The sequence below is a fragment of the Ostrinia nubilalis genome, chromosome 11 (genome assembly GCF_963855985.1).
Source record: "Ostrinia nubilalis chromosome 11, ilOstNubi1.1, whole genome shotgun sequence".
NCBI lineage: Eukaryota > Metazoa > Arthropoda > Insecta > Lepidoptera > Crambidae > Ostrinia > Ostrinia nubilalis.
Window position 1 is genome coordinate 14,829,399 of NC_087098.1, and position 72,089 is coordinate 14,901,487.

A 72,089-nucleotide genomic window follows, 5' to 3' on the forward strand; every position below is an offset into this window, starting at 1 on the left:
ATAATAAATAAGTTTGTAAAATTTACAAATCCCACGAAAGCTTTTGTAATTTCATATAAGGTTTTCATTTGGTTTCAATCAGTAAATCTTCTGTTATATTATAAAAATGTTAGTAGAGATTGTTATCCCCGTAAGATGGATCATATTCTGCGTATCTAAGAGCAATAGCTCTTTATTTAGGTTACCAAAAAGTATGTAATGTAATTAAACATAATGCGTGGCAAAAACCATTATAATATTTTCATCATTAGTAATTTTTAAATTTTAGTTTTTAAGTCATTTTAAGTTAATGTATTATTATAAAATATTTTCATGAAATATTATTTTTGTTTGTTAGAGTTTTGCTCATGCTCAAACCTAAATCAAGAAGTAAAACGGAGGGGAGACACCAGTTCTTAAGAATGAGTAGCAAAGTGAATATTCCTGGACAAAGTTACCCACCCTAAAGCTTGGAAAGCGGTAGAACCAATGTCTGCAGTCCGTTTAGAAAACTTACCCTACCTAGCCTACTTACCCTAAGTGAGCTAAAGAAATATTGTCTTGTGCCAATATTTCCCTAGCCGAGCCTTCCTCCTTTCCCCGGGCTTAGGACCGGCACATGCGGGGCCGTATGCCGACGACCCCGTATGAGGCGGAGTTCCTATGATCATTTCTAGTAAAAACTAGCCTTTTAGTGCCGCTTTATCTAGAAATGTCTAACGGACCGCAGATTCTGGTTACCTGTACACAAGAGCCAATTACCATTTCATTTCTGATTCTGCAGTGTAACAAGGTTAAGATTTGTGTTTTTCTTTTTTTTATATCAAGTGTTACAATAATAAATGCAAAAGTCAGACTATAATACGACCAATTTTCAATCAATTATCGCAGTTAGAAAATGCGCTATCTGTCTCCTCTCATGTGGATTCAGTCAAGTTTATCAAAACTATGATTCGTAAACTTACTTTTTTTCAATTAATCACGTGAATTTCTCATTTATTAGCAAGACTAACTTCTCTCAAGATAAAAATTTGAATCAAATTTTTATTTTTTGTTTTTATTTCCACATACTTGCTTTCACGAAAACTATCAACGTATAAAACGGAGGGGAGACACCAGTTCTCAAGAATGAGTAGCAAAGTGAATATTCCTGGACTAAGTTACCCACCCTAGAGCATGAAAAGCGGTAGAACCAATATCTGCAGTCCGTTTAGACAACTTAGCCTACCTAGCCTACTTACCCTAAGTGAGCTAAAGAAATATTGTCTTGTGCCAATATTTCCCTAGCCGAGCCTTCCTCCTTTGCCCGGGCTTAGGACCGGCACATGCGGGGCCGTCAGTCAGAATAAGACCCCGTATGAGGCGGAGTTCCTATTGCCATTTCTAGAGAGAACCAGTATTCGAATGCAGCTTTCTCTAGAAACGTTAAACGGACTGCAGATTCTGGTAGTCTTTGTAGTTAATGTTATTCACAATCCAATTTGGGCTTTTTGTATTCGGACACGGTCTTTATTATTTAGTTATTACAATTATATTGCTGGTTTGGGTACTTATTAGTTCAGGTACATTACAATTCAGTGTTTAATTAATATTATTTAATTAATTTATTATGTTTAATCCAGACATCTGGCGTCCTTTTTCATTAATAAAAGAATTATTAATTTAAATTATTCAGAATACAGAATGTCAATGATCACCGTCACTATACCACACACTATATCAGCATAAATGGTTCCTGATTTGGCCTATTGATGGCTAGAGGTGAGTCTAGACCATAGTATTATTAAAAAATTAATCATATTTTAATTTTTTTATTATTATCGATGTTAACTTGTCCTGAACCTATACTAAATTTTACAATTAACTTATTATTACACAAACGAAAGGGAGACACCAGCTCTGAAGGATGACTAACAAAGTACAGCCCGATTACTAAGATACTCAACCTAAAGGCTTGACGAGAGCACAGTAGAACCAATGTCTGCAGTCCGTTTGAAATACTTACCCTAGTTAACCTAAGTGAGCTAAAGAAATATTGTCTTGTGCCAATATTTCCCTAGCCGTGCCTTCCTCCTTTGCCCGGGCTTAGGACCGGCACATGCGGGGCCGTCAGTCAGAATAAGACCCCGTATGTGGCGGAGTTATTATCATTCCTAGCGAAAACCAACATTCGAGTGCAGTTTTCTCTAGAAATGTCAAACCGACTGCAGATTCTGGTTTTACTTAAGCCAAATTCTTTTTCTGTAACCGTAGGAATTTTGAGAGGTAATTCACGAATTTTGTTCGAATACAATTTTATTATTCGTTTGTTCAGTGAGATTGTTGTGGATAATTTAATATTGTTTGCCAAACTGGTGGTCTCGTGTCATTTAGCTATTACATCCATATCTTATTTCACCGCGTTAAAAATACAGTGTGAGTCACGTTAAAGTGTACATATGAAAATAGATGAAACTAGACCTATTTTTATCGACAAAAAAGAGGTCAAAAATTTTTTGAGATTTTTTTTTAATTTTTTATAGATTTTTTTTTTCTTCCAATTACTTATTGTAAAAAAAACGTAATAACTTTAAAACTAAGCGGTATATCCTGATAAAAATATCTAGCGGTATATCCGATCATTGCAAACGTTGTGATAGGGATAGAGACATGCGATTTTTGTTTTTAAGAAGGTAATACGATAGAGAATAATACAAAGTAATACCACCGGTTATAGGGGCATTTTTTGGAGAAATTTATCAAATAACCAAAAAAACACGAATTTAAAAGCCGTTTTTTTTTCAAAAAGTATCATTTTTTATTATTTGTTGGCCTTTTTTGTGTATTTTATGTATTTTTTTAGTATCGCCTGTTATTTAGCATTATTACTGTTTTTATTTTATCAGGATATACCGCTTAGTTTAAAAGTTATTCCGTTTTCTTTATAATAAGTAATTGGAAGAAAAAAAATTATATAAAAAATTAAAAAAAAATCCCAAAAATTTTTTGACCTCTTTTTGTCGATAAAAATGGGTCTAGTTTCATCTATTTTCATATGTACACTTTAACGTGACTCACACTGTATTATTATAGCCTGACCAGGAACATAAAAACCCTCGCCATGTTGCGGAAAACTAATGGTACTAATTTCTTTTAATGGCAACAGTAACTGAAAACTTCATTGACATGTCACCTTGCATGTCAGTCTATTGCTGTCAAAGTGTAAACAAAGTTTATTTTAAATGTGCGCAATTGGTTTTATGAATTAAATTGCTAAAATATTTTTATAGTCGTGAAAGAAAAGTGGTTCACAATGTGTTAAAGTATTTGTCGAAGAGAAATACTAAGGGTTTGGACAATATTTTCATTGAATAATGTTTCCGACAAAGGTTGTCAAATTGACTGACATGTTTATCGTATAGTACAGTCCACTATGAAAATTAGCTGTGGTTTGTTTCAACTACCTATTTTAAAATTTTTTGTCACTCTCTAAGTGTTGAATTTTATGGGATTGGGAAAGAAGTACCGAGTTTGAAGCGTTCATGAGCAGACATTGCAGTTGAATATTCAAGTTCTGAATTTGATTATTGATGAATAATAAAATAAATTCTACTAGCTCGATTGATGGTTTCATTTAATTTATTTAAATCAGGTTACCTATAATAATATTTTTTCGTTAATTTATGAAAATATCAAATTAGCCCGTAATCCTGAATCCTGATACATAAAGTTAGCCTATTAATTTAACACAGGTACGACTGTACTCAGTGTTGCACTATCAAATGCAATTGACGCGCCACTATGCCAGGGTTTTTATGTTCCTGGTCAGGCTATACTTACATTTTTGTGATGTATTTACCTACTAGTAAAAATGTTTAAGATGCTTTAAAAATAACTTAAGTAACTTCATAGATTTATTATTTCAATGCTATAAGCTTATGGAGAATTGTATTTTCACAGTCATCTTATAAAGTATACATACAATGTTCATTTCGTCGGCTGATTGCAAGAAGTCATTAACTAGCAGAAACATGATTTCGAGAAATAGCTTAATGAAGTTTGGAGAGAAAAAAGCCATTTAAAAAAAAAATATAATAGGTAGCGCCGCAATAAAAATGCCGATACATAAAAATAAGTCTTAGTAAAAATTTTTAGTTACTGGCATTTCAAAATAACGTACACAGTATTTTTAAAAAATCAAAATATGAAGTTAATGTCTTTTGACTGACGGCCAACTATAACAAACCAAGAAGTAATTACTTTTTACTTTATCGGATTACCGTGATACATGTTAAATCAAGTTAAATTACATTTATAATAATATATTAAACAATAATAATAACGAAATATGTATTATGACCTGTCATCTTCTGGGTCACATTCTAAACAAAAAATTCAGAAACAGTGCAGTGTGGATGACATAGAAAAGACAACACACGAGATGTTTCTTCATGAAAATTTTCGCAACTACAGATGATAAATAATTTTGTAAATCTGTAGCTACGAATTCTTACCTAACCGATGCTAATTGCTAGATAAAAATAGGGTATACACGAGCACAAAATAATCCTCCCTCAGACACTACCGTGTAGAAAATTTTCATGAAGAAAACATCTCGTGTGTTGTCGCAAAATTTTCGCAACTACAGATGATATAATTTTGTAAATCAGTAGCCACGAATTCTTACATAACCGATGCTAATTGCTAGATAAAAATACAGTATACACGAGCACAAAATAATCCTCCCTCAGACACTACCGTGTAGAAAATGTTCATGAAGAAAACATCTCATGTGTTGTCTTTTCTATGTCATCCACACTGCACTGTCTCTGTTGGCAAGATTAGATTGAAAGGACGATATCACGATAGTTATTTTTTTTTTTTTTTTTATGTTATTTGAAACCATACCTAATACCTATACACAAATATTCATATCCTAATCTTGCTTATTAGGCCAGTAGAATTAAATTTTAAATCGGAAATAATTCCTACAAAAGATTTTATTGCTTTAATGATGCTTGTTGTTGTTGATTTTTGGCATCGAACCTTAGACCAGGCATACGGCTAGGCAACGTAGTCGTCCAGGAGGATACAAGGAAGAGGGGTAGCCACAGTAGGTAACACAGAGTCGTTCAGGTGAGTGCCAGGAAGAGGTGCAGCACCCGCAGTTAAGGAACGGCTGGGATGAACAAGGATAGGCGCATCCAGTTCGTAAGCCTTGATAGGGTTACACTGGTTAAGGCGCTCCTTTTCAAGACTTGGAAGCCTGCGGGTAACGAGCCATTGGACGTGGAGAGTGGAGAGGGTCATTAATTATAAACATATTTTCTACTTTGCCGAACATTTGCACGAGAACGGTTTGTTCAAAACATATGAATTTGGTCTTATTTAATGCAGGATTAAATGCCCTTCGACCGTCAGGAAGACCACTTTTCGATAGGGTAAGTCCTTTACGCGGTATAACCGGAAAACCGAAAAACGCCCCTTTCGGGGGCCCCCACCACTTAAGCACAACAACGTCGAAGTCGAAAACCTAGGAGAGTCTTCATGGGCAACTAATGAAGCCATTAAAGCACTAAAATCTTTAGTAGGAATTATTTCCGATTTAATTCATTTTTGTGTTTAATTCTACTGGCCAATATAATGATTTTATCACTAATTTGGTTCGAAAGTTTTTTACGCAAAAAGTCATTATAAATCTTTATTAAGTTCTGGCAGTTAGTCAAAACAGAGTGTGTATCGACTATGTTACGATACAAAATCATTAATGGACAATAATTACTTTAATGCTATAAAAATTGACGAAACTGGATTTATCAAGTTTTACAAAAATAAATCTTCCAAAGTACGGCAGATATCCATTTACTGATCTTTGCATAATATAGTATAAGTCGCGGCCAATATCGCCATGCTAGTGTGGACACTTAATGACTTTTTGTAGTTAATGACTTCTTGCAATCAGCCGACGATTTACTGGTGTCTACTATTCAATTCTTACTTTTTCGTTTTAAAAAATTCGGTATTTATTGGCTTTTTTGACAAAAGTTAGTATGACGTTGGTTATGGTTATGGGTAATTAATAATTCTTCATTCTAATAATTGATCTGTTATGTTTAGAGTTACATGATTAGTAGGTATATCGCATGGGTGTCCTTTGAGTTAGGTTAGTGATTTGTTGACCTAGAATACTACTACTACTTAACTTAAACACCATTAAAAATTTGTTATGAAATTTTTAAAGTTTCATTGTGGTTTTATGAATATTTTAATAATATAATATCAGTGTTTCTAATACTAAGCAAACGGATGGGAGACACTAGACCTTTAGAATGAGTAGCGAAGTAACAACTATGCAACCCACCCTAAAGCTTGAAAGCGTGGTAGAACCAGTGTCTGCAGTCCGTTTGAAGATTAACCTAATTAACCTAGTTAATCTAAATGAGCTAAAGAAATATTGTCTTGTGCCAATATTTCCCTAGCCGAGCCTTCCTCCTTTGCCCGGGCTTAGGACCGGCACATGCGAGGCCATGGCATATGACCCCGTATGAGGCGGAGTTCCTCCATTTCTAGCGAAAACCAGCATTCTAAGCTTTCTCTAGAAATGTCAAACAAACTGCAGATTCTGGTAATACCCACGCTTTATGAAGTTTTTAAGTTACATTACAGAAATCACAAATTAAACGTACTAATTTTTAAGTAGGTATATCATGCCATACTTGTCTACGCGAGAATATTATGTAAATAAAATGTGCTTAAAATGTTTTGATATTAATAATAATAAAACGTTTAATTTGACAGAAAGAGCGCCCTGCTGTCAAATAGGGGCCCGCTCAGCATTAATCGGGGCATGCCGTGGGCAAGGTATTAAACCCAAATATTTATTAGGTATATTAATATACTTGCTTTGAAATCAATAAAAGTCAATTGAGTATCTGTTCTAATAGGAAACGGCGTTTAGATCCTTATGAAGATTAAAAAGTACCTATTTAATATGTCAATTAATTACGATACCCTTTTCAAATTACACAACAAACTAGTTATAAATCTCTCAACGCAGGAATGGTTTCCGCCCAGAATTAACTTGTATGATATTTTCAAGTTTAACTTAAATTGCAAGTTGGCAAATAGGCACTAAAATTTGATAATTCAAGCACTATCATTAAACATTTTCCGTTAAATTGGCCTATCTATGAGTTACATAGATCACAAGACTTTAAATCACAAGGATATATCGAATGAGTATCCTTTGAATCTACGCAAAAGTATTCAAAAATTACTAAAAATTTTGCATTTAAAATTTTTAGTTTTTTTATCTGGTTTGACGGACTGATAACATGCAACGTTTAACGGATGGGAGACACCGGATCTTTAGAATGAGTGGCGAAGTAAAGACGACTAAGCAACCCACCCTAAGGCCAGACGAAAGCGGTAGAGCCAATGTCTGCAGTCCGTTTGAATGCTTAAGCTAACTAACCTAGAAGAGCTAGAAAAATATTGTCTTGTGCCAATATTTCCCTAGCCGAACCTTCCTCCTTTACCCGGGCTTAGGACCGGCACATGCGGGGCCATGGCATATGACCCCGTATGAGGCGGAGTTCCGATTGACATTTCAAGCGAAAACTAGCATTCTAGTGTAGCTTTCTCTGGAAATGTCAAACGGGCTGCAGATGCTGACTCTACGTTTGCTTATTCGTTCATTAAAAGGGCAAAAGGGGTCTATAAATCTAGGGGTCTATTACGGGATTTTTGTCCGTTCCTATTTGTTAAAATTACAATACCTATCCTGTACTGTTATAATGTGTCATCGTAGAGCTTTTTTATTCAACTTTGTGTAATTTAATTACTTAACTGACTGCATTTGTGAATAATTTCTTATTACTTGGATAATTAGTTTATAAATAGAGCAGAATTACGCATTTTAGGGGTGAGCAGAAAACATGGCGTTGACTTCTACGTAAATTGATTAACGTTAATGAGATACTGGGAAAATGAGCAATATTGTAAATATCGATTGCAGTGCTTTATCAAAATAGATATCCACGATTACCTGCTAACTTATCTTATGAATAATATACTAATTGATATTTAATTAAAAATATATTTCTTTATAACCTCTTATATTGAAATACAGGTCTAACGCTCATTATTACTTTCGTCAATTATAAAATTTAAAATAAATAAAATGCGTAATCCTCCTTTGTGTGGTATAAAATCTTTGGTAATAGTCAAATCTAAGGCTTAGTGTTACAATTACTTTCTGATATATCATAATAATATGCTATACTCTACACGTACATATTTTAATAAATTGGTTAATAAAAACCTCATTCACAACAAAAGGAACGCTTTACGACACTCATAGATTTGATGTATATTTTACATATACGATATATAAATACACACGTGTATATAAGTAATACTTTCTATTAATAATGCCAATACAAATATCATAGACTTACGAAATATCGAATTAAACATCGTATTTACAATATTAAACATTATACTTTAAAATCCATACACAAATTTAGAATTTAAGTAATCTCTTTGGCTACTTTGACACTCAAGATATTGTTACATTAATTAATTTAATTATACTTTAATTATCTTTAATAAAACTGGAGACAGGCTAAGTGGCTACTTTGTTAACTCACTTCTCACTCGACGATAAAATATCACAAAAGTGATATAAAAATGACAATCACATACCAAAGTTGAAATCATTTTACATTAAAATTCTATTATTTAAAGTGAGTTAAGTTAGTAGCTTAAGGGAATAACACTTTGAAATCGTTGTATGTTTCTTGTTTGTGTCACCAAACATTGGGACCATTGTCCAAATGTCAAACAAAATACAGACAAAATAAGGGTTGAACAGTCAGCATCAGAAATAACAATGAGATGAGCACAAATCTTTCAAAATATCTGTGAGTCTGCAGCAAACGAATAACGAATTCTTACAAATTTTTGGCACTTCTTTCACAGCGATTGTGGGTAAAATTGTAAGAAAAAGTACAGAAAATTTTAAAATACTTTTGTTTATTTATTTTTGAACGCATCTTTTTAAATAATTTTATGCAGACAACATAGCAAATATAAAATTGTAAATGAAAATAGGAAATATTTAAACAAAAGTGTCCTTATTTTCTTATCAATCAAAAATATAATGGAGAATGAAACTGAATTTGTTTGTCGTGATTATCAGATATTTTGAAATTTTTGAATACTCTATAATTTTTGATGCTACTGCATTGCTATCTAACCGCATTTATTATTAAAATTTCACAATTAAGATATCTATTAAAATATGTTTTAACTACCGAAGTATTTTAGTTGTAATCCCACGCGAAGATAATACACAGTTTAAATATTGCTTAGAAATGTTACAATTAAAGTCTTATAAATAAATGTTTAGTTTGAACGCTTACTAAATCCAAAACAAGGCTCAGGACTCTCTCTTAACTTGTCAACGCTCTTCAATGAAATAAACTCCCAAAGGCCAATGGATAAAACATTTTGATTGGCAAAGGTAGACCATAGAAGTCCATGTCATATTTTTAGTCCTATGAGCAAAGAACGACGGAATCGAAGTAACTGACCCACCGATTATTCGTCACTCAGCAAGCAGGTTGATAATTTTGATCTCGTAATAGGATAAAACCCGGACCGAAGAAGACCAGAGTGATGGACATAGTCCATTTAGCACGTTAAAGTGGCAGTGGGCCGAACTGTCTGTCTTAAATAATGATAGAGGATGTAGTGAACTGGTTTTCCCGTTACGTAGGTGTATGAAGCCTTCTTGCTCGATGGACCGACGTCCTCAAAAGAATGTAAAAGCCGTGGCCGTGAATGAAAAAAGTGGCTGGATAAGAACGGGGGATCCTGCTTTTTGGGTAGGCTTATGTCCAGCAGTTGGCTATCATTGGCTATTATGATAAGAAGAAAGCAACTTTGTATGCTTACACACACGTCAGCTTCAATATGTTTAGTTAAATGACAGATAGATTTCTATGGATCTTGGCTCGCCAATTTGAATATTATTAAGTTTTTAAGTTAAGTCAAACATTTTATTAGCATGTGCCATTTATATGGCATTGATACCTAGACTGAATCAGTGATTTATTGACTTAAATTAAAAACTTAAGATGACGTGATACTTTTAATTTGACTGTAAATAAACACAATATTCGCAAAATATTTTCAGGATATCTTTTTAGTTGTTAACAAAAGTAATAATGAAACAATCCCTGCTCTAAATTCGTCAATTTTAACCCTAGAAGCTCAAACCTTTTCAGAACACCGTATAGAGAAATCTTTGACTAGAGAAATTACAATTAAATCGTGATTAAAGACTAGATTTGTTTCTACCCACTTTACGCCTCTATTTTCAGCGTTTATCACTCTAATACTAATCACTCTTAAATTAATATTCGGGCATTTATAAGGTCAATTAACCCTTCGCGATTTAATATATCTCTTCTTAAAACAGAAGACTTAAAATATCAGAAATTGGAATCGTCAACGTAGAATTCTTCTAACACAAGAATATCACAAAACGCGAAATCTATAAATGATACCACTACGAATGGACGGGATGATTAACTCACTATGGAAACGAAAAGCTTCGTGATTGCTTTTAGTGGGGAAAACAACGAACAGACATTTCACAGGTTTTACCACAATACATTTAGTTAAAATTTTAGTTCACTTTTAGAAAATGTTTAAAGTTAACTTTAGTAGACACATGAAAAGTACCGAGTTCATACAGTGGAGTTTTGAGTATTACTGGTTATGTGAAAAATATAGAGGTATTGTAAGTTTTCTACTTTAATCTTTAGAGTTGGTAACCCAGGCTGGTTGAAGGTGTATCAACTCGGTACTATCGAAGCATCTTAGATACCAAAATTGGGCAATCTTCATTTTGGCATCACTAAAGTTCACATCGCACCCCATACCCCTCAGATAACCTACGCACCAAATACACCATGAAGCTCAAAAACCAAGTTTTCCTATCAAATTAATTGTACACACCTCTAGTCATCGCTTCTCTATTTCTGTTGTGCCATTTACAAGTCAAGATCCTAACGTATGTTCTTCTGAACGTGGCGTTACACAGAGCGTAACATACAGGGTTTATCGTGGAGTTGATATAGCACAGAGCATAAAAGAAAGACCAGAGCTCGTCAGGTATGCACCTCGTGCACGCCGTCAAAGGTTTCAAGAGCACCAGAATGTTATAAGGCGTCCAAGTTATAATAAAAGATAGGAGAATAGCTGAAAGCGTTTTCGCTGCTTTCGTTTCCTGTTTCTTCTCTTGCGTTTTCTTCTTCTTCGGCTGTTTCGAGGTTATCCCCTTCCCAGCTAGCTGTTTCGGGATAATCTTTGCATTTAAAGGTATTCTCACGTCTTGTATGTGAGACGTCCTTCTCGTGAGCGCTGGGTGACCGGCTGGGTGGAGATTCAGTTCTGAATCACCCCTCGTAGGCGGTCGATAGTGCGTTCTCGTGTTGGTGGGTGGTGATTCTTCGGTGATCATTTTGATTGTCGCTCTGTCAGAGTCCGCGTCAGGTAGGCGTATGACGATGGTGTAGACAGAGTCGGCAGAGGCAGATTTTGGTGCTGGTGAGGTAGTAGAGTTGATTCTTGTGTTTGGTGGGAGGGACCGGCTGTCCCGGGCAGCTGGGATGCTGCCAGGGGGAGGGTCGTAGGTTCTACGGAGGGGGGAAGTTCCTCCGTCAGGACCTGTGGAGCCGCCGGAGCCGCCGCGCGTGGCGTATGGATCCCTGATGACGTTTAACGACGTACATCTGGAGACAATGCATTTGATATGGATATAAAGATGTTTGGAGCCCATTTTAAGTGCTTATAAGTAGACTGGACACTTACCTGGATACAGAGCTCTGCAGCGGCGTCTCCACAGACACGGGCGTGGCATACCCCGGGTCGGAGGGCTCCTCCTCCGGCTCGGTGTCCTCCTGGTCCTCCCTGCCGGAGTGCCACCACGCCACGCACCACGCCCTCACGGCGGGCCAGCCGCGCTTGGGGCGTCGAGAGGAACTTGACTGTGAACAAGGTGTATTTATAAATATTTGTAGAAAAAATCATACAGATGGCGTTCATAATGAAAACATTGAAATAAGTGATTCACGATTGATTAGATTGCATTTAATTTCAAGAATCGGTAATTTCTAGACTACAAGATTTTGTAGTAGGTACACAATCCCTGATTCTACACTACAGTTTTGGTCTTCAAATTCACAGATGTATATTTAAAATACTAACATCATTTATTTTTCGTTGCATAATCCGTGAAAGCTTCAAAATCAAGCCGCTTTACGTTATAACATCTACCTGTTTTTTTAAATTGGTATTCGTTAGTTTAACTCTATCTCCATTTCAATTTCTATCAAATGAATATTAATGAAATTATGCATGCAACTATAAAATAAAGATTCCACATTGCCTTTGCTAACCGGTTTTGACACTGTGCGCCAAATAACCCAATATACAGGCTCGATTGGCACCCTTCCAGATTTGGCCACAACCGAAATATTCCTGCCTGTATTCCATGGTTTAGAAATCGACCTTATCCCTGTTGATTTAGAGTCGCCGGAAAAGATTTGGTCGGATTTGGCTTTACATTTGCTTTGGCTGCATTCGCGAATGCATCGAAATTTTGAACAGCGTCGTGTATTTATCATGCAAGCGCAATTCGGAAATGCTTTTCATTGGACCTCGTTAGACTGACTACATTACTGGAAATTTTCATTAGAATCATTTAATTTTGTATTACACTATGTTCGTTCCATAAACCATCTACATACAGGATGTCCCAAAAACAATGGATAACCTTGTAACTATCGATAAGCCTCACAATGGATGGTTTCTGTGATTAAAAAAATTTGGCCAGGTAAAAATATCACGGTTTTCGAGATTCTTAAGTTTTTTGTATTTTTTAGAAAATTGACACACACATTTTTCTTTTCTTCTTTTTCATCTTTTTTCAATGCTTTGGAACTATTTTGTTGAATTTCACGAGAAAAAATAATCACAGATGGCCATTTTCTAAAAATAAAAATCTTTTTTCTGTGATATTTTTACTAAGGTCAAAATTTTGACATTATAGAGATCTTGAGGAGGCCAGTCGACAGTTGTAAGGTTATGCATTGTTTTTGGGACACCTGTATAGGTAACAAATGAAACGAAAATCAGTCTAATTTTCCGAAGTGCTCATACTTATTTATCACTGGCGAATCCTAAAGCTATAAACCTTTTGCCTAAAGCCGTATTTTAAAGCATTAAAGTTTCAATTCGCGTACGAATTTTCACATATCGTATGGAAATTCTCATACATTTGCGTGATTTCGAATGCGAATTAGATTTCAATTGCCATTGTTCCTATTGAACCAGGAAAGTGGTAAAATCCATTCATTTTAACCCTATTTTATATGCATAGTGTTGAAAATGTGGTGATATCCATTTAACTAGATAAAAGGTAGGCTCGCATGATTCAATGCTTGAAACTCATTTCAAGCTCAAACATACCTAGACTCAAATATGTGATGGGTTGAATTTTAATATTTAGGCCAATCATAAATTCTCGATTTTAAGCTGTAGTGACTTTTAGCATAATAGTCTATTGAAATTTCATAGTTTGACCTTAACCGAAGTAAGAAGGTACTCGTACTTCAAATATTATCTAACCTTGTGTATTACGTGTGACTTACAACATTTTTAGGTACATACATGAGAATACCTGTTAAACAGAATACACTGACCCCCACACGTTTCACGATTTACAGGTATATTGTAAGACTAAAGCAGAAGTGTAAATGAGATGAGTAAGTGAGATGATGCTCAGCCATAGGACATCCACTGCTGAACATAGGCCTCCCCCAATGCTTTTCATGTTGCCCGGTTGGTAGCCGCCTGCGTCCAGCGCCTTCCTGCTACCTTTATGATGTCGTCGGTCCACGGGTGGACGTTCCACGCTGCGTTTAAAGTGTAAAGATATCCAAAGATTTTACATGTTTGTCAAAAGTTCATCAAACTTCGTCTCTCCGCAGTCCGCATCACAACACAACTTGGATATGTCAGGAAAAAGGGACACATTTGCAAAGGAACCCCAATTTCTCTTAATAACCCAAAGTGGGTCCATTACTTACGACTCTAATAAGAGTCCTAAAACAACGTGGACAAACAGAAGAAAAACCTTTTTATACGACGGAAGCAAACGGCACATACGCATTTTGATAATTTGATTTAAGGGAGAGTCCGGACTTTCGTTCAGGAAAACAAATACGAGTGCCTCGTAAAAGAGAAGTTTGTAGGTTTAATAAAGCGCACCAAATCGATGCAAACTTGAACAAAGATATAAGCGTGTTATTGGATGAATCAAATATTTAGAATGTCAGACCAACAATGGATTTTTATCAAAGAATTGAATTCTGCACATCATTCATTCGAGCTTTTTGTTAAAATGCAGAATTATCCAGGTAATCCTATTATTTTCAACCAATCCCATTTTAAAAATGGCGACTAATTTGATCGAATTATTTGGAAGAATCGATACACTAAAACTAATATTTTATTTATTACACTTTATTGGAAGCAAAGGTGTTAATGGGAATATAATTCTCTCCTTCAACGCATAAGAATTATTTGATGAACATTTAGAAAAACGTGATCATAAATAATTTCATAAAATCCAACACAAAAAACCAACAGATAATGATGTAATGGGTAAGTACTCGTACAAGTACAATGTAATCACGTGCGTAGCCTGAACGTAACTTGTTAAAAATGTTTTCTCTATGGCTTCATGTATGACTTCCGCTATGTCAGAGGTACCTCGCTACTATAATACCTACTTGTCAAACCCAAGACGGGGTGAATGGCCTAGAAGTAAAAACCTACCATACTACATATATAGGCCGTTGTCGTAATTTTTTTTCCTGATTTTTCAGGTCGTTGACCGGCTGAAAGACAATAAGTTGTTGTTAAGGCTTGGTATTTCTTCTAAAGTAGGTATTTCGCGCTGTCAAAATCTGCGCGCGCAATTCTTCGCCGAAAACAGCGCGTCAAAGAGCTCCCGCCACAATTTCCAGCTACACAGTATAGAAATACGCAGTTGGTTAGGTTAGGTTGACTTCCTTCCCTTCCCAAGTAGCATTTTACTCCATTTAAGAGTTCACATTTAGTTCCAATGTGTACTTAAAGCATTAGTACAGTTCACTCGTGATGTATAAGCTGTATTATTGCAATTAATTACACCTATACCTGTCTAAGGGACTTATAGGAGTGTAGACTAGTGTAGAGTTATACTTTTATACGATTGTTGGTGTTATAATACTCTAACAACTATCCTTTAGTCAGCCGTCTGATACGGCAATCGCTGTTTAACGGCCTACTTGTACGATGTTATAGAGCTAGCATTTTAATAGAACACACGTGGTCATTTATAAAGCCAAAGGCTGTTATGTTTACTTGTTTTAGACTGTTATACAGCTAGTAGCTGTAGTAGGACTTGTTTGTGATAATTAAATAACCTTTTTTTACTATCTGTACAAAAGTGTTTCAATGGTTCGCATGTGCACTGTAGGCTGTTAAAAGGACTATATGTGTTGTCCATTAACATCAATAGCAGTTTATTTGTCCACAAGTACTACTCTTATTTGCTTTAAGCTGAACATGAATGTGAATGTGATATTCTATTACACTTTTCCCCAAGCCTGTTTTTAGTTGTTCATGGTGGTTCTGTACATGATGCAGAGGAAAATATTATGCCTGAACCTGAAAGTTCCCTTCAAAATATACAGATATCAGAGTGTGATGATTGCAGTTCTAGTGATAGTGAATACAATTTTGATTTGGACAATTATTTATTTAACCTTTTGCAAAAAAATAAGAACATGGGCTATTGAAAATCGTATTCCTCATTCCGCTTTGAATAAATTGTCAGGCATAATAAACGAATTTAAACCGGGAACACTACCGTCTGATGCTTTAGGTACTCATACTTGACTATTAGTAGCTGGGCTAGGCGATTTAACGGACATTAATAATTTTTATTGCGGATCTCTAAAATTTCAGTATTTGAAAGAATTAAAGATACACAATTGACCTGAACTAGGTACATCTTAAAGCTGTACATAAGTTCACATTAGAATAAATTTATAGAAATTAGCGCTGTAGTGGTACAAATGTGGAACTTCATATAGATAACAGCATTCTAACAGAACACATGTGAACCTAATATACGCTCACCGCATTAAATCGAAGTTATAACAGTTCACATAGCCGTATTTCATTTCCACCATTTTGTTCTACATAACCTAAAATATTTACCAAATAAATCTCCAAAATTAATGCAGATTTATTACAAAATTCGCAGATAGAGCGATTGAGTTTTGGTTTCATGTTATAATTAATTACCGTAATTTGCAAATTGTAGATTTCCTCTCAGCCAGATTTAAATATTTTAAAATGAATATCGCGTTTTTACAGAGGCGCGTAAATATTTTAGCTGTAAATATGTATACATTTCACGATAAAGTTGCATTCCCAATGGCATTAACATTATTAAGTATTTAAAACCCGTGTTATTATTTGCATAAATGATTATCCGCCCGAGTTGTTTCCCTCTTGGCACTCACGTACAAATACCAAACTAATATTAAAATGTGGAAATAATTTAGGACACACGTGAACTTTATGTAGCATTGGAGTACTTTTGTCGGACTTTATAACTTTGAAAGCTGTGCATTTAGCCACTTGTTACTCTTTATTACACTCACGTACGTTGTATGGTTCACACTGCGTCCCATATAGTGCCGTAAGTCAGCCTTAAGTCCGATGTTACTACTTAAACTGCTATTATAATGCTATTATACTGCTAATGTACAGCCATAGTGAACTTAAGGCTGTCTAATTTGTGCCCAAACTGGTTCTATAAAAGCATTATAGCAAGCTATACAGCTCGTATACAGCTGACATACACAGCTTGTGGAGTACATGTGAACGACTAGTGAACTCTTAAATGGAGTAAAATGTTACTTGGGTTCAAGCGTCACACTCACAACACTTTCTAATAGAAATCATATCCAAGTGATACAAATTAAAACACCTTTCAGACTTTTTGGGAATATATTCTAGAATCGAATAAATATAAAATATAACGGCAGAAGTAAACACTGTTCAAAGTGGCCGTGGCGTCGCCCGACCTTCTGGAAGTTCTGCGCCGGCTTAAAGAATTTCAAGATTACGTCACCCGACCTATCGGTAGGCCCTTGGGAGCTTGAGCGATTGGATTTTTTTTTATGATAAGTTACTCTTAGTAGCGATTATTTAGAGCTTGGATAATAAATTTAATTATAGTTGTTGCAATTCACGAAGCTTTGCATGTGGTTAATAACATTAATCAGTATAGGTACGCATCAATTTTGTTCAGTCTCTTTGTTTATTAATAAATAAAAATATCATACTAAAATTGCAGAAACATATTTGTTTGTATTGGTCTGGGTGTTTTCTTTCTATAATATGTATGACGTATGTACGGGGTTCTGTACCTATCGAAAATTGCTATAAGCATCACACGCGGTTACCTGCGTACCTCTGTGCACTCATGGGAGTTTAAGCAGAGGTCCCTAGAGTTTGACTTTGAGCTTTGTTTATAGTCATTACGAAGCAGACTGATGGGAAACTGCACTGTCTTGAATTCGAAAGGGTAATTTGACGGTGTTTGGGGAATTCTAGGAATAAATACAGAGTCTCCTCATTGAGATTGAGACATTTCAATTTGAGATTTCACTTGACATTGAACACAATCTGAAATGGAGTTTTCAAACACTTGTAAAAATAAAAAGTAATTAAATCAAAGGCACTAAGTAGTATTGATATCAACTTCGAAGAAAATGACTGCCAAAATTACTTTCTACCCATTCCACACGTCTTTCATGAATTATATTAAGGTATTGTTAAACTAAATTTCAAGTAGATTGAACCAAGGAATCACTTTGTCCCATACAAACTTTGCCCCCTTTTTTCACCCCCTTCATTTCATGACCCCATTTCGGAAAATCTTTTCTTACCAACTTTCAGGTCTCTACGATATCCGTCAGTCATTTAGGACAAAGCATTTTTATTAGTTATTCAAAACTCTATCGTTCCAGGTATGTCATTGACAGGAGGGCGCTACTATCTTAATGGGTTATTCATTAGTCCACTTGACATTTCAGAATCGTTTGACTTTAGATACCTAAGCGATTTGATATTCGGAGTCTTTTAATGAAATCAAGTTCTGAAATAACTTGAGGTGTTGTATCCGATCAAGCTTTTCATTGCAGGACAGTTAAATAGTTTTATTATTAGTTTCTTCTCTAAGTCTTAATTTGTCAGAGTAGGTAAAGGCTCCATGAGAGCAAAATTTAGCTTTATAATAGTTTTTAATTTTTTTCTTGAAATATTTGACGCCTTGTAATCTCTCGTTAATATAGGTCCACACAAATAAAGAATGTTTGACTTCGACTTTAATAATTATGCTCTTACATAATTATAAATAAACTAGCTTTCCGCCCGCCGCTTCGCCCGCGTGGAATTTTTTGGTTTTTATATAACTTATTACACTCAGATATAATGTGGCTTTCTATTGGTGAAAGATTTTTTAAAATCAGTTCAGTAGATCCCGAGATAACCTCTTACAATTTAACAAATATACAAACACACAAACTTTACCTCTTTATAATATTAGATTATAGATAGGTAATTTGAAACCCTATTTTGTTTTATTCTTTTTTTTATTTTAAATATTTCACGATCCAAACTAATATTTACTGTAAGTAAATGCTAAATAGTAAATATTAGTTTGGATGTCTGGATGTCATGATGTCTGGATGTTTGTTACTCTTTCACGCAAAAACTACTGAACGGATTTTGTTGAAACTTTACAGTATTATTGTTTATAACCCAGATTAACATTATGACGATATGTGGCAAATAAATTTCAATAAATAAATAAGACGTGTCTAAAAGCGCCATCTATCGTCATTGGTTAAAATCTACAGCACTGGACAAACTACGGTATGACGTTCGTAAATATTCATTCGGGGGAAACCGTGAAACGCCATCTATCAACATGGGTAAAATGAGGTAAAACATCATATCTAACGGGGGTAAAACGAGGTCCACGCGAACGAAGTCGCGGGCGGCCGCTAGTTTATAATAGGTAGCTTTCCCTCCGCAACCTTATTGGTATTCCATGTATGTGTCTTTTAACTGAGTTCTGTTAAACATTTCATGTAAAATTTGTCCAATTATAACTCTATTTACATCTGCATCTGTAAGCAAGGATTCATGTTTTTCAGCCCAGATGCCGAGTAAACAGAATCGTCTTTCAGTGACGTGCAGCTGCCCCTATATTTGACCCACTGACCTAATTTTTTTTTATTTATTTGTGTCAGTGTGCTCTTCTAAAGAGTGAAGACGATTGTATGTAGGTACTATTAAAATGTAATTTTAACTCATTGGTTTTGTCTCATATTTGAGGAATGTATCATGAGTAGAGTCTTAGTTTAAAAGGATGCCAACGATTTAAATTTCAATAGGTAGACAAAATTCAGAATTCTTAATTATCAAAAATTTTAGCTTTCTCCAGTAACACTGGTATTATTATACTGTGACTCATCAAAGTCATCATTGTCAAAAATATTGACAAATCGAGAACTGTCACGGCCAAAAAACTGGCACGCGTCCGTCCTCCGTAAGCGCCACCGCGCGACTGATTGAGATTGTCCAAGCCGTCATGGGCGATTTTTTCCACATTTTTTAACATAGTAACTGAAATAAGACGCAATATAAAAATTTCATCCGTTAAAAGCCCTCAAGTTATTTCTAAACTTTAGTTTAGTAAAAGATTCAGAATCTCAAATCGTTTATTTTAAAAATAAAACCATAGAAAACGAATAGAGGTAACTTTGGGAATTTATTCTATCGAGTCAACTTCATCAAATCGTGTTTCCATCCGTTAATAGCCCTAGAAAATATCCTCAACTATGCCCAAAAAAAATCTTAGCCTTTTATTTTACTGTTTAGTACCTCAAAAATGAAAAATGAAAACCTCATTTTCGCCATTTTCTCTGTTACCCGGCCTTAATGGGCAATTTGAAAAATAAATATGTCAGTTTTTGGTCTGTTTACTTTTAAACAATAAATAGGTTTTTTTTACCTATGCCTATGAAATTACCGTATCTTTTTCTTCAATATTCATAAGCTCGCATAATGGTATAACTGTTCCCAATATTATTTTTGCTTTGTAATTTTATTTCAAGGCAGTTTTGTATTTTTAAACAAACTAGACTGGACTGAACATATTATTATTAACTAGCTTTTGCTTGAAATTTAGTATGTCACAGATCATCATAAATTATAGCCTATATATTATTCTGGGTTATAAGTAAACAAAAATACTGTAAAGTTTCATCTGTTCAGTAGTTTTTCGTAAAAGAGTAACAAATATCTAGAAATCCAGACATCCATACAAACTTTCGCATCTAGAATATTAGTAGGATTACGATAAAAACTTTATTCGCGATCATTCAGCTACGGTAGGTACCTCGTTTTTAATCCGATTAAAGCATAAAAGGCTGGGCATTTGATTTTAAAAATGTTTTATCCTTTGTTGGGCAAAAAGCCACGTCCATTAGCGTTAATTTATTTATAATAGTTTGCGGCAAACGCAGTTAACGCAGTATGAAGTTAATAGTTTGTACGTAATTTGTATTAAACTTGATTATGGCTGGGAGTGTATTTTGGCTATGGTTACTTTATAAATAGAGGACAGTAATGTCACGGTAATAATATCATACAGTATTGTAACTTCATATAAACCGACGAAACGCGAGCTTTCCTTCGAATTTCAAATCTCGGGACGCGGTCGAGATGAAAAAATTAGGGGTGTCGCAAATGTACCGAACGGACGTCGATGGCCTAGTGTTGAAAATGACTAAGGTGATTGAATTTGACTGACCGTCATTTACGGTCAAATTTGTCAAAAACTAGTCATTAACTGTCAGAAATGGTGATTTTCAGTCAGTTTGATTTGAAATGAAAATTATATATTGTATAAAACCAGCTTTTGCCAACGATTTCGCCCGCCTGAAATTAAAGTAACAGGTCATTAAAAGTACTCATTATGATTAGTAGATTCAAAATTATTTTAGTATATTTTTTTTAATTAAATCTACTAATCACAAAACTACACGCATTTTTATCCTATTCCATTCACGAAGTATTTTGTTTGTCTAAATAAAAAATAAATACAATCACAAAACTACACTCGCGAGCAAAAGTATGGAATCACTTACATGAAGTTGTTTCCACGCGATCTTGTGTACTAACGAATTTGTTAGGAACAAAAAAAGTGGCACCATTTTAAAGATTAAACTTTTATCTTTAAATTGATACCAAATTCATTTAAATCACACCAGTATTTAAAAAGATATCCCGGCTGATGTGAAGAAGTAACGAAAAAGACATGTATGAACTGTTTGATACGTCGCGAGTTGCGGCCTATTTACCCCCTATAAAAGCACGCGTTTTCGGATTTTTGCTTTCACACGTTGATTCATACACATCTCCGCTTCTTTTGACACTTTACCTGGGATTCTACACCTTCAGAAGCAGCACAAATCGTTGCATTATTGCAAGAAGGCCTCAGCTAGCGGGCTGTCGCACGTCAGCGCCACATAAGCCAGTCCTGGGTTTCGAAAGTTTTAAGACGCTTTCGGGAGACTGGTGGCTTTATCCCGAGACCAAGTTCTGAACAGCGTCGGCGCACATCGCAGAGGGAAGACCGTTTTTTCATGTCAACATCTCTATGAAATCGTCATTTGACTGGAATCGACGTCCAGTAAGAGCTCAGAAATGTTCGTAGGATAGCTGTTAGCGAGTAGACAGTTTGTCTAAGACATAATCAATAGAATTTAACTCCAAAAAGGCCTGCCACAGGCTCGAAACTGACGGCAGGTCACCGATAAGCACGCTTTCAATTTGCTCGTACACATCTCGATGTTAAGTCGAGCAAGCCACCCCCATAAGCCACTGTTTCAGCCAACCAGCACTGCACAAATCGCTCCCCAGGCCGCCTATAAACCCGACCTCTTCGACTGCTGCCCTGCAAACACAGTTTGCATTCATCGGAGAACAGAACTCGCCTCCATTACTCGCCTTCCCATCGAGATGTGTACGAGCAAATTGAAAGGGTGCTTATCGGTGACCTGCCGTCAGTTTCGAGCCTGTGGCAGGCCTTTTTGGAGTCAAATTCTATTGCTTATATCTTAGACGAACTGTCCACTCGCTAACAGCTATCTTACGAACATTTCTGAGCTCTTGATGGACATCGATTCCAGTCAAATGACGATTTCATAGAGAGGTTGACATGAAAAAACGGTCTTCCCTCTGCGATGTGCACCGGCGCTGTTCAGAACTTGGTCTCGGGATAAAGCCACTAGTCTCCCGAAAGCGTCTTGAAACTTTCGAAACCCAGGACTGGCTTATGTGGCGCTGACGTGCGACAGCCCGCTGGCTGAGCCTTTCTTGCAATAGTGCAACGATTTGTGCTGCTTCTGAAGGTGTAGAATCCCAGGTAAAGTGTCAAAAGAAGCTGAGATGTGTATGAATCAACGTGTGAAAGCAAAAATCTTAAAACGCGTGCTTTTATAGGGGGTAAATACGCCGCAACTCGCGACGTATCAAACAGTTCATACATGTCTTTTTCGTTACTTCTTCACATCAGCCGGGATATCTTTTTAAATGCTGGTGTGATTTAAATGAATTTGGTATCAATTTAAAGATAAAAGTTTAATCTTTAAAATGGTGCCACTTTTTTTGTTACTAACAAATTCGTTAGTACACAAGTTTGCGTGGAAACAACTTCATGTGAGTGATTCCATAGTTTTGCTCGCGAGTGTAGATAGAAATTCTAAGTAGACAGATGTAATTAGAATGGGTAGATACTGTAGGTGAGCAGCCCTATCGCATGTTGTCATACCGTGACGTACCGCGCGGCTGTTGACATTTATTTCAATAATATGGCCGAGTTGGAATACTGTATAGATAGTATTACCGTGGTAATGTCATAATCTTCCATAAAAATATTATGATATCAGGATTAGGACTAGTTAGGAGAACCTTCTGGATTCTTCTGGTATGTTATACAAAATATCAAATAATACGAAAATTTCTGTATATAAATACACTTAATTGGACATGTAGATTGTAGATTATAGCCTCATTTCATAAAAGATCTTAAATGTCTAAAACCAAAATTTAAAACCTACTTTCCTCTCTTAAAACGAAACGTGAAACGTCGGGAAGGTAAAAACCTTTTCACCTTTTTAAAAGTGTTTGTGTGTTGCCAAATCCCGTAATAGTGAGAATCTAAGGCGGTTATCACACTGCGCCGCGCTCCGGCGACAGATTTAATCATTGTATGCAAGTACCTCAGTTTGTATAGAAAACACGTGCGGCACTTCACACTGACAACGCGTCCGCGCGCGTGATTTTTTATATGAAAATCACGCGCTCCGCGGCGGAGCGCGGCGCAGTGTGATAACCGCCTAATGATCCTTCCAATTTAACCTCAAACAAAACTCATCTTGGCAATTCAACTCCATATAGACCTTAAGTAAGTTGGTTGCACAAAAACGCACTGCAACCAATGTCAGCAGTTCTGAAAGTTTGTGCACAATTAGGAAGATTTCGCGGAAGTGCGGGGCGACTTCGTGAAGCGAAATAAATTCAATTCCGACGGAGCCCGAACTTAACGTCGGAACTTGGCGAATTAGGGGGGTAGGGCTGGCAGTCACGGAGTTTGGGAACTTAGACGTATAGTGTTATGGAAGTTGTAGTAAAAAGTAATGTTACCGGACTTTGAGGAGGTTTATGTAGACTAATGTAGAGAAACGATAAGTACTGTTTACGATAGCATTAATAATTAGATTTTTTAAATGCTTATTTAAAGAATATACTTAATAAAATTTAGATTTTAAGTGCTGTAATTTATTTCATTTTTGTATACAAAAACATCCAATGTCTAATTAACTCGTATTTTCCTACTAATATTATAAATGCGAAAGTTTGGATGTTTGGATGTTTGTTACTCTTTCACGCAAAAACTACTGAACCGATTTTGATAAAACTTTACAGTATTATTCTTTATAACCCAGAATAACATATAGGCTATAATTTAAGACGATCTGTAACAAACTCAATTTCACGCGGGTGAAGCCGCGGGCAAAAGCTAATAAATAATAGAGAAAGTCGCAGAGTAAAGAATTAGAAACAGTACCATATTGTCGCAGCCCTAATATGAAATGTAAATGAATGTAAATGTGGGAACATTTCGCCGCTACGTCTGCTTGTCTGCAGCTACGTTTGAAGCATGCCTGTGTTTTGAGTTGAATATTCTATGAAACGCGCATTCTTTGTTATTCTTATTTACCGACTTTAAAAAAAGAAGGAGTTCCGTAATTTATAAACAGATTTCAACATTTCTTTTTATTTAAAAGATGATACCGGGTGATCCCCTTTTTAAGAGGGTTGTAGGTTGTAGCTCATTAAATTATTGATAAGTACCTATCAACTATTTTCTTAATTGCGAGCTAGCTAAAGAACTAGATGTACGTACAGTCAGCGTCAAATAGTTAGTGACACTCAAAGTAGTCAAAAAGTTCGCAACATGTCTTTGTGTTACAACTACAACCGGAATAAAGTTGTGCTGTCAACTTTTTGGTCACTTTGAATGTCACGAACTATACTGGTCATCACAAAAATCGGCCCACTCGGCCCATCGGTTTCTACTGACACAATCATGGTGCCCCAACAATATTGGTGTTATTTGAAAGCCCAATAAATATTCTTAAAGAAACACACATTTAATTTCTTAATAAACGATTTAAACCATTAACATATACAATAAATGTGACTTGAAAAAAGACCTCACTGTGGGCTCACCTCTGGGATCAATTAGACACAGTGGCCCACTATTTTCTATATTCGTTTTGTGTTGTTATTGTTTATAATTTGTGCTTACTGTGTTCAATAAGGACCATTTCTTTCTTTCTTTCTTTTTTCTATAGTAGAAATGAATTCTTGAGTAAAAATCTGTGCCTGTTCATTAGAACATTAGCTTACCTGGTGGTCTCTCCACCGAGGGTCGTGCAGCGCTCCCCTGACGTGATACACAGAGTCTGTGTCCCCGGACTCGGAACGCGCCCGCCCGTCGATCTCGCGGGTCTCATCGCTGTGGACAAGGAAGTTTCATTATACAGGGTGTTAGGTAAATGGGTATATGAGCCGACAATAGCCCATGTTAATATATGCATATAAATGGTATGGTGAAGTCAGAAAATTGATATCATAATTTTAATTATTTTAATTTTCATACAAATCTGGTTTTATAATTTTTTATGTTGTATGAACAATTCAACGCAAACAAACGCGAAGCTCAAGACCGAACGCGATGGAAGACTGTTGTGGTGTTGTGGATGTCCTCTGCCCCATCTAGGATTGACACTATCCAAATCCGTATCAACTGTCAAATTTCATTCAGTTTTAGATTAAATATCCACACTTTTTCATGCGTTTACACTTTAATATTGTTTAAATAGTGTTATACACAATATGAAAATGTAAAATCGTCGAAAACCTGAGATATTTTACCAGAAAACCAGTATCATTCTAATTTAGAATACCAAAACTTTAATGTTATTTAGCATGTCAAAAAACTACTCACTCAGCATTATGCTGGATGCATGCTGAAAAATCGCAGATGGATTTTTTGTGACAACACAAGAATATTCTAATATTTTGTAAGCATTAGTGTAATAATTTATTGGTAAACCTAAGAAAATAAATGAATAAATATAATATTACTTTATTACAAGTACCTAGGACGGACGTTTTCCGAATTGTTTTTTTTTTTATTTAAGCGGTGGTTAAGTATCAGTTTTAATCAAGTCCTAGTGTGACTGCAAACGTTTTCAAATATTTAATTATTACGTCACAGATTGAAATAATTGGGGGAGGACTATGTTCAGCAGTGGATGTCCTGTGGCTGGAATCATGTTATTATTTATCCACAACGAGAAAGCTCTTGGCCTGTATCTCACCGGATGGTAAGTGACGATCAGGCCGAAAGTGGAAGCGAGCTTCACCCGGAATCCTCAACCACGGTGGAACTGGCTATCTTACCTCTAACTGCCTATGATTATAATGACGTCAGAGATTACGTGTATGATCCCCGTTTAAAATTACGTGTTTACACGAACACATCCGTTTGTATTTTACTGGGTATTTACAGTAAAATAATTAGGTACCTAAGGCAGAATAAAGAAGACAACAACCACATCGGTGACTCAAGCGTTCTTTAGTTAAGGTTAAATGTTTTAATGAACTACAAAATCAGTAATAGTTGGGTATTTCTTGTATGTTTATAAAATGACAATCAACAAAGGTTGTGTTAGCGAAAACCCACAATTATTGTTAATAAGCAAGAACTACGTACGTAAATATTACACAAATTAGTCATGTAAAGATGTCTGTTCGTCTGTTCAAGATTATATGACGTGTTGACAACACACAAGAATATTGTGAGTTCGTGACGTATTTATTTAAAAGATCGGAGAATAGAAATGTGAATTCATCTCCCCGAGTATGCATCGAAAACAAAAAAAAACACACGCGGAAGGAATTCATTTCATGTCATTTTTTTACGCGGAACGCTGTACAATCCGTCATACATTTAATGTCATTTTATACGCGCTCACTAGTGAGAACATTTGATGTAAATTCACACTAAGCCCTCAGTGACCGGTCACTGAATAGTTTCAGTGTATTGTTTTAAGCCTAGGCGCAGACCATCGATTTTTCGTCGGCCGATAGTTTAGTCGGGCAGTTGATCAGTATGGGCATATATGGAAGTGCGCACATTACACCGATTTGATTTAGCCGATTCTTCATACAATTTAAAATCGGGCACAACTATCGGCCAACTAAAAATCGGTGGTCTGCGCCTAGGCTAAATCTTTTCTAGTAATAGGTAAGAGTATAATTTTAGCTTGCAATGGATTTGTCTAGTATGTAAACGAAACTGACGAAACGGTGCTCGACTCTGAGTGTCTGAGGCAAGCTTAATTGCACCAAATTATGAAATTCTTCTGTGCAAAGAATATTATTCTGTGATATCAGCCACAACATCTCAGCAACATGAGTCTACATAATGCAATATAACTTTGACATGTGCCCTTCCCGGCGTTTGTCCCGGGCAATCGAATCAGGCTGCATACAAACTGAATCAGTAAGCCACTTCCCTTGAAACTTCATTTCAGAGAATTATAGTGTGTGGGAGGTTCTTGAGATATGGTTACTTGAAATTCACGCTTCTGGGAAATACGTTATTATTCATCTCTACTAAAGTTACTAAGAAGGTCACAACGATAACGTCAAACTTTAAAAAGCGTTTTAACGTTACAAAATGACTCGATCTGAGGAGGATTCAATGTTTGAATCAAATCATATTTCTTTTCAGACAATTTGCTAACTGGGAAACTGGGAACAAACGACAAATGAGGGTGTGGAAAATCAAATACCACTTATGGCTCGGAAACGTGGCCTCTCACTATAGGCCTTATACAGAAGCTCAAAGTTGCACAGCGTGCTATGGAGAGGGCTATGCTTGGTGCTTCTTCGCGAGATCGAATCAGAAATGAGGAGATCCGTAAACGAACTAAAGTCGCTGACATAGCCCGACGGATTAGCAAGCTGAAGTGGCAATGGGCAGGGCACATAGTACGCAGAACTGACGGCCGATGTGGCAGCAAGGTTCTGGAATGGAGGCCGCGTACCGGAAAACGCAGCGTGGGACGTCCACCTACAAGGTGGACCGACGACATCGTAAAGGTAGCAGGGAAGCGCTGGACGCAGGCTGCTACCAATCGATCAACATGGAAAGCATTGGGGGAGGCCTATGTTCAGCAGTGGACGTCCTATGGCTGAAATGATGATGAGCATACAAGTCTGAAGAACATCTGAAGTCTCGCTGACGTTTGACATCACAAAAACCTCTACCTCTACCTCATGCACTGACTATGTTAAGGGCTAAACTTATAATATCACCCACGCCCAGCCTGAAATCTTGTTAGACTCGCACAAACGAAGTTAGAACGCATTGATTCGGTTGCGACGCCTCAATTGCATCGTCCCAATTAGAGGGAGACGGCGTCCCAATTAGAGGGAGATGGAGTGTTCTGCATGGAAAATCTATTTAGAACCGTGCATTTCCTAGAGGGTTGTATGAGAAGGATAATGAAATGATGCTCAAAGCTTGATTAAAACTGAAGCTTCATTCACGACAGATTGAATTTGGTTATTTAGAACGGCCATATCATGGCTTGAATCTGTTTATGATTATGACTTTATTTTAGAATACAGAGGAGAACAGGAGAAACATAAGTGTCTTGATTAGGCAAAGCATAATGACAATTTAACTCTATGCTTCAGCTTTAATTTAATTTTGAGCGTCGATTGTCAGGATACAAGAAGTCATGCTAAATATTTGATCAAAAGTTCGATCTATTATCACGTGTTTAAAATAAAGTAACTTAATTTACATGAGTAAAAATCAAGTAGATAAGAACTACCTACATGTACTCGTACTACAATATGTAGAAAATTCATTAATTGCAAAATAATCCTGTTTGTTTTTTTTTATGGGACCGACAGGAGGCAAACGAGCAGACCGCTTAAGTTACAATAATTAATGTTTTATTTTGCATAAATTTACTTCATCTTCATCTGATTATATTACCAGGCGTTAGTGAGACAAACTATTACAGTAGTACAGAGTGAAAATGTTAAGCCATAGAAATTAATAAAAAAAGTACATTTTCCATCTCCTCTATCATCACAGTAGATCCAATCCCATTACGAGCGCCCACTAAAATTAATAAAGCACAAGCCAAGCCACAGAAACGCCATAAAAACCCAATGAAAAGACATACAAAACGAAATAACGGCGTAATGATTACACAACATATCTAGTTGGGCCTCTGACGTTGGTGGCACTGTTTAAGTACAATAATGGTTAATCAGAAGAGTATAAAGAATACAGAACAGGCAGCGAACACAGCACTGTACCTCTAGCACGAAAACTTTCTACTTGGAATTGTTTGCATAATCGAATCAAAAGATTTAGCGCCCCTGTGAACGTGACGTAAAGTGAGCTTAGGCTGAGTTGCACCACCTAACTTTAACCGTAACCGATGTTTTTGTATGGAGTAATATAGATTTTTGACGTTTGTTAAAGTAAGATAGTGCAACCCAGCCTTAGTATGAGAAATGGTAGCACGAAACTAATTTTGACAATCGAGATCGTCACCTACGTTATTGTTGAATTAGCAGGCTGGATATCGAATTTTGTTGTTGTGAAGATTAAAGTTTTTCGTGCTAGAGGTACAGAGCGAGTCTGGCGCCGTGCCAGCTGCGTTCCAGCTACGATGGATCGGTTTATGGTTGGAGTAGAAGCGAAGATTCGCGATTTTACTACTTCGACCGAAAATATATTGGTTTAGATATCAATATATTATGGGAAGTTCAATAGAAATCATATAAATTATGCTGGCAAGCGGAATGCAGTTGAACGTGAAAGAATATTGAAAGATTGAGCTTCATCTTAGGAGTATATCTACTCGTATTTATGTCCATTTTATAGGGAATGAAATAAATTAATTTTAACGTTCAAAGTTTTATGATGCTAAAGTCAAGTATGATACTTGAACTTGAACGAATAAGCAGAATTATAATGTATTTCTATCAATGATGTCGCTGGAGAAACATTAAAGTTTTAAGAGTTTTTTTTTAATTATCGAGACAAATAAATGTTTCTTAATCACATTATTAGAATTTATGATAATAATTGACACTTAATTTTAGTCATAATCTACCGAGAAAACCTTCAAATGCACATAAAAAGCATCGAATAGTTTTCAATTATTGAAGGATCTGACTAAACCATTCCCATTTTTATATAGACTGCACCAAAACAAATCCACACTGCAACTCCGACCGCTACCAACCAGTAATAAAGACTTTTATCGCCCAAATACTATTACTTGCACCATGTAACGGCCAAGCCCGATGTCCAAGTCCGTGGAAATTGGCACTAAATCGTCGGAAGATTAGCTCACTGGATGTCCACCATGGGATTTTGCTCTTTTCCCATTTTACTGCCACCCTATATTACGTTGGGCTAGAATGGCTAGGTCATAACGTTTCTTTTACAGTAATTGAAACGAAAATTGCGAACGAATGCGATTATTGTCTGAGTGAGACATTAATGTGTAATAAGAATGGTTTTGATTTATGTTGACGATGTTTTCTTAAAGAGTTATGGGAATATCAGTGCATAACAATAGGCTGGGTAAGATGGTCTTACTTTAACTTTAACAAACGTTAAAAGTCTGTCAAAAACACCGGTTAAAGTTATAGTCACGGTTAAAATAAGGTGGTGCAACTCAGCCTTAAAGTTGATAAAAGTGTCTCTCTATAATGTAGATAAATACTCGTAAGTACTTACTTCCTTTGTTTGCTAATTACATCCCATTAGGATCATTACTTGAACTTTTCAATTACCAACACCGCACTGAAAAATCACACTTAACTATGACGTCATTTTGACCCCAACCCGCTGCTACACGAATGACGCATTTACCACAAATCCGGAAACTGCACTGTTACGTCATGAAGGAACAAGTCAGACAACTGCACGCATCATAAAATGAATGCTACTGACAACCAACGCCACTCTTGTAGCGGAGTTTTGGGCTGACACTGTATAGGTTTGTTGTCGACACGATACAAAACGTAACAACGTCAGGCTGCTATAGTTTTTAGATAAATAAATAATTACATCAAAGTAGCTACATATCTGTCCATAGTGACAAACACAATCGGAATGAAAATTCTTACAACAACTTCTGTGTAAGGACTTCCGTTAGTCATATCGCTGCTTCATCGTGAGTCATCGGAAAAATCTTTCATGGTTTTCCTAGTGTATGCTAGAAATACTTACTGCCAGCATCCTTTTAAAATATTTAAGACTAGTAACAAAGAAAGAGTTTGTTTGTCTTTTGGTTAAACTCGCTAATCTCAGGAACTACACTTTTACTCAGGAAAAAATATGTTTGTGTTATAGATAACAACACACTACGAATAGCATCTTAGAAAAATGACACAAAATTGTAAAAAAATATTTAAACCTCAAAAGACCTCGATCACAGGCTGCTCACTGCCTGAACACTGAAAGTTTGGAAGCAATACTCTATCATAAGAGTTTTACCACAAAAGTGAAATGCAGATTAAAATTTAGTATAAACAATTTTTTTGTCGTAGGTACTGTAGGTTAACGGAGCAGTGCATCTCTTGTTGTCAAGTTAACCTCTTGCCTTTTCGTCCGCTAATCCTTTTGTGACTTCGTATCTCCGACTCAGCCAGCTCATAGTTCCAGCAACTTTACGGATGGTCGAACTTGTTGACGAGTAGTTCGTATTGTTCGAACAAAAACTAAGATTGTAAGAAATATTTCTTTCGGAGCCATAATACTGTGACAAGATTGATGTAAGCGTTTGTAGGAGCGGCTCAGTAAAAGTGTGTCATAGTTAGTCGATTATTATCAGAAACCGAACTAGTACGAGTGGTTTACAGGTTTGAATTCTGCTGGAGCCAAATCTTTATACATAAAACTCAACGGTGACTGACTGACTGACATATTGATCTATCAACTCACAGCCCAAACCACTGGACGTATCGGGCTGAAATTTGGCATGCAGGTAGATGTTATGACGTAGGCATCCACTAAGAAAGGGTTTTACGAAACTCCACCCTAAGGGGGTAAAACGGGATCCTCGCGTACGAAGTCGCGGGCGGCCGCTAGTGTAAGTATATTTCACTATTTTATCTAGTTGCTCGACTTCATACAGGTAGCGGGAAGGCGCTGGATGCAGGTCGCTATCAACCGGGCGATGCGGAAATCATTGCGGAAGGCCTATGTTCAGCAGTGGACGTCTGATGGCTGAAATGATGATGATGATGATGATTAATTGCAAAAAACATCGGCTCTTCTAGTGATGTGATTTTAATTTAGGACTTTTGTATGGGACTCTACAATTCAATTTGCGATATAAGGTTCACTAAAACCACAAATCAACCTAATTGTTCCACTAATGGGATAATTGCAAGCTCTGTTAATCCGTTAAACGCCAGTTCTATATCACTATTGGTACGCTGGTTGCATCATACATATTACGGATTGATTTTGAGAATTGACAGTCAAAAACACTAATTAATAACCCTTCTTCTGGCGCAGTTGGGTAATAAAGATTTATTCAAGACGAGAGTGAATAAGCACTTACAGGGCAGATATGTACCACCCTAGACAGCATCTCACTTAACTGCGAATGCGGTCAAATACCTACCTGCCTTGTTCTGCATAAAAAATTCAAGTGGTTTGCCCAACTTTTTGCGTATAGGTACTTAATTGTGGAAACTTAATTCTGTTGTGCATTTTTGCAAAATAAAGTAAGTATGTTTCCAATTATACTAATTACGACGACCGAGGAAACTGCTAAGGCAGTTTATAACGTCCCAAACAGAAACATTGCTACGGACTACGGACTACGAAGTTCGATCCGTAGCGGAACATATTTCGGCAGCGGCACTATAATTATTAACCTATTGAGCGAGCCTCCCAGGCCCCGCATACTAACTACGAACCCCCAATCCGCTTGCGTCGCTTACGCTCTCCCGTCGAAAACCATCCACGCTCGTTTCCTCATCCCCAATCAAAACACAACTCTAAAATAAACGAAGCAAGATTCATAATCGCGCGCTACCCCTCCGCAGTTACATCGTTCAAAGCTTCAAGATGCGAGCACTTGGTACGAGACGTTTCGAAACGCCATTTTGGTTCTTATTGTCATCCAATTAGGGTTTTGTTTAGCTTGAATGGAGCACTCTAGAGACCTCGTTTCGCGTGGGTCGCAATCGTTTTTCGGATAAGGTGATTCATCTCCTCAACGTTTTTGCATTTTGTCTGGTTTTTTGTTTGAATTGTATCGCGAGTTTAAAGTTCGGCGACCATTTTTTCTGCTACCCTCTACTGTTCGCAGACTTGAGATGTCGTGGGTCGTGGCATACTCATTACTTTTATTCTGGCTGTATCTTTCTCGCAATACAAACGTTTCCGTTTTATTTTTATGGGTTCTTTTACTTTACGGATTGCTTGAGGATTGCAAGCCTTTGAAGAATAAAATGTAAACAAGGAAAACGAGGTTTAGATTAACATCGTTTTAAGTATAAATTCAGTCCACAACAACGCATTATTTTTAAACTACTTACTCCACTTCTATTTGGGAAAATAAGTCCTAAATAAAACCTCTTTTCAATAAACACAGAGCCCCATTACATGACAACTGCGGCCTCAAGCTCCATAAAATAAAAAGGATCGGCCGCTTTCCGCGAAACTCCGAACCAATATTCGGTACCAACGCACTTATAATAAAACACTGAATAAAACCACCAAATAGAAACGGAACGTAAAGCCGTCGTGTGCCCACATAAAAGGAGTTTCCCTTCTGCATACAAAGTTGTGACAATCGAGCCGCAACACAATGTTGCATGGTCTTCCCTTTCACGCGGGAGACACGGGTATAATGCCGTCTCGCTCGCTGACATATCCTTCCTTTGACATAGAGTACGGACGGACAGAAGCGATAGAATCTAGAGCTGTCAGGCATCGCACGTGTCGAGATGCCCGGTACAGCAGTCAATAGATATCTGCACTATTGTTGCCTATCTAGCGAGAAATATGAATTTCTGAATAGCTTTGTGCAAAGGTTAGCCGTCACTTCGGGGAAATAGTGCTGCAATAGCTGGAATATTTGTCAGCGGTACGATTACCATGTATTTCGAATGGCCTCGTGCGTATGAAATGACCGGCTGAATGAAATCATAGGTAAACATGCCGATAAATTGATTCTTCGTGGAAGTACAGACATTATTTATACTGTTTGTTTACGGGTTCCATAAATTTACATTATTTATACATTTTCGTGCTTGTAAACACGATGCTACATCTTTTTACAACTGCAAAACAGCAACAGACAGGATATCGAAAACTCGAAAATGTTCGATTAAAACGTAGTCCTAATGGGCCACAACCCATGCCACCGTTGGCGGCTTCAGACAAGATTTTCTATGTCTAATTACACGCACAAATACGACAAAGTTAGCCTATTAAGTACTTAATATGTCTCGTGTAATCGTCTGTTACCGCCGCAACTTTTACGCCATCCTAGACTGCATCTCACTTAACACCAGGTGCGATTGCGGTCAAATACCTGCCTGTTATACATAAAAAAAACTATCATCATCATCCACGTGTAGTCTTGCCTTAATGTCGACATTCCCTAAAGGTTAATATCAATCTACGGCTGATGAAATTGGTAATATTAGGCTCTAACTCCTACCGAGGTGTGAGCGGACCCTCGTCCAAAACTCAATTATTCGTGACACATGCCAAAATCGAACCTGCGAATGAGGTCTCCTTTATCCTCTGCCTTGGATAATGTTTAGGAACATTTTAGTAGCGATACTATGATTACATAGTCAATGATTTAGAGGGCATGTCAAGTCATGCCTAAAATCATTAAACAATACATTCATCATTATTTTTTATAGTTTTTGGTCTATTGTAACTATAATAAAGCCTTATTGTGAGACATTTTTCAATTATTTATTAATCTAGTGCAAGTTTCCAAGAAATTTTAAGCACAGATTACTAATACGTTACTTTTAAGCATTTGATTGATAACTCAATTTGATCAATCCCAAAATCTATTGAGTTTGAATTGAGTATCATCGTTTAAAATAAGAGCCTAAGATTTGACACAACCCACACAAATACAAAAAGATTTTCAAGTTCATACTTTGTTGTGTAAGTTTGGAAAATACAATGTACCTACTCCGGCGTGACTTCTTGTAAAAAATATAACATTACATTAAGCATTAAGCACCTAAGCAATACTGAAATTCATTTAAACATCTGCCTCATTCATTTTACCTACGACTGTGTAGAATTCCCTCAATTTTCCAATTCCAAGCGTTCGTAGCTTTCGTAGATTGTAAAGTCCATTTTCCTATTTCGTAGCTTTCGTAGACGTAAAGTTATGATAGCCTATACTTTCAAGTTGTGTATTTCAGCCGTCTGATCTGTGGTTACTGACCCTGGCTGCAGAAGGGGTCTTTCAGGGGTCAATGCTCGGTTTCGCACACTTGTGTGAGTATTGCTTTATTGGTTCATTTGGAGTACACTAACTCAATGTATAGAGTAACAAAGGCTGGTTCTATTAAATGGCACATAAGAGTCGATTCAAAGTCTTGGTTGGTTATATTTCAAATAATCATACATCTACTAACTTGAAAGTATATTTTTATACAATAATGTATTTTCTTTGATCTGGCCCTAAATATAACAGTAGTTAACCCTTTCTGGCTTATAAAATTACACAGGCATTAAGGCTGGTTTTAGTGTCACGCGGACTGTCAGTGCGGATCGCTCCGCACAGCCGATCTGTATGAACTGCTAGGGAGCGGAGCGGTTCCTCCGGACCGCATTACTCTAAAACGCTCCCTAGAAGTTCATACAGATTGGCCGTGCGGAACGGGTCCGCATCGGACGGTCCGCGTGACACTAAAACCAGCCTAATACTGTGAGTTTACTAATAATAAAACGATCAGGACAAACAGAATTATTTTGCAGGAAAAATGCTCTACCATAAATGCGATACCTATCACCATATTGAAAACGACAGATTGTGTGGGACGGTTTTCTGATCAACAGCAGGCACTTCTGTTCTAAACCTTACTCACTAAAAAACCTTCGATCCGAGGTATTTTTATCATATTTATAAGACAGCCACCTTTCCAGGTCAAACAGGAATTATCACCGAACCGTGTATTTATCTGTCATACTCGTAAATGCATAGAGCAGAAATAAATAACCAAACAAAAACAAAGACAAAAGCCGCTACCAACCGGCCATTGTGGAAATCATTGGGGGAGGCCTATGTTCAGCGGTGGACGTCCTATGGCTGAAATGATGATAATGATAATGAAGAAATAACCAAACTATCTTGAAAACCACAACGAAATGAATAAGGACAAAAACTCTAAGGCAAACCATTTCCCAAAGCCGTTGTTTGTTGTCTCTGTTTTCGTTTATTGCAACACCATCTTTCCCATTTTAATGTATACGCCTGTCACCCGGCCTTTATAATTTCCCGGGAGTCCCAAACCACATAGTTTGTGAGCGTATAGTTTGAGCACAAAAGGTTTATGTAAAACAGTAGTCTCATTGCTAAATGATTAAAATCGTACATGAAAATGCGAAACTTTATCTCACTGTCACAAATATGCCACTGAAGCGACCAGGAGAAAACATAGGATAGTTTTCATCCCACTTTTTGAAAGAGGACAAATTTGACCTTCACTGTTTGGGCTTTTTATAAACGGTCAAGCTGCAGATCCTGGCTACACAGGCTACATACCCATTTTAAAAGGGGGACACACGCAAGATAAAGTATTTTCTGTGACAGACTAAAATTCAAGCGGACAAAACTGCAAACAAAGTTTTTTTTACAATAGAATCTCAGCTTAGTGGTAAAAAATCTATTTGATATCCGTACCGTGTGGGCTTAGATCTGTCAGAATCTAATCCCACTTTGAAAATCAAAGGAGGGAAAACAAGCCTTCCCGTTTCTCCCTTTGTCCTTTATTTGCTGTCGACACTCAAGCAAGATTTCTCTTGAGCAGAAATTCCTGTAAGATTTCTTACTTGAATTCGTCCCTCCTAAACGTTGTAACGTTTCAGTAACTTTTTTTATAATAGAGTCCACTGCATACCCCTCTATTAGACTTTTTATGAAGTTGTTTTCGCTCGGGAGACATTTTTTACAGTCTGCCAAATGTTTTTCTTGTTTGTCATCCGTGTTAGTTCCACGAGCATAAAATATGAAGAATATTACCGTCTTTGTAATGCTCCGGGTGATATATGGTTTTATGTGTTTGTCCTATCTGTAGTAAATTAGGAAAGTGTTATGTAGGTATTATCGTAAGCGGTGATCTTTATTTTTTAACAATTTAGTTTCTTGAAGGAATTTATTCAGTTTTTGGAGAAAAGTTATCTTTGTATGTACAGTCACGGAATGAAAAGGTTCGTCAGTTTCCAAATTGATTCCTTCAACGAATCGCGAGCACATGTTACCTTTTGAAACTATGTTACAGAATAATCTCGAGTTAGAGAAAATAATCTTTAACTGTTCGTCAGTAAAGTTCAAAATTATTCAGATCAAAGTTGTTTGACGATTTATCTTGTCAAGAAGATTATTATGATTGTAAACTAAAACCTTCTTGTTGGTTCAACCTGCCATTATTATTTTTGTCAATGTCATCATTGCATTGCACTGATGGGATAGAAAAATAAACAAGCAAAACCTTATTCGTTAGCAAACGTCATATTTATTTTAATGTTAGCAGCACTGTTTCTTGCACTGTTATGTTGGCAGGTTTGATTCTTACAGTACCTAGTGCAAGCGAAAACCGACACTAAGGTGACGAACCTTTTCATTCCGCGACTGTACTAAGTAAGTATACTTATGATGATGCACCCGTATTCACAAACGATGCCAGCTTAAGTGAAGCAGCAAATCGAACTCACAGCGTTGTATAGAGCTCTCGTGGTTGGTTCGTGTATCACCCTGTGCGTCCACGCCCACTGTGATACCTCATAGTAATGTTTGTGAATTGCATTTTTTTTTAATCATTTGAGAAATGAAATACTTAAATAAATAATTTGGAGCTATGCGATTTCTGTACCTACTCATTAATAGTTAGGGTACATGGGCTAACTAATAATAGCAATCTGAAACCAGAGACTATCCAATAATACTTCGGTTATTAACCCTATAGCTATAATCGAATAATGCATGAGACGCCTTAATTAACTAATTCCGATCTACATAGATCGAGCACCATTCGCGTTTCGTGAAATTGCGGCCATATTGTGGTCAGACGGTGCGGTGGGGCTTGAGCACGTCTCTATCAAGAGATACGTTGTCTAATTTATACTATAGATAGGTAGGGGAGACCGAGGTGAGTTGTAACAGAGGAGAGTTGTGACATTGTCGATTTTTTGAAACCTATTAACTATTAGCGAACCCACAACAGCGCGCATTTGGTAGCTCGAGACGTGAACTAAATACGGCACTGTTACTCGCCAAACAATCGACAATTTCACAACTCTCCTCTGTTACAACTCACCACGTTCTCCCCTACATAGCTTTTACCTCTTTTTCACCCAAATGAATACCGGTAAATCTATGACAGAACCTGTTTGATTTACTAACGCATTGCTACTGGCTTGGTGCGGAGATTATTGAACCGTATTTTGTGATATATTCACAGTTTCATGTAACTGAGTCTAGAAATCGCAGTTAGATTTCCAGTGAACTAACGTCTCTCTTTTAGGTAACACTTAGTTCATTTTTTTTCTATCCACAATGAGGACGCTCTTGGCCTGCATCCCACCTAATGGAAAGTAAAAATTAGACCCAAATTATAAGAGGTCAAGTAAGTAGGTATAACAAGATCTATATTTTATTTGCAAATTGAAAATAAACTACAATTTTTAGTCAAATTTCGAAAACACTTCCGAAAAGGCTCCGTGCTCTTTTACCCAAAAATACTTGTACTACATCCTCAGATCATAGAAAGAGAATAGATATGAAGTCGCGCGTAACTACAACGAGAACCAGTGTCCCCACATTTCCCCCACCACAGCTCCCACACACACATTCAACTGTGTAAAAACAAAGCGACTGAGAGTCTACGACAACATGTGCAACCGGCTTAAAAGTGCTGTGATTGGCCAGAAGGCGTGCCTTATGGCCAATCAATGGCCGCGTGACGTGACGCACACTTTGAAAAAAGGAATTAGAGAGAAGAAAGATAAAATGGAGTCGATAAGATATCGATACTTTAAATCCTGGGGGCAAGGCTCGAAATTGGTTTAAAAAATGCTTGTATGAAAACCTTTTTATTATTATACGTTATTATTATGTTCTTTAACGATTTTTGCATAAAGGAGTCAGTTCCATTTTGTATGGACGAAAAACTCAGAATCAATTATTGGGACTAAATGAAGTTACCTTATATTAATTTACCCCAACCAAAGCTCAATGTCGTTATCGATGGAGTATAGAAGTTATAGACTGACAAAGTTTATATGAAAAGTCATGGGTTAAGTAGGTACTTGCGATTTTTACCAGTATTTACAATATTGGTAATATATTATTATTTACTTTAATAATAATAACAGGATCACTGTAATTATTATTAACTACTATCGCGCATTAACTTTTTAATTATGGCGAAATTCGTACCGCCTATGTTTATCAAAAATAATGCCTATATTAGGCTTTCAACTAGCTCTTATAGTAATTACATAGTTGATAGTTACTAATCCCTTCTACTATTGTTATTGTTTTTGTAAAAACTTAAAAATCGCAAGCAACTCATGATTTTTTCATTCAAAATTAGAAAATAGAAAATAATAATTTACTTCTATTTATCGATAATAGGAAACCGTATTAGAACACGAGCCCTGCACTATGTTACGACCGGCACATGCGGCCGTACTGTGTATTTTCACGCGTCAGTGGATATCGGAAGAAATAAAATACATTGCGCAGTAGTTACGCATGACATAAAGTGGTTGCTAACTAAATCGTCAATGTACAACGTGTTTGAATTTTTATCACCACTAATTTCGATATCGCAGTAAATGTCACGGCACTGAATTCGTTCGTAAAAATGTTTAGTTTTTTTTATTTATAAGCAAAATACCAATGGATTTGCAATACTTACATGTGGTAAATGACTTCATTATTCCTGTAGTTCTTCGTTTCACTTATTTTATTGCACGTTACGACGCATTATCCAACAATATCGGAGAACATTTCCTCAGTACGACTGAATCGCGACTAACCTGGCGTCGCGGGCGATGTTCGTTTCTGGGCATATCGCGGAGACACGCGCCACGCCCCCGTTTCACATCTATTCCCTTCTATGATCTGAGACTACATCATACCCATATTTAATGTTACGCATGTATGACGATACATAACACCTAGTTTTAAAACCTACATAACATATTATGACCTGCAACGATGTCAAGGCAAGAATTGTCTGACACGTGTATGTGCTAGGGCTTGCAAAATCGGATAGTTTTCAATTCCGGAACTGATTTCCGATATTGGGCACTCAACTCCGGAATTCCGGAACTAGTTCCGGAGTTGGTTAAAAAAAGAAAGCGCCACCCGACAAACATGTACACGTATGTGGCATCCACTTCAGGACCTTGTCCCATCGGCCGTCTGTTCTACGTACTATGTGCCCTGCCCATTGCCACTTCAGCTTGCAAATCCGACCGCTATGTCAGGCGACTGTAGTAATCTCCACATTTCTGGTTCGATCTCGAAAAGAAACACCGAGCATTAGCCCTCTTCATAGCACGCTGTGCAACTTTGAGCTTATTATAAGGCCTATTTATAGTGAGAGGCCACGTTTTCAAAACATAATGTCATCTCTACTGGTAACACTCAGTAATTGTAGACTTTCGTCTTTGAGTACTGAGGTGTTTTGGTTGAAAAGATGTTATGTAGTTTCTCGTACGCTCCCCAGCCGAGTTGGATTCGACGTATTATAACGTAATATAGAATCGCCCTCGTGCTCAGCCAGGCTCAAAGACCTTCTAATAGTCCAAGAACGCCAGTCATAATGGCAAGTTAGACTCTTCGGTCTTCTGTATAACCTGCCGTAGCGTATAGATGTGGTATATGGTACTGTTAACCTTTTCGATAACCGGCTTCCTCGAGAGGCTATAAGTCATCGAACCTACGCGCGAGACTATTCGTGATGACTCTCAAAAACAGCTTGTAGACATGACTCAGAACCCAGATGGGCCTGTAATTCCTTAATAAGGCTTTTACCCCTGTCTTGAAGAAAAACACCACTACGCCTCTGTTCCATGCCTCTGGCATTATTCCCTGGAGAAGACGAAGTTACAGAGTCTCTGAAGGACTTTCAGTATCGGTTTTCCACCCGCCGCGATCAGAAGCTCCGAGGTTATTCCATCATCACCCGGTGCCTTGTTGTTTTTTGGTTGTATGAGAGCCATCCTAATCTCGTATAGGCTGATGTCCGGGAAATCTTCGATATATTGTCGAGTTAGCTTAGCTCTTGGTGGAACTATCCTGTGGTTGAGCTATTAACAGGTTAGGTGACCGTGGTATATAGCTGTCCATAAAAACTTTTCGATCTCTCCCAGAACCCTTTGTTGATGTTACATTACCGTCCGCTGTCTTTAGCTTCGTCAGCTGGCTTTGCTAGAGTTCTCTTGCGAAAATTTTGGAGCTTTGATTCTTCTCTATCGCCTCTTTAATACTATTAGTAATAAAATTGCGAATACATGACTGTCTCGAGGACTTCCTTATAGAAGGACCGATTTGGATAAAAATCATTTTGAAAACTTAAAATAATTTATGAAAAATTTCAATATCGGAATACGATATTGGCTTCTGTTCCGGAATTGAAATATCGGAAAAAACCTATCCGGAATTCCGGAGTTACGAAATTCCGGAATTCCGGTATTCAAGCCCTAGTATGTGCTCTGAAAAATATGAACTTAACATTGTTAGTAGGACATGAACTAGGTAAAATTCATGTAGGTTTTTAGGTATATGGATAAACGAATTCTGTGAAAGTAAAAAAATATGACTTGTCCCGAAGTGGTGGTAGGGTCAGCTATATTAGGACGAGTATAAGTGCCTTGAAAAAGGCCCACTTCCTAATTACGGGATTATTCCCATCTCCACAACTCCTGTGTAGCCAGAATTTACAGCTTAACCGCTGACAACAGTGACTAAGTTTCTTGCGCTGCTTCTTCTCAGCACTGGCTCATTTATTGTCCCGAAGCAGTGGTAGGGTTAATACTGGGACGTGTAAAAGTGATTTTTAAAAGCCTATTTGCAAACATAAATGATTTTTATGAGTGATAAAATCCCACCCAGTGATGGTCAAGTTTGTCCCGGAGAAAAGTTAAACTTTCATTGGACCCGCAAATTAATCAGAAGAACATAGGAGTTCGAAGTTAAGATTATTATAAAACTAACTTTACGCGAACCACGCATTTCTTATTCCATTAATCGTACCTACCGATTAATCATAAGTACAACATTTACCAATTGATTAACGTTGTTCCTTTCGCCGAAAGCTATTAATAAAAACCGAGAAATATTCCCAGTAAACAACTTATTTTTCTTAGGATTAAAACACATCCATTCCGGGTTCCATCACCGGCTCTTAAGATTAGCCTTGTCCTGCTTCCCCGAAATGGACTTTGCAGAACGAATCTTAAAGTCCATGTTGGATTGTGTTGAATCTTCCCTTAGGACTTAAGGGCGGTTCTCTGGGGGCTGACAGTGATAGATAGGAGCGCGTTGCTTGTCGAGACGTTTTTCCGAAACTCTTGTTTAAGGCGTGTTTCCTTTAGATGGCATTTTAGACATTACTTCAGATTAGTACAAGCTTACCAGGCTCTTTTATGATTCTCAAACGCTCATTATGAGGTAAATAAATTGTGCGAACTCAAATTATCTTGAACCAAAACTAAGTATTTTGTTTAGCTATAAAACTCATTTATTTCTGTAAGTAGGCTTTAAAAAAGCACTTTTACACGTCTCAGTATTAACCCTACCACTGCTTCAGGACAATAAATGGGCCAGTGCTGAGAAGAAGCAGCGCAAGAAACTCAGACACTATTATTATAGTAGGTGCTATTTTATAACGAAAATGTATACTCTACTAGTGACTCGCCCCGGCTTCGCACGGTATATGTGATAGATAAAAACCTTCCTTTTGAATCACTCCATTTATTGCTAAAACCTGAATAAAATCCGTTTCGTAGCAATTCATGGTTACAGGTTCAAGTTTTTCAGAGACGTCAATTTTACCAAGTTCAAAAAATGTAATAAAGAAACTTCTATTGTCACTGTTATTTTATTAGTCTAAAGATAAAACTGAGCCATTCTTGAGAGATCTTCTGGCATCTGTTGTGCTGAGTTGACAATAAAATCGTCGATGCAGATTCAGCGCCACTCGACTGGAGTGGAGGCATTTCCGGATCTTTTGCAGCTAAATACACAGAAGGGCTCTTGGGGGATTTTCGTCAGGCAAGATCAAGGTCTTCAAAATCGACGTCTTTATTGTAGTAATAAACAAACATACAAACATTGGCTACAAATAGAATGGGCGTGTCATGCGTAGTATAGACTTACGCCCGTATTCACAAAAAATACTATGAGGTCTCCAGTGCGCGTGAAATTTTGTCTGTCATATTTTCTTTACGAGAAGTTAGAAAACTACCATATTAGTACGGATTATTATACTATGACGATTGGTAAAAGACCTAATTTAATTCCTAAGTCCCCAAAAGCACTTACAAGAATTCTGAAATTGCGTTCGTAGACAATAACAAGAAACAACTCATCCCAAATGAGTCTGCAAACAAAACTTCGTTATAACATCTTAATCTCAAAAATCTCATTCCACTCACAGATCGCATTTGCATCTTCCAAGAGCCTTTTTACTTAGCCTCGTCTAAAGTTGGCCAAACTCCTTCTTGTAACAAAGTTTCTGCGACTGGGTCCACAATATAGCAAGGTCAGCATTCCCTCTTGGATGCAGCTGCTACTCAGCCATTAAATATGTTCAGACAAGTAAGTAATATAGGTTTTTTTATGCAGAACAACGCAGGACCGCAATCGCACCTGATGTTAAGTAAGATGCAGTATAGGTACATCTTCTTCTTATTCGATTCGCTCTTGGCAGAGCGGTCATGGTGACGATGAGACATTGTTCACATCGGTTGTAGAGGCGGATACAACTCTCCGCACGATCTCCCGTCATCTCTCTATGTTGGCAGACTGTCTGGTGCAGTCACATACGCCGTTTCCCACTGCCGATTTCACTTGGTCGGTCCAGCGCATAGGTGATCTGCCACGCGATCGGGTTCCTTCGACTTTTGCCTTAAACGAGCAGTCGTTCTAGGTACATTATCTGCCCTGTAAGTGCCTGTTAACTCTCGCCTTGAAAAGGCCCGGATTTTGGAAATACAGAGAGAGTCTTTGATGTAGGCTACTCAATCAAAAACTGCCACTATAGCTAATTCACAGATGAAAACAGTCTGCAATATAATCAGACACCATAGTAGGTACAAAGTTACATTTAGTTTGGTATTGCTATCGATATGAAGCGACGAACATTTTCAGCTTCACATAGAAAAGCGAAATTGCTCAACTCCTTCGCTTTTTAAGATAAGCAAGCGTTTTAGCGAAGCCTCTAATAACTTATCTGGGTTTCTGACCTCCAGAATGATTTTTTTTATAATAAATAAACAAACAAAATAATATTTTTTTTTATGTGACAGGAGGCAAACGAGCAGACGGATCACCTGATGGTAACTTTGGTTCCCACACTAGGCGAGCTTGTCTCGGGGGAACCAAAACTGTTTGGTGTCTATTACTGTAAGAATACTATTTCTATTACACTGAAAGAATTAATAAAAAGAAGATTTAATTGTAATGAATTGTATTTGTGTTTTCTCTATAAGGCGAGCTCCCACACTAGGCGAGCTTGTCTCGGGGGAACCAAAACTGTTTGGTGTCTATTACTGTAAGAATACTATTTCTATTACACTGAAAGAATTAATAAAAAGAAGATTTAATTGTAATGAATTGTATTTGTGTTTTCTCTATAAGTGGATTTGTAAATTCTTTTGAGAAAATACATGTCTTTAACCGTATTTACATTCACGATACTAATTGAACATGATACCACTTGGCAAGTAATGTTCCCGAACATCCCGAGCGGTATTTTGTAGAAAGTTCGCTATTCACATTATGCACAACTACGAACTCAAGTTTCGCCATTACTCTTGTATGAAGCAGCAATTTGTCTTCATTATATACTTATATACCTATATCCTTCTTTCGATGCTTGCGTACTGGCATTCGCTGATGTGGCATTTCTAAATTTATTATCCTGTTATAATAAATGCTCTCAGAAATGGAAGATGTAAGATGCGTCTTGTTTTGGGCGCGAATATTTATACATGAATGTTCAAATCTAGGTATTTGGAATTAGGTACACATTAACTCAGAAACTGATGCCCGTTTTCACTATCAATACCTAATTTTTAAGTGACCCCTATGAGAACAAAATTCTGATAAGGGGTACCATAGGGGTGACTTAAAAATTAGGGATTGATGGTGAAAACGGGCATACAATATTTTGGTATAAACTTTTTATTATATCTTAAATATATTTGATAATAGCCACGATAGCCGAATATTGAATGGGTCAGACTGGCCGACTCGAGATCCGAGGAACGCGGGTTCGAATCCCACCGGCCGCTCGACTATTGTGGTGAGCCCACTCGTAACATCACACAAGCTTATTTAGCTTAACACGAGGGGCTAACATGACTATTAGTAATTTGTGCAATACAAATTGCTAATGATCTTAAAAAAAAAAGACCCTGGATATACATATTATATGAGTTTTCTTGCTTCTTTGATCAAATCGAACACCTCCACTTAACACGTGTCGTAGCTGTAGAGCTGCGAGAGATATAGAAATGTGTACACTGCTAATGTATTTCATATTACAGCAGTAGTGTTTCGAGAGGAATCGTTTGATTTTCACTTCAATTTTTACACCTAAGTATACTCGTAGGTATACCTTTTGTATAAGTTTTATGCACTGCCGGTATTTTGTATTTTTACATATTAACATAGGTCAATAGCTTTAGCTATTGTTTTTATTTTTTGTTAAGTGTCTCGTTGTATAAAGAGTTCATTTGCATTTTTCTTTCAAAAAACATTGTTTATTTACTTATTTATTAGGTATATACTAAAGTTTTGTTAGTAATTACACACGGTAATAGTTAAGAGCTAGATTGACAACAATTGTAGGACATTATAATATGCTTTAAATGGCTTCAAATAAGTAAGTACTCGTATAGTGTCACAAAATTATATTTTGGAGATAATATTGATGGTGGGAATTTAAAAAAAAAATACTACCTACCTCACTTGGCTCAAAAGCTTTTCAAATTATGGTATTTCATAAAATAAAAATATGGCGCCTAACACTTTTGCTCACAGGTGAGCGCTAAGGGGGTCACCCCCTAGGTGGGGGGGGGGATGCCTAGAGGTGTTTACGCGATGAAATATTTAAAGGCTCTTAGATGATACGTATTTTTATTGGATCTGGCACGAAAAACGACTGGGTTAAAATTTATTGGCTACGGGAGATTGATAGACGACTCGTGAAATTCAGGCTTGATAGGGATGTTTCCTGAAAAAAGCAAGAGTTTGAATTAATCCGTCGATTAACTTTAAAAAAATACTCGACACGTATTTTTCACTTTTAAAACGAATAAAAATTTAAAGAGATCAGGCGCGGCAAAGTCGTGTTTAAAAGTGTAGCACTTTGTGGAGTGACTTTAAAAGAGACTCGAGATTCCTGGCCATTTTGACTTAGACCGGTTAACTGACAAAGAGTTAACTACACATTAACCAACCAAGAATATAACGATAGCTTAATTCCTACCCACAAAGCAGCTAAGCTTGGTGCTCACTGCAGAATATTTGAGCTCAGTTTAACGTCAGTACGCTGATGAAATATGCACGCGTATGCACGAGGCTTGAAAAGGTTTAAACGGGGCGTATTAGAAGGTACATACAGCTTGTCAAGCTAAAGCTGTGGACTTTATGTAGTTGTAATTAGAGTGATTTTGTAAGAAAATTGTTTAGTTTAATGTACTGGTTCTATACCATGCTCTATGGCTTGGCAATTTAAGCAAAACTTAGAAACTATACTGAGTAGGAAGTATGCCAAAGATTGGTAGCGTTTATTAAAGAGTGCAAATAATGCTGGTCGAAATAAGTTACTTAACAAATCTATGAGAAACATAAACTAAGATTACATCATTTATTTTTCCAGGGAAACAGACAAATTATTTATTCACTTTTTTGCTATAATTGACGTCATATCGATACCTCTGGGCTCAAAGGTCGTAAAGGACAAAGTACGACTTTTCAGGAGAAGCAAAAAACTTTTTTTATTTTTTTATTCGACGATAACTTTTTTGTTTTTTGAGCTATTAAATTATGACTTATGAAGAAAGTGCTTAGAATTCACAGCATTTTCCGAAGAGGTATTGAAAAACTGGACTACAGCTGTATTTACTGAGATAGATTTCCTTTACGCCCTCAAAATTACAATAAAAAGACCTTTACGCCCCTCAAATATTCGTCCTAGGCAAGTTACTCAGGACGTAAGTCTATTTTTATTTCACAAAACTACAAAACTAAGGTAATAAATGACAATTTACATTGTTTTGTAGGTTTTCATGGGTCGTAACGGGACACCCAGGTAAGGTATTATGAAAGGGTAAATTGATGATTTAGCTTAAATATTTAATATTTTATGGTATTTCATATGTAATATACCATTTCTTCACATATTTTTAATGAATTATGGTCTTTTAAATGAAATAAAATGATTTTCCGTAGCTTCATAATTTAATGCACACAATTTATGAAACTATTTAAGTAGAAGTTTTGATATCTTCGAACTAGAAGAAGCTATTTCCGATATAAAAGCTGGTTTAGAAAATAAATATTATGATGCTTTTAAATAAAACTTCATAAATGTCTACTTTATAGGAAAAACCGAAACCAATTTAATTTTATTTATTTATTTAATCATTATTATTGTTTCGAAAAACTACCAATAGCGGATTTAATTCCATAGGACAGTCTGTCCACCAGTTGACCTTATGATAATGCAGATAGAATAGAATTATTAAGGACAAACGAAAACCAAACTATATTAATTATTTATTATATTTAAACATTATTAATTCATAGTAGCTTAAAATTATGTCATTGTATTTGGTATAAAAGTATAAAAGTTAGGTAAGTAAGATTACAAGTAGGAAGATTTTCATTCCAGTAAAGTACATCCACTTACTTTACTCCTACATAATACCGTTTTTAAAAGCCAATTATTTTTAATATAAAAATATAACTTCGAAAAAAACTGCATTCACGCTTTTTAGTAGATTAAGTCTCAACATATATTTTCCCATGTTGTGTAAATATTTTTCCTACTAGTTATTCTTTATTAGCTGATCCAAATAACTTTAGAAACTATACTAATGTATTATAATTGTAACAGTCAAAACTCAAAAGTGGTTTTGACCAAGGGCGTTAGTCAAAATTACTAGGAAATCATTAAAAATAATTATAAAGTGTAGTATTTGTGTGATTTGTGCATACAAAATAATGACACCTAAAGGTACTACAGTAAGGTGACTTTTTTTTCATGATATTTTTAACAAATCTAGGTTTTTCATTTTTTCAATTTTTATGATGACTATCCTAACTTAATTAGGTAATACGTTATTTTATAGCATGTTTTTATTTTCTTAAATCATGTTTTAATAATTATCTTATACTTGACAAATACCTAGTTTCTTCAAATATTATGAGAAATAATAAAAAGCAACATTACTTTACCCGATGTGGGTAGATGTCATCATTTTATATGTACAAATCACATAAATGTTACACTCTAAAATAGTTTTATTATATATTTTTGATGATTTTTTAGGTTCTTTCATTTGTTCCAAACGCACATACTTAAATAGGATAAGAAACGTCTATAAAATTTACCTTCACAGTTATTTTAATATCCTCACTGTGTAGATTTTTAAAATATTTGTTTAGATAATCTAAGGGCGTAAAGGACAAATTATTTAGACTTGGGTATGAAAATGTAAGGTTGTATAGGACAATAGATATACTACATGTACATTATACGCCCAAAAATTTGTGTTTACTTGTTCTTTACTACCATGGTAACTGTACTAAAAAATCAAATGGTATTTACATCCCAATTTTCACGATGAATTCTGTTTAGCTTATCAAATATGATGGGTCGTAAAGGCACTTTTTTTGGGAATTTCGACAAACTAAATATACAGATCGATAGAGAATTAAATTCTGAGTAAAACTGTATAAATAACTCATTTTCGGTATTTTGTCCTTTACGACCTTTGAGCCCAGAGGTATCGATATGTTGACGTTCTAGTAAAGAAGAATATTCGCCAATGGACAACACGCATAAGTTGTAATATTAAGTTAAATTATGACTTAATTTGAAGTTTAGATCACACACATTACACTAGTTTTTATTTCACCTCAATCCATCCAGTATTACCGAAGATAGAGCCTCGAGAAGTTTACGGACTTTTTAAAATTTTCAAAAATTTCCAATATTCGCGCGTGACGTCACAACATGATTTTGCAGCCCCCGCACGTTAACCCATTTACCACTTTTTGTCTTTTTCCAACTAAAATAAAATTTTACCTAACTGACAACTGTTGTTAGTTGTCATCGATCAATCACATTTCAAACTAGGCGCTATAAAAGTAACCATTATTATGCCACCTATTGCCAATTTTGTGCACTATGAAGCCATTTTTACATTTATGCACTTTAATATAAATTTTCTGGAAAAATAACCAAGTTTGTGTCTCTGTGCTTAATAACGAGTAAATAGTCCAGTTATTTGTTAATTTTACTTGGAAAGATTTCCGGAATTTTTGAAAATTGGTGAATAAATAGATTTCGCTATGTTCTTTCCGAATTTTGTGACCTCGTTTATAGCCGCGCGCGCGCCAGCCTTATTGAAAAAAATCTGCCTTAAAAAAGGTTTTTGACAACTACTTTTTTCATTTTATAATTTTTGGGACATAGACAAGCTAAGAAGCTTTGATAAATGTGATAAATTTCATGTAATGTAGGTTAAATAGATTTAGAGTTGTGAAACAGTCAAATTAATGTACCTGCTAAATTGCGAGTTCTTTTTTCTTTGATCATGGCAGGACACGCTGCCGGGTGTCCTAAATATGCTGAAGTATAAAAAAATTCGCGTTGCTGAAGTATAATTTTTTTTTGTCTTGTTTGTTTCTACATTACATAATTGTATCCTACTATTATATAAATGCGAAAGTTTGGATGTCTGGAAGTTTAAAATAAAGTAAAGTAACGTTTATTTCTCACCAACATAACAGATAATATTAAGATAACAAACAATCAGGAAAAACAAAAAGTAAGAATGTTGGTGGGTTGATACCTGAACTAGGAAGATTCCTGTGTCTCAGGTTTGTTACTCTTTCACGCAAAAAGTACTCAACGGATTTTGTTGAAACTGTACAATATTATTGTTTGTAACCCAGATCAACATATAGGCTATAATTTATGCCGATCTATGACACTTGATTTCACGCGGGTGAAGCCGCAGGCAAAAGCTAGTCGTGAAATAAATAGGAAAGTTTAAGGTTCTGAAACGTGGTCGCTTACTATGGGCCTCATAAGAAGGCTCAAGGTCACCCAAAGGGTAATGGAGCGGGCTATGCTCGGGGTTTCCCTGCGTGATCGAATCAGAAATGAGGAGATCCGCAGGAGAACCAAAGTGACCGACATAGCACGCAGAATTGCTAAAATCAAGTGGCAGTGGGCGGGACACATAGCTCGTAGAGACGATGGCCATTGGGGCAGAAAATTTCTTGAGTGGCGACCACGGGCTGGAAGACGTAGCGTGGGCAGGCCTCCTACCAGGTGGACCGACGATCTGGTAAAGGTCGCGGGAAGAACCTGAATGCGGGCAGCGCAGGACTGTTCATTATGAAAAACCTATGGAAAACCCAAAGGCCTCTCGCCTTTGTCCAGCAGTGAACGTCATTTGGAACCACGAAATAGGAAAGAATGTAACTATCAAAAATCTTCTCTAAGGCAGCATTTTTCCAATTTCGCAACGAGCGCGGCAATCACACTTAACTAACAGACTAACAGAGAGCATAGCGAAATCTATTTAATTAATCACCAATTTTCAAAACTCACGGAACACTTTCCAGGTAACCACGTTAATTTGTATCAAACGACTGGACTATAATTAAATTGATATAAAAATTTGGGTACATCTTCTCAAAAACAAAAGAACTGGTGCTAAAAGGGTTAAGTGACGTTTTGACATTTGTAGAGGGCCTTGTAGAAGGGGAGGCTATGGTGCTGAATGTGGATTAGCTCGAGTGTCACGGTAACTTATTAGACTGCTAAGCTTGATGATAAAAAGAAAAATATTTTATTCAATGTACATAGTCTGGTCATAAGTTCTGTCATATGATAATAACTTTTTAATTTTGAATGAATGTTTCAAAAACATTATTTACTGAATTAGAATTAAAAAGAAAAAATGTGCGATAATTCGAATTTTATTTTATGTGTAGTGGACGCATAAAGAAGTCCGAACTGTAGTTGTCACGTTGCATTGCTACGCGCCAAAGCAGATTTTCGTTGTGCTGAAAAAATTTAGTTTATCTTTTCATTAAATGATAGGTATAGGTGTACCAGAAACTCATGGCAAACAAAAATATTGGAAAAGTGTGTCTTTCATATGGCAAATGTCTATGGCTTTATTGTCACCTGTCAACGTAAATCAAGTGAACTGTCAGTCGCTGCAGAAATTTTGTAATCTCTTCATGCCTATTTGTTATTTTTGTTAAAAAGTCGAAAAAGCTCAAGCAAGTCATATTGTTTTCAACGTGTATTGTAAAATAAGGCATAATTCGAAGTCAATCTTTGATTTTAAAGCGCGTCGTTGAGTTGACAGTAAGTTGGAGTGAAATTGGATACATTTAGTTTATTACCTAACTGCGTCAGAAGGAGGGTTTTTTTAAATATTATTCTTATAATAGCTGCTTTATCGGGGGTTTCAGGTGTACCTCACAAATTGGTGCAGAGGAATGGTGAAAATGTTATGACCATGTAAATAAAATTTAAAAAGATTTCATCAAGTAAGATGTAAGATAGAATAATTGAAATGGTGGAAGAGCAATTTATGTATAATAAATAACTCTTTATCTTGATCATCATTGAAGAAAAGTGGAATCCTTGGAATCGTTTTCTAGTTCTGAATGAAGTGATTAGTTATAAGTATGATACATAATAAAATTAGTTACATAAAGTAATATACGATTCACTTACTTTTCAAGACATTTTCCTATTATATTACTGACGGGATTGCTACCATGTACCTTAGTTTTGAGTTTCCAATATTTCGGCACTGTTGCAAGCGCCATGGTCACGGAGTAACTGAAGAAATTAAAACCAGACATCGTTCAGATGTGCGTTCAAAAGACCTGAGATTTAAAAAAATCCCACGTTTTGTTTAAACAGTAAGCGAAAAAAAAGTGACTTGAAAATGGAATACAAAATGATAGGGTATGGTAAATGATAAGTCTTTATCAATGAAGAAGCAGAAGTTCAATTTCATGTGACCTCCATCTAGGCTAGTTTCCATCGTCACTCAAAGTTTGGCTGCGGTCTCAAATTTGGGCTTAATTGAGGTATTTTTTGGGTGATAGGCATTTATAAGAACTAATGCCGTTTTATATCAAAAATTCATACTTAAAGATAATCAACCAGGTACAAAGTATTTCCTTGTATGTTAGTCTGCCACTCTTTAGTAAGTCCCGAAATCCCCGCTTCGGCTCCCCTACTAACCATTCTAACCATTGCACACAGATAATATCTTACATGCAGCTTTTCATGTTACTACGTCACATTTTCTAAATCCGCGCGGAAAATCGCTCCTAGCGGAAGAGCGCACTTTGAGCTTGAATATTTCAGTCATTTTTAAAGATATCAAAAAAGTAAAAATACAGTATTCATTCTAATTTTTTGTAGTTTTTTTTTGGCATCTTCAACAAAAATTGTGCGCCATGTCCATTACCATTAATTTCTATTCGGTTGACGTAGAAGTAAGCCGAAAAAACTATCGCTAAAAAGGTATTCGTACGATGCAAACTTGACGCTCGCTCGAAAATCTAAATATAATGTACTCGTAATATGTCCATAAACCTTACATAATGTTAGAACTATTCTTGAAAAAAAGTCCTCGCAAGCATTGAAAATGAATAAGTATACACTTTAATAAGCTAGCCATATTTTAGGTTTAGAAGGCTCCCATTAAACACAAATTGCGCCGTTTTATCTTGTAGATATGTGCAAGATATGATCGCTGCAGTGTTCCAGAAAATTCCACGGCATCGTTTCATCACAAACAGCCGTGTAAAGGACGACACAAAGGGACAAGGGTGGGGAGCAGACGTCCTGCGGGACTCCCTTTGTCGTCGAACTCAAGTGCTCCGTACATTACACGCGCACAAACGGTAAACGGGAAAGAAGGTAGAAAGAGAAAAAAAAATTAAAATGTTTGACTTTTCATATAAAAGTGCTCGTTAACATTGTTAACATTCAAGATATATGCATCTCGCTCGTGTCACTTCTATAACAATATTTTTTTTTCGGTATACATAAGACTGAAACAAAAACATAGACGGTATACAGGGTGGAAACAAAACGAAAGTAATCTCACTCGATTATTTATAAACTACTTAAACAAGCTATCGAAAAACTGGTTACTCATCCTGAGAGTGCTTCACGAGCTCTATTAAACGGTATCAACAGTAGGTTACAGAATAAACTGGATCTATCCGAAAATTCAATGTTTTCAGCTTCCATTCCATAGTCAAAGATTATCTATACTAATATTATAAAGAGGTAAAGTTTGTGTGTTTGTATATTTGTTAAATTGTATCACTCAAATTGTAAGGGGTAATCTCAGGATCTACTGAACCGATTTTAAAAATTCTTTCACCAATAGAAAGCCACATTATTGCTGAGTGTCATAAGTTATATAAAATTCAACGCGGGCGAAGCCGCGGGCGGAAAGCTAGTTTTGAATAACTAGGAGAGCACGTGCGCTCATGCACGTAAGCGGACATAGTAAACAGACAATACATAACTACTTAACATCGACTATGCTTCGTCTCTTTCGTTTGAGAATTACAAACATGTCGCTAGGTAGGTACATAGCTTCGAGAAAATCGTGCGCTGTGTGATGAGAGAATGCACATATTTGTGAAGCTATTTGGAAAATCCTCAATTTATTAATTTATTTAAAACTGACACATAAATCACAGTACGTAAGGCGAACTTAATGCCATTCGACATTCTCCTCCAGTTTACCTTAGGACCAAACAATCAGGCATTTGTGGAACAAGACATTCTACGTTGAATACCTACCTTCATACGAGTATAAGTACATTTCTAATCTCTATACAAAATCTATGGTAGAGTCGCGTTTAAACAACTAAAAACTAAGTCAATTGACTTAGGCTGAGTTGCATCACATTAACTTTAACCGTAACTATAACTTTAACCGCAGTTTTTGACGTTGACAGAATTTTTAAGTTTGTTATAGTTAAATTAAGATGATTCAACCAAGGTTTAGTGAGTCAAATACCCGGTTACAGCCATTTTTATTTTTTTGCTTTAGTCTTGAATAAGCTACTTTGAACCTAATTTATTTTACCATTTTTTTTAATTTGACGTCTATTTCATTTTCATTATAAAACACAACTTTTAGAATAATTATCATACCTACATATACTCATTAGAAAATTAAAATATTTCCATGTGCGTAATGATAGCTGAGTTGCTAAGACCGAAGACATTGCATTGTCCTTCCTACACTAAGGCTGGGTTGCACCAACTTACTTTAACTTTAACAAACTTCAAAAATCTGTCAGACTCCATACAAAAAGCATCAGTTATTGTCATTGTTACGGTTAAAATAAGGTGGTGCAACTCAGCTGAAACAGACACCATTCTACGAGGAATCGGTTACATTTCAGTCACGTGTCACGTGTTTTCCAAAAATGAATAACAAATCGCGTGTCGTTTTAAACAGAGAGTTCAATTATTCCTTACCTAGTAAACCTTGAGTTACGCTTAGTGAATAATATTTTATTTAAGAAAAAACAGTCGGGAAATACACTATCGTATTTCGTATCGTACTCGGAAAATAACCTGTATTCACAAACGATGTTTGCATAAGTGAAGCAGCAAATCGAACGCACAGAGTTGATAGCTCTGAGATTGGTTCGTGTGTCACCCTGTGCGTCCACGCGCACTGTGAGACCTCATAAGTAATGTTTGTGAATATAGGCGTAAGAATTCTAGAAAACTACATGGACATTACTGAGTTGTAACTATAACGAAAAACTAAGATCGGATTGAAAGACATTGAAAGACATGACCTTCCATACTCATGCTCACTCATGATACAAGCATGTTTAGCTTAGTACGAGGGACAATGTATTTATTAAATGATCGATTCAGCAGTAACTTTAGTCAATGCATTTATCTAGAACTTTCTAAGCTTAAAATCTGTATGTTATATTGTTGTTTACTTCATGTTAGCAAGTCACATGCGCAGTAACAACAATACTTATGCATTTATTCTATCACGTGTTTCTTGTTAAACTGTTGTTATTTATTTATTATACTCGTATTAAACAAGACTGTAGACAACAAAAAACTCACGTGACTGAGGAATTTATTGCAATCTTTATTATTTATCAAAAATCAAACAAAAAACATGGAATACAAGTTTTGTTTTTGTATATTTTCATTTTACTGCTTGTTCCGACATTGTCCTGTTTTGTATACAAATAAATAAAATAAATAAATTTTAATACAGCACACAATTTTAATTCATTTAGGTACTGTGATTTATTCCTCTAATTTTTGCTGTGCCCGACAGGGTCCATACTGTCCTATATTCTTTTGAATATCCTATTTAACGTGTGGAGTAGCAATAAAGAATTTGAATTATTGCTACTCCATATATATGTCATGCTGCATGGTGCCTGAACTACGAAATAGTCAAATGGTCCGGTGTCTGGGTGTTAGCCATTTTTACAGCTTTTCGGTTCGAATTTTGTAATTAAAAAAAAACATAAGAAAAATATTTTTATCATCTTCAAAACTACTGTTAACGTCATTCTTACCACTACATGGCACTCGCTTAAAAACAAGAGCCTAGAAGAAACCCAAGCAACGAAAAATGACACTGTGGAAATACCACCTCTAATGCCGTATAGACGGATGAAAGCTCCTGGAGCCTGACTAAAATCGATTCGCACTTACAATCGAGTCGGATGAATATGCAAAACTCGCTAATGGCTCATCCCCGGGGAGAATTAGGGTTGTTTGCGTTCGATTCTCGATATCGATACCCGTGTTTGTCGAGATAATGTTTATCGGAGCCGCGCACGATGTTGAATGTTTGTCGAACATTTCCTTTGGATACTACTTTGTGGTAGCAAGTAGTAATGTTAGGAAAAGTAATTCAACCACGAAAGGAATTTGCAGAATGTCTGAAAAACGGTAATTTTAAACAAAGACCGGAATTATCTGTCTTTGTGTTACGTATTCACAACTAACACAATGAATTACTATGGAATATTACAGACTTCCTTTTGTCCCAAGTATTTTAAGGAGGGTCAAATTGGGGTTAAAAGTTTACAGAGTAGAGTAGCTCATGTAGAGATACGAAAAATGACGGAAAGAATTAGATTTGCTTAGACCTTTACAGATTTTTTTTACTGACAAAAACAAAACAACATAACTAACTAACGCAGAATTGCTAAAATCAAGTGGCAGTGGGCGGGGCACATAGCTCGCAGAGCTGATGGCCGCTAGGGCAGAAAAGTGACTGGATGCGGGCGCCGCAGGACCGGTCTTTGTGGAAATCCTTGGGGGAGGCCTTTGCCCATTCGGCTGAAACGAACGAACGAACGAACGAACGAATACCTAACATCAAGACCATATTTTTTCTCAAAAGCTGGCATTGTTAATCCATTGGCGCAAGAGGCAACCAAACTGACCCAAAGCTACGTCATGTTAAATTTATGCCCGTACTTTTTCCCATCGACTACCCCCTTCCGATAAACGAAAAACACAACTTTGTTATAAAACTGTAATCCAGGGCTGTCGGGACAAGCGAACGCTTTTAAACCAAACGTTAATCTTAGTTACATAGACAGGTGCGGTTAGGGAATTGTCTCTGCAAAGGCTCTACCAGACACGACGAAGAAAAAGCGACTCTATCCCCTAACAGTAAAGACCACGTTGTTCATGTATATTTCGGTAAGAGTTTCGCAAACAGATGTATTCGGTGATTGGTTGCTTTTTTCTCTTAGAGTTTATTTACGCTTCTGCAGTAACGAATTTAGATTAATGGAAGCGTTTCCATTTTAGACTAATAATGAGACGATCTAAGTGAAATCGTTTAAATCAATTAGATAAAAGCTTGTATCACAATTTGCAAGTATTTAAATAGGCAGCTTTTTCTGTAAAACTTGAACACCTACAAAAATAACAATAGAACAACTACGCTACTAACCTTGAGTTAGATCTCTTCGACGAGTCGTGTTTCTTCCCTCCTTGCAAGTTAGGCAGATCCTTCTGCCTTTTTTTAGTCTCCTTCCATATCCTGTAGTACAATATGCACATCACCGTCACTGGCACATAAAACGCCGCGATGGCCGTCCCGAAAGTAATAAACTGGTTCGTCTCTATGAACTGGATATAACACTCGTGGGGGGGCACTTTCCTTTCCCCGTCGATGTACGGCCACGCGTAAATCCACGGGGGCCACAACACCAAACTGAAGCCCCACGCACTCCCTATCATGACCGTGGCGCGACGTGTAGTCCTTTTGGCGCGGTACGTCAAGGGCCTCGTCACACTAAAGTATCTGTCGAAACTTATAATTAACAGGTTGAGAACCGACGCGTTGGACGCGAGGTAGTCCAGAGCGAGCCACGTGTCACAAATGTAGGGCCCTAGCGGCCAGTAGCCGTAGATGGTGAACATCGTGTACAGCGGCATGGAGATCAGTCCGACCGCGAAGTCGGCGACGGCGAGGGAGAACAAGAAGTAGTTGCTGATGGTCTGCAGCTGCTTGTCGATCTTGAAGCTGATCATCACCATGGAGTTGCCGACGACGGTGAGGACTGAGAGGACGCTGGCGACGATGGCGATGACGATTTTCTGGGCGAGGCTGTAGGGGCTGGTGGGCAGATCGGGGCCGAGCGCCAGGTCGGAGATATTGGTGACGGAGTCGTTGAGCATGCTGTCAACTAGGCGCACCGCCGCCCGCGCCCGCCGCCCGGCTCAGGCGCCGACTCAGCAAGCGATCGTCTGAAACAAAATTTAAAATGTAAATCACTTAGAACGCATTGGCCTTTGCCCCCCTAATTAACATTACAATACCCATAAAAGGGTTATTAAGTTTTAAGTTCAATTATTTAGATTTAAGACCCTATGTAGTACACTTTGAATTTTAATTCAAATAACTCTATTCGCGACAGAATATATAATATTTCTTACGCTTTGGCATGGTGGAGCGTAACCGAGTGTCTGACAGCTAAGTTCATCAATGCACCTAAATTGCATGAGACATGTTGGCTGACGTCAGAGCACCTAATTTACTTGGTTAATTTGCATCACAAGTTGCAACGAATTAAGTAGGTACCTATACCTATGTTATTTAAAAAAAAATATTTTTACCACAGTCACTAAATTCATAAAAGTATACGTCATAAATTCTTTAAAACACAAACTACATCTAAGAATAAGTATCACAAAGAATAAACATTGCGATAACAAAAATATAAAGTGTCAATAGACGCCCATCGATCTCCTGGAACCCAACACCGCGACCCAATTCTCGCGTGTATTATACGAACCATCCGATGCTTCTCGGTAATATATTGGACGTGTCATCTTCCTTCTGCTACTGAAAGGACCTCAAAGGATCGGACAGCAGTAAACTTGGAACTGACAATAAATATTGATATCTGAAACCTTCGAGTAGGTACACACTCGGTAGAAAATTTTAAACTACGTTATTCTTCGGGGTCTTCCAGCTAGTTTTTTAACGTTATTTTCTGTAAGTATGTTATAAAGGACCCAAGAAGTAAAAGTACTAAGAGGATTTCAATTTTATTTACATTGCTTAATAACAGATTTAGATTTAAGTAGGTAACTAATTCTATAATCCGTATAACAACAGCATAGATTCTGCCCTATGATTTGTAAAATGTTGAGAATTAATCATAGGCCAGTAGAATTAAACACAAAAATTGATTAAATCGGAAATAATTCCTACAAAAGATTTTATTGTTTTAATGGCTTCATTGGTTGCCCATTAAGACTCTCCTAAGTTTTCGACTTCGACGGAGTTGTGCTTAAGTGGTGGGGGCCCCCGAAAGGGGCGTTTTTTCGGTTTTCCGGTTATACCGCGTAAAGGACTTACCCTATCGAAAAGTGGTCTTCATGACGGTTAAAGGGCACTTAATCCTGCATTGAATAAGACCAAATTCATATGTTTTGGACAAACCGTTCTCGCGCTAAAGTTCGGCAAAGTAGAAAATATACGTATAATTAATGACCCTCTCCACGTCCAATGGCTTGTTACCCACATGCTTCCAAGCCTTGTAAAGGGTCGCCTTAACCAGTGTAACCCTAACAAGGCTCACGAGTTTGATTCGCTTATCCTTGTTCGTCCCAGCCGTTCCTTAACTGCGGTTGCTGCACCTCTTCCTGGCACTCTCCTGAACGACTCTGTGTTACCTAATGTGGCTGCCCCTCTTCCTTGTACCCTCCTGTACGATTTCATTGCTTAGCCATATGCCTGGTCCAAGGTTCGACGCCACAAAATCAACTTCGTACGAGTGAAAATAGTTTAAATACTATTTCCCGTGCTTGCAACATTTTTCTTTACTGCTTCGCCTCTATTAGTCGTAGAGTGATTGTATATATCTTATAGGGGTCCATATTGGCTCACCTAAAGTTATTTACCCGAAATTGTTCTTCCTAACGATTTTAAATCCGAATGATCACTCTTCCTAAAATTTTTCATCCTAAAGTTATCATTCATACTATTTGTAGTGCTACCGGCGATGTTCATAACATTCATGTTTCCGAAAATTGTAATTAATAATATCATTTATGTAAATATATTTAAACTCCTACTGTTTTTTTATCAGAACACTTTTATTCCTAAACATTACCATAATATTTTCACTCATACCATAGAATAATAATAAATACTACGCACAGAAGTACGTTCTTCGCGATGAAACGTAAGGCCACCACAGTTCTAAACTAACCTAAACCAATAATAATGAATAGACCGATTCGTTTCTGGAACTTGACTGGATGACTGGAGCGGGACTCTGGCTTCGCTCGCTCGGCTCGTGCGTTGTGGTCACAGTTCTAACCTAACCTAAACCAATAATTATGAATAGGACCGATTCGTTTCTGGAACTTGACTGAATGACTGGAGCGGGACTCTGGCTTCGCTCGCTCGGCTGGTGCGTTGTGGTCACAGTTCTAACCTAACCTAAACCAATAATTATGAATAGGACCGATTCGTTTCTGGAACTTGACTGAATGACTGTAGCGGGACTCTGGCTTCGCTCGCTCGGCTCGTGCGTTGTGGTCACAGTTCTAACCTAACCTAAACCAATAATTATGAATAGGACCGATTCGTTTCTGGAACTTGACTGAATGACTGGAGTGGGACTCAAGTATACGTGCTAATGCCAACAAACTTGAACTTTAATATATCGTTAAAGAAAGAAATCTAAACAAAAAAGATATGACTTTGAATAATAGTGTAAAATATGGTTATGTTTAGAAAATCTAGGAGAACAAATAAAAGTGTAATAGATGTTTATTGCTAATGATATTATGATGTTGAATGATTCGGAATTATGAACATTAGAGACAGAGTAGTTAGGAATTGTGATTGTTAGGATGAAAAATTTTAGGAAGAACATTTTCGGACTTCCAAGTTTCGGAGTTGAAAATTTAGGTGAACTTTGGCGCACCCATCTTATAGCCTTCCTCAATGTATGAGCTATTCAACACAAAAATAATGATTTCAATCAAACAAGTAATTCTTAAGATTAGCGCGTTCAAACAAACAAACAAAAAACTCTTCAGCGTTTTAATATGAACTTGTTGTTGTTGATTTTTGGCGTCGAACCTTAGACCAGGCATACGGCTAGGCAACGTAGTCATGCAGGAGGACACAAGGAAGAGGGGCAGCCACAGTAGGTAACACAGAGTCGTTCAGGTGAGTGCCAGGAAGAGGTGCAGCAACCGCAGTTAAGGAACGGCTGGGACGAACAAGGATAGGCGCATCAAGCTCGTAAGCCTTGATAGGGTTACACTGGTTGAGGTGGCCCTTTTCAAGACTTGGAAGCCTGTGGGTAACAGACCATTGGACGTGGAGAGGGTCATTAATTATACGTATATTTTCTACTTTGCCGAACTTTAGCGCGAGAACGGTTTGTCCAAAACATATGAATTTGGTCTTATTCAATGCAGGATTAAGTGCCCTTCAACCGTCATGAAGACCACTTTTTGATAGGGTAAGTCCTTTACGCGGTATAACCGGAAAACCGAAAAAATGCCCCTTTCGGGGGCCCCCACCACTTAAGCACAACTCCGTCGAAGTCGAAAACTTAGGAGAGTCTTAATGGGCAACCAATGAAGCCATTAAAACAATAAAATCTTTTGTAGGAATTATTTCCGATTTGAAAGCTAATTCTACTGGACTATCAATGGTTGGTATAAAATCAATTTTGACCTTTTTTTGTAAAAGTCACCATCGCTTTGCCTCTTTACTGGACTCAGATTCGTAAAAAATCCTGATGATATTCACGAGTATGAAGGTGAGGGTACAGCTAGTTATGAATGCGTTTACAATACATAAACAAATTCAAATGTGGTGGTGTGGTAGTTAACAAACTCTTGCGCCATTTTAACAAAAACGGGAGTGTCGTTCTATACTGAACATGCTAGAATGTCACAAGAAAACTCAAACTCCAAAAAAATAAAAAGAACTGTCGGAAAATATGTAACATAAAGGTTACGCCCCCCGTCTTCGTCGCGGGCAAAAGCACCGATCTTAGACCCGTTTTCCACCAAGCCGGCGGAGCAGAAGAAAAGTTTTTTTATTAAAATAGTAAGACACGGTTCTTAACGCGACGTTTATTAATGAGTTACATTGTGTACTCACAGCTTGACGTTTCGGCTGCGATTCTGCAGCCATGGTCACAAGCAGACTGCAACTCATAAATAAACGTCACGTTAAGACCCGTGTCTTACTACTTTAGTTGAAATGGAACGCGAAAGTTTAAAAGTTTTTTTTTAATAAATGAGATTCCATTATTTGTACATGTCCACTCTGCTCCGATTCGGTGGAAATGGAAGTGTCGGGCGCACTTGTTTTTCTATAGAATTTTACTGCGGAGAAGAACGAAGCGGTGCGGTGTTTCATAAGTTAGCAATCTGACAGCTCACACACTGAAAAAAATATTGCTTACACAAATGAGTGACTTGTAGGTTCACAAGTCACTGCTAACTAGGTACTATGGTTATAAGGAACAAAAATTTGTGTAAATTAAACAAACTATTTTGTAGTGAGCTAAACCTTGTTTGGTTATAGGTTAACACTCAGTTCGCAAGTCACTCATTTGTGTAAGCAGTAACGAAACGATTTTTTCAGTGCAGCTACGCACAGCTCACACCTCTCACGTCGTTTTCTCCGCTCCACATTGGTGGAAATAGCCTGTCAGCTTCACCGCACATCTCTTCTCGTCTCTGCATCGCTCCGCTTTGGTGGAAACCAGACCTTACAGTGTGAGCAGTACAATACTTACTCGTGTACGCGTATGTTACACGTGATGGACTTAAACTGCACAGTAATGTACAATACCTACAGTTGGCAGCACATCTAAATATATAACTCAAAGGTGACTGACCAACTGACTGACTGACATAGTGATCTATCAACGCACAGCCCAAACCACTGGACGGATCGGGCTGAAATTTGGCATGCAGGTAGATGTTATGACGTAGGCATCCGCTAAGAAAGGATTTTACGAAACTCCACCCCTAAGGGGGTAAAACGGGATCCACGCGTACGAAGTCGCTGGCGGTCGCTAGTTAGACTATATTTTTGTTGCGGTGGTATTTGCAAATGTGCTATCTTATTATAGTTACACGCATCTCTGCGTAGTTTGAGATAGTTATTTCGTAAAATGGAGTAGTTATCATTAACTGCTTGTTTAAGAGTAATTAACGCCTCCGTATTTTTAGGGAGTTATGCCCGTTTTCACCATCAATCCCTAATTCTTAAGTGACCCCTATGGTAACACATAGCAGGATTTTTTTTGACAAAGGGATCACTTAAAAATTAGGGATTGATGGTGAAATCGGGCATTAGATTCTCGTTGCACTGTCTCTCGTTTTAGAGTTCCATTTCTGACACATTAAACTTTGAGTTAAGTAATTAAGTTAAACTTCACTTTCAAAACCGTCCGAAAAATAGTTTGGAGAACATAATAAGTCTGTAGCGGCATTGAGTCCGATTGTGACGTCACAATACAAAAACAATTGAAGGGGAAGATTTCATATTTAAAAAGGATACATGCTCCCATCCCTAATCTACTAATAACCGACTAAAACCAGCTCGCGGCTGTATCGAGCTAGTTTAAACCGGTTAGAACTGGACCCGAAAACTCTACTTTAATAAAACACAAATCATAAAACCGCGGGCAGAAGTGATGCCCATAATATACTGAGTCATGAAGCAATTGTTCCCAAGTTTAAAAGAGCGTTTCTTCGAAGCGTGCCCCAAAACTGGGGCTTGAGCGAAACGACCGAAGTTATAATCGTCCATGTTTTAATGCAGTTCCGATTCCAACTTGTTTGTTTGTCGGCGATGAGCCGTTTGACCCGAATAACAAGCGAACAAGAAAGTTTCACTTAGTTTTGTTGTGATTGATTGTGCAGTGACGAATTGCAGAACAGTTTGCTATAGGTTCAACTGATGTTGGTTTAATAATTACTTTAGAGAGTACATTCATCAAATATGTTATGGGTAAGGGTTCACTTTCAGTTTAATATTAAGCACTAGCGGCCGCCCGCGACTTCGTACGCGTGGATCCCGTTTTACCCCCTTCATCTATCTTACGCGGTTTAGATTTTTTCATACAAATGTTTTTTTCCGCTAACTCCCGTTCCCGTAGGAATTTTGCAATATCGTCTTGTAACTAAGCTTTAAGTTTACTAAGGTACCTGCATGCCAAATTTCAAGCGTCTAACTTAAGCGGTTTAGATTTTTCATACAAAAGGATTTTCTCGCTAATTCCCGTGCCCGTGGGAATTTCGGGAATTCCTTTCTTAGTGCACCTCTACGGTACTTAAGCTACGTCCCTTCCAAATTTCAAGTGCCTACGTTTAGCCGTTTAGGCTTAAGGCTGCACACGCGACAGAAGCTTAAAAAATGGAGTAACTTCTCCCGTTTTCCTGAAATTTCCCTTCACTACTCTGCTCCTAAGTATACTATAACCTGCCCAGGAGTATGAAGAATAATTGTACCAAGTTTCGTTAAAATCCGTCGAGTAGTTTTTGTTTCTATAAGGAACATATAGACATACAGACAGACAAAAATTTTACTGATTGCATTTTTGGCATCAGTATCGATCACTAATAATCACCCCCTGATAGTTATTTTGAAACAGAATTGACCTCTCTACAGATTAATTATAAGTATTGATTTATTTTACCGGAAATAATACCGTACTTAATCTAGCGAAATAAGTACGGTATAAAAATTACCAATACCAATAGTCGAAACTCTTAAGTTACTACTACAGTACATTTGAAATATTATGTTATATGTGTACATATAATTACAAAAAGTTAAGTTTAATATTATCTTAAAGATTGGGTAGTCGTAATTAGCCTACAAAATCTCACTAAACACATTGTTATATAAATTGATATTGTGCTGTGTACTATCCTTAAACAAATAATAGCTAAATAATAATATTGGTATAAATTACTACGACAACTACTACGACGCTACGACGCCACGACGCTACGACGCTACGACGCTACCACTCTTTAAATAAAAATAAAAACATGTTGTATATTTATTAGCCATAGGTAGATATTCCTATAAAAATAAGATTGCTCGTACCAAAGACACGCGCAAAGTAATCGTTGTCGTAACGCACACAATACACGCTTTGGCCCCGATTCCGTTGTATTATGTCTTAAGTAGGCTTTTAACACTTTATCCGAAAATAAAACGACGGCATGGCATACAACCTTGGGCGAATACTAATTCCCGCCGAAACGGGAGCGTCGCCATCTTGAATGGGGAGGGGGATATTTGCACAAATCTAAAATTGGGGACGTGTCGGGAGTCAGCCCTGTTATGTAACAATTTGGCGGAGACGTGTAAGGTACCTATGTTAGATGTTAAAATTTTAACCTATTTTTGTAACCCTATGGATGTGCCCGTACAAATAATACATTTAGGTACATAAGCCCAAACTGGTCTCCCACTAGGTGGACCGACGATCTGGTGAAGGTCGCAGGAGGTGCCTGGAGGCGGGCGGCGCAGGGCCAGTCTTTGTGGAAAATCTTTGGGGAGGCCCTTGTCCAGCAGTGGACGTCTTTCGGCTGAAACGAACGAAGTTGAAACTGAAAATTATCTACACATCTATGACAACTAACATTTAACATTCAAATTCATTTATTTTGCAAATAGGCTTTTAAAAACATCTTTTACACGTCCCAGTATTGTTCTAACTCTAACTGATTCGAGACAGTAATAAGTTGCTATGCAGGCTGTAGGTACTCCCTCTACTATTCTCTATTAACGTACAGACCACATTGACGCATTGTAGCATCTACCTTGAAATTTTTTATGAAACTGCGCAGAATGTATTTTTGCTAATTTACGTAATTTTTTGCTAACAACAAAAAACTACTTAGGTAAAATAGAGAAACACGGATCTCTCTCAACGCTATTTTTTTTATATGAGCTTTATAAAAACAGTTTAAAATCTTATAAAAAATTAGTTGCTGGGTTAACTGTTTTCACAATAAAAAACCTATTTGCAATACTTGAATAACAATTTTCAGTTACCTAGCTTGACGTACAAATAAATGCGAAGATCTGTGGTAATCGTTTTAAAAATAAAGCAGCAATGAAATTTCTAGACCGGATTGAATCGGGAACGAATGAATGGTAGATCGAGATCTGCTCAATCTCTTCTGAATGAAATCTTAGGTATTCTAGGAGGAATCCCATTGTGCGATGCAGCCCTGCTATGCGGCGAATGCAAGGTTTTCTCGAAAGGGGATGTTCTTTGAGATTTTACCACAGTATACAATGGAAACGAGTTTAAGCAAATCCTTCAACGTAAGTACTTTGATAATGCTCCCCCTGTCCCCTGTAGGATCTTTGGGTTATCTGTAGACTTAAGGGATTACATAAACGTTTCTCAAAAAAAATAAAATCATACAACATGTTATTTTACGTCTCTAATTTTCTTTTTAACCCTTAAAAACTTTGGTGTTGTAAAAATTAGTTTTAAAAAGAAGAAGCTTGAAGTTTCGTTTTCTGGAGGAGAGGAAGGGAATTTTAGGATCAAAACAGTTAAAAAAATTAGTTAAGGTTTTGAAAAGAGAATTGAGGAAAGATAAGAAAAAAAAATTCCTGTATGTAAGAGATATTTGAGCAGAGTAAATTATTTAGCATGTTACTGTCTGAGCTCGACATAAGAACTTGCCCGACGACTTAACTGACATTTTGCAAAATTTTCAGGCGATTAGACAGATCGATTCGTCTTGCGAAATTGATTAAGATGGTGTAGATAACTCAGTTTTGAAAAAAATGACAGATACGTCAGTTAGAGAGGCAAGCGACGAACTGTCAGTTGCTTTTTTCAGTAGACTGCACTCTTATTTAGTATGACAACGCTCAGGCTCAGCTATTATTGAATGCATCTGGCATTTGGCAGCGTCCGTGGAATGCCCCAATTGCCCGCCCTGTCCGCTGCATTGACAGACGGCCCGCCGGGGCATTGGCTATATTTGGTATTTCATATAAGATTTTAAGCTTTCGCGTTCCATTAATAACAATTGAAATTGAGAAACACTGGTTTGAACGTGACATAATTTGTATAGCATATGAGTACAGCTTACAGCTTTACGTTTCGGCTAATGCTTCAGCCGTAGTCACAGGCGCTCATGTACTTAGTTACACTACATATAAATGTCACATTATCACCTTTGAGTCTCTGTCTTGATTTGGTATTAATTTCATTTTGCTTAAACGGGTCTTAAGTGTCATTTAGTTAAGTTACTATATGTCGTCGTTTAAAATAAAAGACGGACGTCTGCTGGACAAAAGCCGTCCCCCATGGGTTTCCATAACGACTGTCAGATGCTTCCCGCGACCATCACTGGATCGATCGCGTTGTTAGTATTCGAAATAGAATCTTTTTAGATTTTCTATTCATCCTTATCACTATTATTGCTACCGCAAGCAAGCAGCAATAGGATTATCTACAGGGTGACATTTCAATCGTTGGCATCCTTTTAAACTTGGAATTGTCTCATATTCTGGGAATGTATGTACCATGAATAAAGTCTTACTTTAAAAGGATTCCAAATATTTAAATGTCACCCTGTACATCAAGCATTTTCCTCCAGCCCTAACTAGGTCATCGTGAACGGGACCTAAACTAGCTACGTCTTGAATATCGTGGTCCTCCAGAAGCTTGAGGTTTCTGTTTTACTTTGTAAAATATATTCGGGCTGCAACTGGAAACGTATATCTCTTAGTAATCCAGACAGACATATAAAATTCCAGCCGCTGTCTGTTGGTTAGAGCATTGTATATGTTAGGGTTACTTGTTTATTCTGCTCTCCAAAGAATGCCTTAATGAATTCTGAAAGTTTATTTCTTAAACAGCTTCCCTGAACTTAAACTAACCCTGGGTTGCACCATCTTACTATAACTGTAACAAACATCAAAAGTCGCAACGCGATAAAAAAGTTTTTTATTTCCTTCTTAAACTATTGTGGCTATTATCGTACACGCTATTGAATCTACAATTTTTCTTGTTCCAATATTTTTTATTATTTTTTAAATATGGCGCTAATGTGGCTAAAGTTTCTACAGACTCTGTATCCTTTTTGAAAATAAACATTTAGATCTAATTGTCTCTCTTTATTGAAAATAGAGTTCGTTAAGCTTTCTGCAGATGACCCTTCTATTACTCGTACATTTTCTATTTTAGTATGAACTGTCGTTAAAAAAGGAAAATCCTTTTACCCGCCCAAGAGTCACTCCCTTTGATTAGCCGACCGAACACTTGCAGACTTGGCAAAGTCAAACAAACTTCACCTTTAATGCCTCAATTTTAAGGATTGTTTTATTGAAACTTAAACATCATGACAATCTAAATATACACAGGTAATTTTGCACAGTATAGTTAGTACACATAAGGTTGATTATTGGATGGATAGGATGCATGCTAGGGTCATGCATGCTGTCGGGAACGAGTGGAACAATTGTTTATGCTTCAGTTTTTTCTTTTTTCAGTTATTTCAGTGTTGCCATTGTAAAGGTTCTGTGCTACGATGAATAGAGAGCGCTAATAATGGAACTCATGTGTCTGTCGAAGACAATAATCACGAAAATGGTAATTATAACATTACTACATGTATATTTTCTGTTCCATTTCGTAGTTATGGAATTGCCACCCGAAAATAAGTAGTAGGTAAGTACCGCGAGGAGTACCTGGATGCGGGCAGCGAAGGACCGGTCTTTGTGAAAATCCTTGGGGGAGGCCTTTGTCCAGCAGTGGACGTCATTTGGCTCAAGCGAACGAATCTGAATATTCGAATAGTTAGTAGTACCTACCTACCTACTACCTACTAATTAAATAAGACACTAATATGGATCTATTTGATCATTTCTACATACTTTATAGAACCAAAATCTATTATTAATCTCAGACGGCTTCCGAAGCAACGCTGGTGGAAAAAATTCGAACGATTTGTCAGCAAGGCAATAATTTAATGCGGGTAGGGGGAAATTCCTCGGCGTCCTGCGGCAGGCATTCTCTGCCCACTCGCTGTAATTATAACACGCCTTGTGTCTTAACGGATTTCGTCAACGTAGGTGGTTGGCGGCCATTGTGTTAGCATCGATCTTTAAGTTGTGCGGTGTATGGGTTAAATGCTGATATGACCCAAAAAGAGATCTTACCTGACACCTCATACATACGTTTAAGTTATGGCAGATTTTATGCCGTAGAGCAGGGTTTCCCAAACTATGGGTCGCGACCCAGTGGTGGGTCGCGAGCGAACATTGAATGGGCCCTGCCTGTAGAACGACACACCACCTAACTGATCTAATCGCTGGGCAGCGGACGAAATTTCCTATAGGTTGGTCCCGAGTTTGGGAACTTGAATTAGATGAGTCGTAGCCCAGACTACTTTGGGAACCACTGCCGTAGAGAAATATAAATCGTTTCATCCACGAAGACGCGCCCCACCAATTTTTGGTCGAAGAAAGCGCGGGGTGCGGGGAGTTTGATCCGAGCAATCCGAGCGTCATTATTTTAGTGTGCGTGTGCACTCATGAATGATTTAGCGTATACCGTTAACATTCAAACATTAGCGGAAGAATGGTGGGGCGCGTCTTCGTGGATGAAACGACCCATAGATAGATCAATTCAAGAGCTGTGGCGCGACAGAAACGCAACGACGACGTAACGGCGTGGGCGTGGTGCTGCATACTACACACACACAGGCTCCACTTGTTTATTTGCTAATTTAATAAAATATGTCGATGTCTAACTTTAGAAGAAGACATAACTTTGAAGACATGTTTTTGCATTTTGATGTCAAACAAACATTTTTTTTGTCCTTCAAAACACAAAACAACACGGTTATTTAGCTTATTATTTTCAAAGATCCCAAAATTAATAAATATTTTAAAACAATGTACAGTCACGGAATGAAAAGGTTCGTCAGTTTTCAAATTGATTCCTTCAACGAATCGCGAGCACATAATATTACCTTTTGAAACTATGTTACAGAATAATCTCGAGTTAGAGAAAATAATCTTTAACTGTTCGTCAGTAAAGTTCAAAATTATTCAGATCAAAGTTGTTTGACTATTTAACTTGTCAAGAAGATTATTATGATTGACAAACTAAAACCTTCTTGTTGGTTCAACCTGCCATTATCTATTAAAAAAAAAACTAAATTTTGTAACATTGCAAGAAAAATAAACAAGCAAAACCTTGTTCGTTAGCAAACGTCATATTTATTTAAATCTTAGCAGCACTGTTTCATGCACGGTTATGTTGGCAGGTTTGACTCTTACAGTACCTAGTGCAAGCGAAAACCGACACTAAGGTGACGAACCTTTTCATTCCGCGACTGTACATACCTCCGTATATTTTCAAGATATTAAACTTCGCGCTTGCAAGCCTAACTTCCACAATGGATGTCCGTCTTAGCAAAAATGTAATTCCGAATAGTTGTGCTGACGTATGGCGCGCGTAATTTACGCGCGAACTTCCCGCTTTAAGCGTTATTACTTTGTTGGAGAAAAATACACAGTCTATATTCTGGAAGAGCAGTATGAACATTAATCTTCTGGAGTTTTAAACTACATAAGGTGGAAATATATTGTCATTATTTTTAGAGAGAGCTCGGGAGCCTCACAGTTTGAACCCTCCAGCCGTGCTCCAGCTTTCGTTCTCTACTAGATTTTTTTCACTATTTCCTAAAAATAACTCATAAACTTTGAAAGATTACCTTTTCTTAATATTCGTGTAGTTAACAAGATATCGTGGATATGGCATTGACCCCTTCACAATAAATAACAAATCAATTAATGAATGAAAAAGTATTGTTTTTTTTTTCTTTCATGTTAATTAAACCTTTCAGAATTTCTGTCTTCTTAGAACCTGAATATGTTTAATTTAAAAGGGTAGGTTATAAACCCGCCTACATAAGTCGTTGACTTTTGACATGCCTAAAAGTACGAATTGTCGACATGGATTCTTCAGAAATAAACCCGCCGGGCTGTCGGCGGGCTTGGTAAGCAGGGATGTTATGGATATTCGTAACCGTAACCGAAACTTTCGGATATCCGAAATAACAAAATATCCGAAACCGTAACCGTAACTGATTCAATAGTTTCGGATAGGCAGTTTAAATTGTTTTTGTATAGCATTATATTATGGATAAATAACTAAATAAATACTAATATAACAGCCTGATTTACCTTTATAATGCCATCTAGTATCAATTTTTATTTTTTTATTACTTTTTATTCAATGTAAAGTGTGCGGGCAAGCATGAATGAACCGTGTTGGACAACTATTGCAAATTGCATTCTAAAGGACAGATATCCGTAACCGTAACCGAAACCGATATAATATTATTCCTATATCCGTAACCGTATACATAACCGAAACTACATATCCATAACATCCCTATTGGTAAGTATGTAGAGTCCTTTAAGTATCTTTACCGTAAGTAACCTAATTGTAATAATATTAGAAATAACGAAATGTATTTTGAATTAAACCCCAGGCCTTTAAAAAGAACATAACAGGTAAATGTTCAGTTTGAATGCCCATAAAGCAGAGTACAGTCAGCTCCATTGTCGACAACAAGGATCGTAAACGGTGGCGAGTGTACTCGTAAACCTACTTTCGTACACGCGCTGCTTGAACATAACCTACCTATCTGTAGGAAAAATATGTATCATCATACCTAAACAAGATTGGGGAATAAGCATCGATTTTAAAAGTTAGTAAATTATGTAGAAATAAATACTTTAGTTAAATCATAGAATATCTGAAAACCTAGTATTAAAATTTTTGGGGCGGGTCACTGTCTATGCTTTAATAGTTGCGTTGCCTAACTTGCACTTTGCTTCTGCTTTGCTGCTTGTCTAGTATAGATGCTGGCCTTCCTTATCCGCATCACTGCGGGTGAGGAGGCGAATGGTC

General features: G+C 37.0%; 1 protein-coding gene across 1 annotated transcript; it reads right to left on the bottom strand.

The window, feature by feature from the left end:
- Positions 1–10,916: 10,916 nt before the first annotated feature.
- On the bottom strand, positions 10,917–58,567 carry LOC135075942 (muscarinic acetylcholine receptor DM1). Its single transcript, XM_063970390.1, has 5 exons — positions 58,558–58,567; positions 57,569–58,340; positions 25,144–25,252; positions 11,842–12,017; positions 10,917–11,762 (listed from the first exon to the last, which is right to left on the bottom strand). The coding sequence occupies exons 1-5, from the start codon at positions 58,565–58,567 to the stop codon at positions 10,973–10,975; spliced, it is 1,857 nt and encodes a 618-aa protein (XP_063826460.1). The 3' UTR covers positions 10,917–10,972.
- Between the last annotated feature and the right edge of the window lie 13,522 nt (positions 58,568–72,089).

What these genes read in the sequence shown, in the direction of transcription:
- LOC135075942 (XM_063970390.1), bottom strand. An exon ending in TCGAAGAGATCTAACTCAAG is followed by an intron (nt 25,253 to 57,568) that starts GTTAGTAGCGTA and finishes CCTTGTCCACAG; the next exon opens with CGATGAGACCCGCGAGATCG. An exon ending in CTGCAGAGCTCTGTATCCAG is followed by an intron (nt 11,763 to 11,841) that starts GTAAGTGTCCAG and finishes CATTGTCTCCAG; the next exon opens with ATGTACGTCGTTAAACGTCA.